Genomic DNA, 66,255 nt, shown 5'->3' with positions numbered 1-66,255 from the left:
GCCCTTGGACTTCGACTCCTAGTCAGAAATGCCAAAAGAGTAAAAGACTCCAACCGGAGTCTCTTCTCCCCTACCTCGTGCCATAGGGTACGGTTTGCCTCGAGCTGGCCTCTTTCAAGCCAGTTCACAAGCCCCAAGGCTGGGCTTAGTGCGTGATCAACTTGGGCCTGGCCTCTTTGGGCTGACCCACAATCCTACGGGACTAAGCTATTACATGTCCCCCTTCACAAGAAGCTTCTTAATTTGTTTCTTGTTGATTCTTTCTAGAACTTCTTGGGGGATGAGGAGAGGAAACATCCAGTAAATAGGGATTGAACTTAGAACCGTATTAACAAGGGTCAGTTTGCCTCCTAATGAAAGAACCTTGCCTTTCCATGCTGCCAATTTCCTATCAACCTTTTCTTCTAAACACTTCCAGTCATGCATTTGGTTTTCGAGCATGTAGGGGGAGGCCAAGATAGGAAGTTGGCAATTCTGATAGGATGCAGCCTATGAGTTGTGCATGCAAGTTGCTCTCTAATTCTTAGATACCGATGCTGAACAGATTTATTTTTTTGAAAGTTAATCATCAAACCTGTTACCAGTGCGTAAGCATAGAGGATGAACTTCAAGGTTGAGGCGTGGTGCAGGCTTGCATTGCACATCAAGAGAGTGTCATCAGAATATTGAATACAAAGGATAAATCCTGTGTTTCTTTCAATCCGATTCCCCTTAATAATGTTGTTTGATGCTGCCACTTTGAGAAGACGACTAAGATCAACCACTAAGACAAATAGCATGGGAGAGAGCGGATCACCTTGTTTTAGTCCCCTCTTGGTTTGTATCCAGTTTGGAGGTTCTCCATTTACCAATAGTGCCATTTTGCTAGAGAAGAGAATTTTTTTGATCCAAGATTGCCGATTCGGGCCAAAATCTCTGGCTTCAAGGAGAGAAAGAAAAGTCTAGTTGATCCTATCGAATGTTTTCCCGAAATCTATTTTGAGTACTAGACCTTTCTATTTTGTTTTACTGTAGTGAGACATTATTTCAATAGCTATTGCGTAACAGTCTGAAAATTGCCTGCCTTTGATGAAGGCAGATTTCTGCGACAAGATGGTCCATGAATTTTGATAATCTGATTGCTAGAGCCTTGGAAAATATTTTGAGAATTGTGTTCAATTAATTGTTGGTTCGATCACATCATTTCAACATAAGCACCATGATTCCAGTGGGGTCTAATGGATAGACGACCAGTGCCCAAGTTGGCGTAACCCGTAACACCATCTCTTTTGCGATTTGATGGTCCTGATTGCGACTCCCCGCCAGTTCCGGTGCCTTTTCTTCATTTGCATGTATCCTCTAATCACAGTCCACCATCATCTGACTCTTTTTTTCAGGCTCAATTTCTTTTCTTTTCCCCTTATTTCTTCTTTGAAAAAAAATACTTCATACTTCAACTTAGAAAAACCTAATTTTCTATATTTTATGACCACTATATCAACACACGAGATATGTGTCATCTCGTTGTTTTACTAAAGTCTTTCTAAAGTCGCATAATCGAGCAGCTTTTTAAAAAAAATCTGTTAGCGAGGAGAGATTTGGATGATCCAATTAATTATTGGTCCGTCCACATTGTTCCAACATATGCACCATGATTCCAGTGGGGTCTAATGGATTAAACGATCAGTGCCCAAGTTGGCTTAACTTGTAACCCCATCTCTTTAATGATTTAACGGTCCTGATTGCGACTCCCTGCCAATTTTCGTGCCTTGTCTTCTTTTGCATGTATCTCCTACTCATAGTGGCACCTCCAACATGAATCCCTCAATTTCCACCATCACCAGACTCTTCTCTTGAGGCTCTTTCTTTTATTTTCTCCTTAATTTCTTCTTTAGAAAAAACTTTTCAATTCAACTGAAAACCAAATTTTCTATATTCTATGACCCATATATCAACATACAAGATATGTGTCACCTCTTCATTTTCCTAACGTCTTTCTAAAATTCTTACAAAAATTTTTTTAGTGAGGAGAGATTTGAACGGTCCAAATAATCGTTGGTCCATCCACATCATTCCAACATACACACCATGATTCCAATAGGGTATAACGGATTGACGATCGTGATTGCGACTCTCCACCGACTCCGGTGCCTTATCTTCTTTTGCCGGTATAACCTCCTTATAGTGGCGCCTCCAACACGAATCCCCTAAATTCACCATCACCCGACTCTTCTCTTAGGGTCTCTTTCTTTTCTTTTCTCCTTACGTTCTTTAAAAATAAAACTTCGTACTTCAACTAAAAAAACCAAATTTTCTATATTTTACGATCCCTATATCAACACACGAGATATGCATCATTTTCCTAAAGTCTTTCTAAAGTCACATAAATCAAACAAAGTTTTAAAGAAAATCTTTTTGTGACGAGAGATCTGGACAATCTAGTTAATCGTTGGTCCATCCACATTATTCCGACATACACACCATGATTCTAATGGGGTCTAATAGATTGATGACCGGTGTCCAAGTTGGCGTAACCTGTAACCCCATCTCTTTCATGATTTGACGGTCCTGATTGCGACTCTCCACCAATTTTGTTGTCTTATCTTTTTTTGCATGTATCCCCTACTCACATGGAGCCTCCGATATGATCCCTCAAATTCCACCATCACCCGACTCTTCTCTTTAGGCTCTCTTTTTTCTTTTCTCCTTAATTTCTTCTTCTTTTTTTGGTACAATCCTTAAATTCTTCTTTAAAAGAAAATTGTACTTCAACTAAAAAAACCTAATTTTTTTATATTTTATGACCACATATCAATGCATGTATCCCCTACTCATAGTGGCGCCGGCAACACAAATCCCTCAAATTCCACCGTCACCAAACTCTTTCCTTTAGGCTCCCTTTTTTTTCTTTTCTCCTTAATTTCTTCTTTTAAAAAAAATTGTGCTTCAACTAAAAATCCTTAATTTTCTATATTTTATGAACCCTACATCAACACACGAGATATGTGTCACCTTATCATTCTCCTAAAGTCACATAAATCAAGCAGCTTTTTAAAGAAATCTTTTAGTGAAAAGAGATCTAGATAGTCCAATAAATCATTAGTTCGCCCACATCATTTCAACATATGCACTGTGATTCTAGTGGGGTCTAATGGATAGACGACCAATGCCTAAGTTGGTGTAACCCGTAACACCATCTCTTTTGTGATTTGATGGACCTGATTGCGACTCCTCACCAATTCTGGCGCCTTATTTTCTTTTGTATGTATCCCCTAGTCACAGTGCACCATCATCTAACTCTTCTTTTCAGGCTCACTTTCTTTTTTTTCCCCCTAATTTCTTCTTAAAAAAACTTTATACTTCAACTTTAAAAAAAAAACCTAATTTTCTATAATTTACGACCACTTTATCAATACACCATATATGCATCATCTTGTCGTTTTACTAAAATCTTTCGACAGTCACACAATCGAGCAGCTTTTTAAAGAAAATCTTTTAGTGAGGAGTGATCTGGATGGTCCAATTAATCGCTAGTCTGTCCACCTTGTTCCAACATATGCACTATGATTCCAGTGATGCCTAATGGATTGACAACTAGTAACCACATTGGCTTAACCCAAAACACCATCTCTTTAAGGATTTAACGGTCCTGATTGCAACTCCCCACCAATTTTCGTGTCTTATCTTCTTTTGCATGTATCCCCTACTCATAGCGCACCTCCAACATGAATCTCACAAATTCCATGATCACCAGACTCTTCTCTTGAGGCTCTTACTTTTATTTTCCCCTTAATTTCTTCTTTAGAAAAAAACTTTCCAATTCAACTAAAAGCTTAATTTTCTATATTTTATGACTCTCTATCAACACACGAGATATGCGTCACCTCTTCGTTTTCCTAAAGTCCTTCTAAAGTCACATAAATCGAGCAGTTTTCTACAAAAAATCTTTTAGTGAGGAGAGATTCGGACGGTCCAATTAATCGTTAGTCCATCCACATCATTCCAACATACGCACCGTGATTCTAGTGAGGTCTAACAGATTGACGATCGGTGCTCTAGTTGGCGTAACCCGAAAATGCATCTCTTTCGCGATTTGACGGTCCTGATTGTGACTGCCCACCAACTCTGGTGCCTTATCTTCTTTTGTAGGTATAACCAACTCAAAGTAGCGCCTCCAACTCGAATCCCTCAAATTCCACCATCACCCGACCCTTCTCTTCAGGGTCTCTTTCTTTTCTTTTTTCCTTAATTTCTTCTTTAAAAATGAAGTCTTCATACTTCACCCAAAAGAACTAATTTTCTATATTTTACAATCCCTGTATCAACACACGAGATATGCGTTGTTTTTCTAAAGTCTTTCTAAAGTCACATAAATCGAGCAGAGTTTTAAAGAAAATCTTTTAGTGAGGAGAGATCTAGACGGTCCAGTTAATTGTTGGTCCATCCACATCATTCCGACATACGCACCGTGATTCCAATGGGGTCTAATGAATTGATGACTGGTGTCCATGTCGGCATAAGCTATAACCCCATCTCTTCCATGATTTGACGGTCCTGATTGCGACTCTCTACCAATTTTGGTGTCTGATCTTTTTTTGCATGTATCCCCTACTCGCAGTGGAGCCTCTAACACGCCCCCAAATTCCACCATCACCCGACTCTTCTCTTCAAGCTCTCTTAATTTTTTTCTTTTCTCCTAAATTTCTTCTTTAAAAGAAAATTGTACTTCAACTAAAAAAATCTAATTTTTTATATTTTATGACCCCTACATCAATGCATGTATTCCCTACTTACAGTGGCGCCTCCAACACCAATCCTACAAATTCCACCATCACCAAACTCTTCCCTTTAGGCTTCCTTTTTTTTCTTTTCTCCTGAATTTGTTCTTTAAAAAAAATTGTACTTCAACTAAAAAAACCTAATTTTCTATATTTTATGACCCCTACATCAACACACGAGATATGTGTCACCTTGTCATTTTCCTAAAGTCTTTCTAAAGTCACATAAATGGAGCAACTTTTTTTTTAAAAAAAATTAGTGAGAAGAAATCTGGATGGTCCAATTAATCATTGGTCCATCCACATCGTTCCAACATACGCACTATGATTCTATTGGGGTCTAACAGATAGACAACCGGTGCCCAAGTTGGCATTACTTGTAACACCATCTTTTTCATGATTTGACGGTCCTGATTGCGACTCCCCACCAGTATTGGTACTTGATCTTCTTTTAAATATATATCCCCTAGTCACAGTCCACCATCATCCGACTCTTCTTCTCAGGCTTACTTTCTTTTCTTTTCCCCTTATTTCTTCTTCTAAAAAAAAAACTTCATGCTTCAAATTAAAAAAAACATAATTTTCTATATTTTACAAACATTGTATCAACACACGAGATATGTGTCATCTCGTCATTTCACTAAAGTCGTTCTAAAGTGAGCTGCTTTTTAAAGAAAATCTTTTAGTGAGGAGAGATCTGCATAGTCCAATTATTCGTTGGTCCATCCACATTGTTCCAATATATGCACCGTGATTCCAGTGGGGTCTAATGGATTGATGACTAGTGCCCAAGTTGGCTTAACCCGTAATCCCATCTCTTTAACGATTTGATGGTCCTGATTGCGACTCCCCATGAATTCACGTGCCTTATCTTCTTTTGCATGTATTCCCTACTCACAGTGGCACCTCCAACATGAATCCCACAAATTCCACCATTATCAGACTCTTCTCTTCAGGCTCTCTTCTTTTCTTTCCCCTTAATTTCTTCTTTATAAAAAAAATGTTAATTCAACTAAAAAAACCTAATTTTCTATATTTTACAACCTCTATATTAACACACAAGATATGCATCACCTCGTTATTTTCCTATAGTCTTTCTAAAGTCACATAAATTAAGCAGCTTGTTAAAGAAATGTTTTAGTGAGGAGAGATCTGGATGGTCCAATCATTCCAACATCGCACCATGATTCCAGGGGGTCTAACAATTTGACGATCGGTGCCCAAGTTGGCATAACCTATAACCGCATCTCTTTCACAATTTGACGGTCTTGATAGTGACTCTCCACCAATTTTGGTGCCTTATCTTCTTTTGCAGGTATAACCTACTCACCGTGGCACCTCCCACATGAATCCCTCCATCACCCGATCTCTTCAAGGTATCTTTCTTTTTTTTTCTCCTTAATTTCTTCTTTAGAAATAAAACTTCGTACTTCAACTAAAAAAACCTAATTTTCTATATTTTACGATCCCTATATCAACACACGAGATATGCATCATTTTTCTAAAGTCTTTCTAAAGTCACATAAATCGAGCAGAGCTTTAAAGAAAATCTTTTAGTGAGGAGAGATCTAGACGGTCCAATTAATCATTAGTCTATCTATATCATTCCGACATACGCACAGTGATTCCAAAGGGGTCTAATAGATTGATGATTGGTGTTCAGGTTGGCGCAACCTATAACCCCATCTCTTTCATGATTTGACGGTTCTTATTACGACTCCCCACTAATTCTGGTGTCTTATTTTTTTTTGCATGTTTCCCGTACTCATAGTGGAGCCTTCGACACGAATCTCTCAAATTCCACCATCACCCGACCTTTCTCTTCGGGCTCTTTTTTTCTTCTTAATTTCTAGATTTAACTGATTTCAAACCTTTTGCAACATTGAGCCATCTTAACTTAACTTTGTGCAGAGAAGACTTAACTGTGTGTAAAAAAAATTAATTATATTTCGAGATGATTTCACTATGTGCTAGGCTAGATTAAGTGTGTTCCATGCTTACATAACTATGTGCCGAGAAGACTTAACTATGTGCCAAACTAGATTAAATATTCAAATATTGATTAATTGCATGTCAAGCTTACTTAAATGTATGCTATGCTATATTACTTGTGTATCAAGCTAATTGCAATGGTGAGTTAATTATGTTCGAGGCTATATGAACTGAGTTCCAAGCTTACTTAACTAATTGCAATGGTGACAAATCCATTGTACCTATCAATATCATAAAGATCATATTATTTGCCACTCACTCATTATTTTATTTATTTATTTATTTTATTGAAATATATTTATTTGTTATCTTATTTATTTATTTATTTATTTATTCATATATATATATGCATTTATTTATTTATTTATTTATTTTTCTTTCCTTTATTTCTTCTTTTCTTCCTTTTTCTTTTCTTTTCTTCTTTTTCTTTTCTTTTCTTCTTGCTCTTTCCTTTTTTTTTTCTTTTCTTTTTTCTTCTCTTCTTCCCGAAGCTTCTTCTGTTGGAAATATAGGAAGAGAGATTAGAGAGGAAAGGATGGAGAGGAAGAATATTTCAGATTTTTTTCTATTCACTTTGGCTCTTGCCTTGCTTACAAAACTATAAGACTTACATGTATTTATAGGACTTCTAGGTACATGAATAGACCTAAGTACATGAACTACTTAAATGCACATAGAAAACCCAAAAGACATAAACCACTTAAATGCACATAGAAAATCCAAAAGATATGAACTACTTAAATACATATACATGAATCACCACTCTCAAGATGACCCTTCACATATTCATGAATCCTCCCAAAAGTCATTCATTAAATTAAGTTTACTTTTCAACACCCCCCTTTAAACTTAATTTGTTGTAACTCCAAGCATCATCCTCAACTTGCTAAAAATGTCATACTTGAGAGGCTTAGTAAAAATATCTGCAACTTGATCATGGGTCTTCACATACTTCACTTGCACTTCATTCTTTGCAATGCAATTTCTAAGAAAATGATACCTTGTATCTATATGCTTGCTTCTATCATGAAAAACCGGATTCTTTGCCAATGCAATGGTCGACTTATTGTCAACAAAAATCTCCGTGGCCTCCTCTTGTGGCATTTGTAACTCCTTCAATAATCTTCTTAACCATATGGCATGACAAACATAAGAAGTAGCAGCAACATATTCAGTTTCACAGGAAGAAAGTATCACGATTGGTTGCTTCTTCGAACTCCAAGTAAAAGCTGTATTTTTCAAGTAGAAAATGAAACCAATAGTGCTCTTCCGGTCATCCATATCTCCGGCCCAATCACTATCACTATAGCCCACAAGCTTAAATTCATTAGAACATGAATAAAGCAAGCCAAAATTGATTGTACCTTTGATGTAACGAAGAATTCGTTTCGCCGCTTTGAAATGTGTCATGCTTGGTGACTCCATAAACCGACTAATAAGCCCAACTCCAAAAAGTATATCCGGTCTTGTGCAAGTTAGGTATCTCAAACTTCCAACTAAACTTTTGAAGGTTGTAGAGTCTACCTTCTCTCCTTCTTCATGCTTACACAGCTTTACTCCTGATGAGAGCACAAAAGTGCGATCTACACATCACTTAAATTAGTATTATTGCTAACAAATAATGATAGAAGTGCTGTATTAATATTATATTTTTGTGGGGTGCAGGTGAATCGGAAATCAAAGTTAAAATGCACATTGGGTTCAAAAAGATGCATCATAGTAGGTGACTAGTCAACCACATGAGGTCAGTCCCAGTTGCACACTAGAAGGAGCATTAGCCGACTAGGTGCAGCCACATCCAGCAGCAGCATGTCCTTCCCATTTCGACTAAGTCCATTTGAAGGAATCCTGCACACATCCGTGCTTCAGCCGAGCCCATATCACAACGTCCACGAGCCTTCTTTTTTTCCCGTCCGAGTTCATCCATCCAGGCGTGCACCCTCCCAGCAAAGTCCAGCCATCCAGGTTCATCACCCACGCATCCAAGCAGCCGAGTCCTAGCATGGTTCAGCTTCTTCCACGAGTCCCAGATCCCAATCTTCCACGTATTCCTCGCATTCCTCGCATCCATCTGAGTCCCAGCCGTTCGTGAAGCCTCCCAGCATCCGTGCCCCATTCTCACGTATTCCCAGCTTTCAGCATGCAAACCTCCCGCGATGCAAGCGATTGCAATCCTCCCAGCATCTCCGCGTGCAAATTCCCTGCGTCCAAGGATCTGCTGTTCAGCTCCTCCGCATCCGATTCTTCCGGATCCATGCATTCATCCTTCCGTTCGCGAGCTACCCAGCCGTCCACGTCCGAGTTCCTCACGAGCGCATGCCTCGTCCGCACCTCATCCCAGCAAAGATCTACCTTCCAAATCTCATCTTCCCCGCATCTGCAGCATCCGCCCGTGTGGAAGAATTCTCTACGAAGCATCCAGCATCCTGTGAAGCTTCCCAGCGCCAGCGAGGAAGATCGCGATCCATCCGCGCATCTTCCAGATTTGCGACCCCAAGGAACCGTGTCCGTCTTCTCCGCGTGTGATCCAGCATCCGTCCGCATGCAGCTCATCATCCCGCGAGCTTCCCGCATCCTAGCGTCCAACGCCCTGCGATCATTCCGTGCGTATCATCCGAATCCCATGGCGCCTCTCAGCATCCCGCGAGCAACTCTAGCCGTCCACATCCATCCTCTTCTCCCGGGGATTCATCTCATCCGGCCATCTCCACCGCATGCGAGAGGAGGATCAAATGCCAGCTTGTTATATCCCTCTCGGCTGGGAAGGGAAGGGGGAGTTCATTCGGTGAAACAGAGCTCATTCTCTCCCATTCGAAAAACAGAGCATCAGCCGTTGTGAAAGAAAAAAAAAAGAGAGGAAGAAACAGGGCATGCCCTGTTCTTCCGAAAAGAAATTTAAAAAAAAGAGGGAGAGGCTAATATTTTAATGGAGGGCTGATATCTCGTGAAGGGTGATGGAGGAACCTTTGATGTCTTATTTTCTTTCAAGTAAATTCTGAACAATTGATCTCTTTGATTTACATCTATTCATATGTTTTTGATTCTTGCATGTTTATTTATGAGATAGATCTTTTATGGTTTGTATTTCTTGATTCATGGATTGTTTCGATGCTTGATTTGTCGTAGACGTATTCGACATGATAAATGCTTAGATCTTGAATTCATGTTTTCAAATTGTATACTCCATGATTAGAACTATTCTATCCGATTGATCCTTAATCAAGAATCGCAGAATTTAATTGTTGAAAATAATATCATCGAAGGGGATCCCAGATCCCTACACTATCTTAATCTATCCAAATTTCAATTCTTTGTTTACTGATTTATTTTCTATTTACAAAACATCATCTTTATCCACAAATTTATTGAATTAATTAATCTAAAATTATATTAAATAATCTAATATATTTCATTCCCTGAGGATTCGACCTCGGACTTCCGAGATTTTACTACTTGTGCGATTCTCCTGCACTTGGGAGAACAATTTTATTTTTGCATCAAGTTTTTGGTGCCGTTGCCGGAGAACGGCTGATTTATTAGTATAATTTTAGATTAATTAGTACTTTAGTAGTTAGTCTTTTCCTTTCAAAAAAAATATATTCTTTACTGCTATTTTTTTTATTCCCTGCACAGTCTGCATCAAACTCTGATATCAAAGTAATTAACCGTCTGATTGAACTCAAATTTGGTCGTTAGGTGCAGGACCTGTGTTTCTTTCATCCGAACGGTCTGATTGATATTCTGAGACTTTTAAGACCATTCGATTAATACGAAACCTTGCTGCTTTCTGTTTTAAATTTTCTGCATTTAATTGTTTTAGAATCAGAATTTTATTGTTATCATATCTCATTAACCCTTGTTGCTAATTGAAAATTTAAGAAAAAAACTTTAAGAAAAGATCGAGGGTGATTATTCAAAAAATTAAAAAAAATGAAAAACTTAAAATTTCAAATTTCAAATTTCAGAATTCAAATTTCAAACTTCAACTCATAAAATGTAAAAAAAAATAAATAATTTGCTTGATCACTTATTCAATGAAATTTAATGTCATGTCATAAAACATTAAAAAAAAAAATCTCTTGATTGTTGCATATAGTATAAGGCATCAGCATAAAATATTCTAAGAGTTGAACCCATTTAAAAAGATAAGGTCGGGATTTCATCACTCGTCCTTAGCCCAAAAATCACCCCATTGCATAAATATCCTAAGCTTAACTAAAATCAACTAGACATTGGCCCCTAAGGACATTCGAGCTCAATAGGATGAAGACCACCGAAAGTTGCACCAATTTCGCTCTGTGGCTTAGTTGATGTCTAGGCAAGCTTTGTCCCTATAAGGGAGACAGTTCATCTGTTCGAGGCAAGTGGGTTTTAAGTGGGACCTTTGCGAACGCATCGTGACCCCTCCACTTACCTGGGAGCTTACCTGGTCAACTCGGTTCATTAGACCGGATTGGAGGCTTAGGTGCCCTCTTCAAACCAGTTAAGAGCTGTCTAGAAATTTAAGAAAAACATTAGAAATTGAAGTGTAATGTTTAGTTGCATGTTTGATTTTGAATAGATTTTTGTTTTAGGGTGTAGTTTTAGGGTATCTTTAGTTGGTACTTATATTTATATTTATTTTTTAAAAAAAATAAAAAAATAAAAATTAAATTTTGTATGCTAGGTTGGAATAGGGATGACACCGGTCGGATTAAGTCGTACAATTTTAGATCATCCCTTAGGACACATCCTTGAAATTCCTTCGCAGTATCTCACACCTTGTGAGATGGCAAATTTTCCTGATGATGTAGGAAGTCACCATGGTGATGAAGGTAGACCCCCAGTTATGATACTTCGACAATACTTACATCCCACTAGGACTAGTCAACCTTCATGCATGATTATTCCTGAAAATGTAGGACACTTTGAAATCAAACCTGGAGTAATTCAATTGCTGCCCAAGTATCATGGAATGGAATCCGAGAACCCTTATCTTCCCCTTAAGGATTTTGAGGAAATTAGCATCACATTTAGAGTGCCAAATGTATCGGAAGACGTCCTTAAATTGACCTTGTTTCCTTTTTCCTTAAAGGATAAAGCCAAAACATGGCTGAACTCCTTGAGACCTAGATCGTTAGGAACATGGCATGATATGCAAAGAGAATTCCTGAAAAAATTCTTTCCTGCACAGAGGACTAACTTTTTGAAAAGGCATATTAGTAATTTCCAACAAAAAGACCATGAAACATTTTATGAATGCTGGGAGAGATTTAAAGATTTGCTTCTCTCTTGTCCTCATCATGGGTTTGAAACATGGAGAACCATTAGTTTCTTTTACGAAGGGTTGTCTCCACAGTTAAAACAATTTATAGAGACTATGTGCAATGGTCTATTTTTGGAAAAGCAACCTGATGAGGCATGGGACTATTTAGATTCTCTCGCAGAGACTGCACAATTATGGGATACAGGGGATAGAGTGAATAAACCCTTACCTAAGCCTACTAGCGTTGGACACGGGGGCCTTTACAACCTTAGTACTCAGGATGATATTCAGGCTAAAATGGCAGCCCTTACTAGGAAGGTAAAGGAAATTGAACTTAGAAGGATTGAAACCGTCAAGACCGTAGAACATAACAACGAGTGTTGTAGGATTTGTGAGATGCCTGGCCATCTCACCACTGATTGCCCCACAATACCTGCATTCAAGGAAGTCTTGCACGATCAGGCCAATGTTATGAATACCTATCAAAAATCTTTCAATAATCCTTTTTCGGGTACTTACAACCCTGGATGGAAGAACCCTCTAAATTTTAGGTGGAGGAATGACCAACCTCAACAAGTATATAACCCAACTCCACCTCTGCAACCTCATTATGCACATGCACCCCCTCAAAAATCCAGTCTCGAAGAAACTTTGCAATCTTCATGCAAGGTCAAGCTAAAATCAATGATGAATTAAGAAATCAACTGACAACGCTGACCACTGCTTTAAGTGCTCAAGAGAAAGGTAAGCTACCAGCTCAACCACAACCTAATCCTCAAGTCTATGGCGGTAGCATTGCATCATCTTCAACTTCGCATAAAGAACAAGTGAAGAGTATAATAACTTTGCGAAGTGGAAAGATTATTGACCGACCAGTCCCAGAACAAACACAAGTCATACCTGATTCTGACCCTTCCGAGACAAAAGAAAAGGATAACGAAGAAACTGAAGCACCAACATCTACTGAAAAAATTGAATGTCCTTTTTTCGCACCATTTCCACAAAGATTAAAGCCCTTGCAAAAGCTTGAACCAAACTCTGAAATTCTTGAGCTTTTTAAGCAAGTAAAAATCAATGTACCTCTTCTTGATGCAATCAAACAAGTGCCTTCCTATGCAAAATTTTTAAAAGATTTGTGCACTGTCAAGCGTCGTTTAAATGTCAAGAAGAAGGCATTTCTGGCTGAAAATGTGAGTGCAATTTTACAGCATAACATTCTTCCTAAATATAAGGATCCAGGTTGCCCAACTATCTCGTGCATCATTGGCAATTTTAGGATTGAGCGAGCATTGCTAGATTTAGGAGTGAGTGTGAACTTATTGCCATATACGGTATATGAGCAACTCGGTTTGGGTGAGTTGAAGCCAACAACTGTCACCTTACAATTAGCTGACAGGTCAGTGAAGGTTCCTAGATGGATTATCGAAGATGTGTTGGTCCAAGTAGACAAGTTCTATTTTTCTATTGACTTTATCGTACTGGACACACATCCGGCTTCCAATTCACCATCTCAGATTCCGGTCATCTTAGGACGTCCATTCCTTGCAACTTCTAATGCATTGATCAATTGTAGGAATGGTGTCATGAAGCTTTCTTTTAGCAATATGACCTTGGAACTGAACATCTTTAGTATAGGTAAACAACCCAGTGATCATGAAGAAAGTAAAGAAGTTGAATGGGTTGAAACCATTGCGGAAAAATATTTGTTAAAAGAAACATTTACTGAATCGGCCGACAATGGTTTGATAGATTGGTGTTCTGAAGGTACTGCTGATGATATGGTCCCACCTATTTTAGATAACTCGGATGTCATGATGGTCAATGGGTGGAGACCGAGAATAGAGGAATTTGAACAGTTGCCACCTCAAAAAGCAAAGATAGTACCATCCCATGAACAAACACCTAAGCTCGAGTTGAAACCTTTACCGAAGGAACTCAAGTATGCCTTTCTTGGACCCGAGGACACATTTCCTATAATCATCTCATCTGATCTGGATCATGCCCAAGAAAGAAAATTACTTGGTGTTCTAAAGAATTATAAGGGAGCTTTAGGATGGTCTATTGCCGACTTGAAGGGGATTAGCCCTTTAATTTGCACGCACCGGATATATTTGGAGGACAATGCCAAAACCACAAGGCAAATGCAACGCAGGTTGAATCCTACGATGAGAGATGTGGTTAAAGCAAAAGTCCTCAAGTTGCTTGACGTGGGTATTATTTACCCAATTTCCGACAGTAAATGGGTAAGTCCTACTCAAGTCGTTCCTAAGAAGTCTGGTCTGACGGTAGTCAAAAATAAGCAGGGTGAACTAGTTCCAACTCGTGTTCCGACGAGTTGGCGCATGTGTGTTGACTACCGAAAATTAAATTTGGTCACTAGGAAGGATCACTTTTCCCTACCCTTCCTAGACCAAGTTTTGGAAAGAGTTACAGGACACAAATTCTATTGTTTTCTCGATGGCTATTCCGGATACTACCAAATCGAAATTTCACCTGAGGATCAAGAGAAGACTATCTTCACTTGTCCTTTTGGCACATTCACTTTCCGTCGGATGCCATTCGGGTTGTGTAATGCACCTGCGACATTCCAAAGATGCATGCTCAGCATTTTTGAAGATATGAACGAGAAATTTTTAGAAGTGTTTATGGATAAATTCTCTATTTTTGGCGACTCTATTTATGATTGCCTATCACATTTACAAGCAGTCTTAGCTCGATGCATGGAAAAGAATCTGATACTGAATTGGAAGAAATGCCACTTCATGGTGCCAAAGGGAATTGTCCTAGGACATATTGTTTCATCGAAGGGTATGGAAGTTGATAGAGCTAAGATTGACCTAATCGCCAAGCTACCTGCACCGAAGACGGTTAGAGATGTTAGATCATTTTTGGGTCACGCAGGATTTTATAGGAGGTTCATCAAGGACTTTAGTGTCATAGCTCGACCATTATGTAACCTCCTATCCCTTGATACACCGTTTAATTGGACTGAAACCTGTCAAGAGGCATTCGAAAAGTTGAAGTCTATGCTTAGCACTGCACCCATCGTACGACCACCTGATTGGTCATTACCTTTTGAGATCATGTGCGATGCTAGTGACTATGCGATAGGAGCTGTCCTGGGACAACGCAAGAATAATAAGCCATATGTCATTTACTATGCAAGCAAAACTTTAAACGATGCTCAAATGAATTACACCACCACCAAGAAGGAATTGCTTGCAGTAGTATTTGCATTAGACAAATTTCGCTCTTATATCCTTGGGGCTCCTATTGTTATCTTTACAGATCATACAGCGCTAAAATATTTACTAGATAAGAAAGAGGCCAAACCATGCTTAATACAATGGATACTTCTACTCCAAGAATTTGACATCACTATCAAAGATAAAAAGGGAGTAGAGAATGTGGTTGCTGACCATTTATCACGGCTAGTTATTCATAATTTGGTGCCACAGTTGCCCATCAAGGACTCGTTCCCTGAAGAGCAATTGTTTGCACTTTCTACTATGCCATGGTATGCTGATATTGTAAACTTTCTTGTCACGAACCGGATGCCGGAGCATTGGGGATCGAATGATAAGAATAATTTCTTGCGTGAAGTAAGGAGTTATTATTATGATGCCCCCTATTTGTTCAAGTATTGCAATGATCAAATCTTTAGAAGATGCATACCGGATCATGAGATACAAAGTGTACTCTCTCTTTGTCATGCCAGTGCTTGCGGAGGACACTTTGCATCTAAGAAAACGGCAGCTAAGGTGTTACAATGTGGTTTTTATTGGCCTACACTATTTAAAGATGCCCACGAGTTCTGTAGGATATGTGACCCATGTCAACGTGTTGGAAGTCTAACTCGTAGGCAAATGATGCCTCTTCAGCCCATTACTGCTATGGAAATTTTTGACATGTGGGGCATCGATTTTATGGGCCCATTCCCACCATCTTTTGGATATGAGTACATTTTGGTTGGTGTTGAGTATGTGTCCAAATGGGTAGAAGCTGTGTCTTGTCGAACAAATGACCACAAACCAGTTTTAAAATTTCTCAAAGAAAACATATTTTCTAGGTTTGGGATGCCCAAGGTTATAATTAGTGATGGGGGAAAACATTTTTGTAATAAGCCTTTTGAGATCCTATTACGAAAGTACGGTATCCCCATAGAATTGCAACTCCTTATCACCCACAGACTAGTGGCCAAGTAGAGTTAGCCAATCGGGAGATTAAACGAATTTTAGAGAAAACGGTGAATCCATCACGCAAAGACTGGTCTTTAAAACTTTCTGACGCATTATGGGCTTACCGTACTGCTTATAAAACTATTCTTGGTATGTCCCCGTATCGGCTAGTCTATGAAAAAGCATGTCATCTACCTGTTGAAATAGAGCATAAATCGTATTGGGCCATTAGAAAATTAAACTTTGAACTGTCAGATGCTGGTTTCGCTAGAAAATTACAATTAAGTGAATTGAATGAAATTCGTCGGATGCGTATGACAATGCTAGACTCTGTAAAGAACGAATGAATATTAGGCATGATAAATCAATTCTAAGAAAATCTTTTGAACCTGCACAAAAAGTTCTTTGTTATGACTCTCGCTTACATCTGTTTTCTGGAAAATTACGATCAAGATGGATAGGTCCTTTCATTGTAAAAACTGTTTTTTCACACGGGGCAATTGAAATTGAGAATCCACAGGATGGCAAAATTTTTAAGGTTAATGGACACAGATTAAAATCTTTTCTTGAAAATTTTGCAGATGAAGAGGACTCTTTTCCCTTGGGGGAGCCTTCTTATGACTGAGCATGACGGCCAAGGTATGTGTATATTAGTTAGAATTATTTTTTTTCTTTTATTTTTAGTCTTCTTCTTATTTTGTAGGTCTTCTTTTCTGGAAATCAACAGCTCAAGGTATTCTTCTTCTCTCTATTATTTTCTCTATTGTCTCTCATATATAGTTTTCTTGGATTGAGGACAATGCAATATTTAAGTTGGAGGGAGGACAATATTTACTGATAAAAAAAAAAAAACTTATTTTTGCATTTGATTTATTCTATTACTTTTTTTTCTGAGCAAATGCACATGTATTTTCATATAGAGTTTTTGCAACTATTAAGACAAGGAACACATGCATACTATGACTGCTCAGAGACCTATTATTAGATCCCCACACGTGTACTTAATGACAATAGGAAGGCCTCAGGAGTTCATATTTGTTAACTGCATTTTTGTTAGCCTTATCCATAAAAGAAGAATGAGTGTCCTTGTTCGTACCATAAGGTTCATGATTTGGTTTTCATATAAAAATAGAGGTTGAATATCCCGACTAGATTACTTAGGTGCCTTATGATCCGACCTTGGTTGACCTATAGTCACAATGCAGTCACATATATAATAAAAATATCTATATGGTTCAGTCTACCATCTCTTTTCTTGCACAAAAAAAAAATCCTTATGATGACAAGTCTGGCCTCGTGGCGTAGTCTGGTTCGAGTAATTAAGCCCGAGGGGTGTTTCACCCAATGTCTTGAGCCAACTGGATTGAGAGTCATTGGCTGAAAGCTCGCTAGATGGACCTTACTAGAGCCTAATGGGGTTGGACTATTGTAATTGTCATTTGTGTTTAAAAATAAAAATAAGCATGAATAGGGTTGGTTGGACTGAACCTAGTGACATGTGGTAATGACTGGTTTGACTCCATTGTATTGGACCTCTGTGTACCCGAGTTGTTTAGTTGGGATTGATAGCTCTTTCTTTACTTGCAAACCATTCTTGACAAATTTAGACAACATGTGACATTCTGAAAATTTGATGGATCAGGTTCTAACAAATTGTAGAAAACACTTGTGAACTTGAGTAGTGCACCTAAAACTCAGGCGGGGCCCTGTGTTGTCGGCGCCCCGCACCGGAACCCACTCACACCAGCGCCGCCACCGACGTCGGACAAGCAAGAGAGATACAAACGGATAAGCACTCTCTCGCTCCCTCGACTCCGGACTCAAGGATCACCTCTTCGCTCCGCCTACGAAGGGCAAAAAATTACCCCGTGGTATCAGTAGGATAAAACACTTGAGCACCGCAACGGATTATCAAAGATCAAAGGAAGAAGAAGGAAGAAAATAGCAAAGCAAACACAAAAATGTAACGAGGTTCGGCTACAAATAGCCTACGTCCTCCACCGCTCCAAATCTCAATAAGGATGAACTGATTACAGAGATAGCACACACCCGAACGATCACAAGCGATCGATCTATAAGAGATTCACACAGAATTCCCTTTGCACAAGAAGTAGGATCCCAATCCTCTTCTTCTCTAGAACCCTAGCCTCACAAACAAGAGTCTCTCTCAAATATACGGCCAATAACCCTACCCTAGGGCTCTCATGAGTCCTATATATAGTCTCAAGACCTTCAGATGATCATAGCCGTCGAAACGCCACCAAAAATGCCAAAAGAAAATCGTCCGTACGATTTTTCGCGAGCCCGAGTCGACTCGGCTGAAGTCCGAGTCGACTCTGGCACGTCTGAACAACTTCCAGTTTAACTGGCACGATCTCGAGTCGACTCCACTGTATCTCGAGTCGACTCGACGATGCTCCGAGTCGACTCGACTGTAGTTCGAGTCGACTCTGACAGTCCAGACAGAAACATGGTTTTTGCGGCTTTCTCCACTCGGGTCGACTCGACAGACCTCGAGTCGACTCGACTGTTCCCGAGTCGACTCGACTGAAGCTCGAGTCGACTCCGACAGTCCGCCAGACAGAAAACTATGCAGAATTGATTTTCCTTCAATTCTCTTCATCACCAAAGGTCTCTACATACCCCAACAATCTCCCACTTGGAGACCTTGGGTATATCCTCTTGTTACTTGGCTCTCCTCTGTGCTCCCACTGAAACTAAATCATCCTAGTGAAATAGGTACGATGCCTCCTCAACGTCTTCAAGCATGAAGACCAGCAGAAGCTGAACAACTCCTCAGCTTCTCCACCGTGACGACCTTCGTCAACATATCTGTAGGATTCTGACTTGTATGAATCTTCTCCAACTTGACGAGTCCCTGCTCGAGCAATGACCTCACGAAGTGGTACCGTATGTCAATATGCTTCGTCCTTGAATGGAAAGCTGAATTCTTTGCCAGATGAATTGCACTTTGACTATCTGAATATAACATGCAATCCTTCTGTTCCTTCCCAAGCTCCTTCATCAAGCCTTGAAGCCATATTAGTTCCTTGCACGCCTCTGTGGCTGCCACATACTCTGCCTCCGTAGTCGACAATGCAACAACTGGTTGCAACCTGGAAATCCAACTGACGGCTCCACTGCCCAAGGTGAACAAGTACCCTGTCGTGCTTCTCCTGCCGTCCAAGTCCCCTGCCATGTCTGAGTCCACATAGCCCTGTAACCGGATCTCAGAACCTCCATAGCACAATGACATGTGCTCAGTGCCTTTCAGATACCTCAGTATCCATTTGACTGCGCGCCAATGCTCCAAGCCTGGGCAGCTCATGAAGCGACTCACCACTCCCACTGCTTGAGCAATGTCTGGTCTCGTACACACCATAGCGTACATCAAGCTCCCCACTGCCGATGCATACGGGATTTTTGACATATTGAGCTCCTCCACCCGCGTCTTCGGACTTTGCCCTTTTGAGAGCTTAAAATGGGCACCCAGCGGTGTGCCAACAGGTTTGGCACCCTCCATGCAGAATCTCCTGAGTACTCGGCTGATGTACTCCGCCTGAGATAGTCTGAGGATATGTTTAGACCTATCTCTACTGATCCGCATCCCAAGGATCTGTTTTGCTGCTCCTAGATCCTTCATTGCAAATTTTCTTGACAGCTTCAGCTTCAATTTTGCAATCTCATGCATGCTAGCTCCTGCAACTAACATGTCATCAACATACAATAGCAAGATAATGTAAGATGTACCGAAGTCCCGGAAGTAGCAACAGTGATCCTCCTGACATCTCCTGTATCCTATCTCAAGCATGTAACTATCGAACTTGAGATACCATTGTCTGGGTGCCTGTTTCAAACCATAGAGGCTTTTCTTTAGTTTGCAGACTAAGTCACCCGTGCCAGCTGCAATGTATCCCTCCGGCTGCTGCATATATATCTCCTCATCGAGATCTTCGTGGAGAAAGGCCGTCTTCACATCAAGCTGCTCTAAGTGAAGATCCTCTACTGCCACCATGCTCAGCACCGCTCGAATAGTACTCATCTTGACTACAGGAGAAAAGATCTCTGTGAAGTCGATACCTGCTCTCTGCTGAAATCCTTTTACAACCAGCCTGGCCTTGTATCGCTTCTTCCCGCCTTGCTCTTCCTTCAGCCTGTAAACCCATTTGTTTGACAGTGCTTTCTTCCCCTTGGGCAGATCCACCAAATCCCACGTTTGATTCTGCTCCAATGACTTCATCTCATCATCCATGGCCAACTCCCACTCCTTCCTGGTATCAACCTCCAATGCCTCCGTGAAGCATTCAGGTTCGCCATTATCTGTGAGCAGCAAATAACTAAGAGTCCCATCATACCTTTGAGGAGGCTTCCCATGAGTACTACGAGTGGACCTTCTTAGTTGTGGAGGGGGTGCCAATGCTTCAGGTTCTTGCTCTGACTGAGTCTTCTGACCAGAATTTGTAGACTCCTCTTCAGGATCCACAAAACACGGCTCAACAGGTTTTGTTTCTGATTCAGTGCTCTGCTGCATTTTCTCATTGAATACCACATCATTACTACGAATGATCTTCTTGTGTTCGGGATCCCAAAGCCGGTACCCAAACTGTTGACCTCCGTATCCAACGAAAATACACTTCTTTGATTTGGCGTCTAGTTTGCTTCTTTGACTGGAATCAACATGGACATAACTGGTACAACCGAATACTCGTAAGTGCGCCAAATCAATCTTCTTCGCTGTCCATGCTTCCTCAGGAATCCCAAATTCAAGTTTCTTTGATGGCCCTCTGTTGATCAAGTAGGCAGCAGTGTTAACTGCTTCCGCCCAAAACTGCTGTGGCAATCCAGCATGTATCCTCATACTCCTGGCACGCTCATTAATTGTTCTGTTCATCCTTTCAGCAACTCCATTTTGTTGTGGTGTTCCTGAAACTGTCCTTTGCCTGACGATCCCAGCATCTGCACAGTAGTCCTCAAACTCCCTGCTACAATACTCACCACCGTTGTCCGATCTCAGGCATTTCAACCTCTTTCCTGTCTCGAGTTCTACCATCACCTGCCATCTCCTGAAGACCCCAAATACCTCTGACTTGTGCTTCAAGAAGAACACCCAAAGCTTCCTGGTAGCATCATCAATAAAAGTAACATAGTACTGAGATCCACCAATGGAAGAAACTGGTGCAGGCCCCCACACGTCCGTGTGCACGAGATCTAGCTTTTCTTGCTTCCGAGGTTTACCTTCTTTGTTGAATGAAACACGCTTCTGCTTTCCGAGAACACAATCCTCACAGAAGTCCATCTCAACACTCCTGAGACCCTACAGCTTTCCCAACTGGTGCATCACCTCTAGTCCCTGATAACTCATGTGCCCAAGTCTACAATGCCATAACTTGGTGTCCACATCTGCTGCAACAACTCCAATAGAGTTCTCCGTGCCGTTGGTGACATAAAGTGTCCCAACCTTCTTGCCACTAGCCACCGTCAACGAACCTCTGGATATCTTCCACTGATCAGCTGTGAAAGTAGCCTTGTACCCTGGCTCGCCAACTGTCCAACAGAAATCAGATTCCTCTGCAGTTGAGGTACGTGCCGTACGTCCTCAAGCTCAAGTGAAGATCCAGAAACCAACTTCACTTCCGCGCTTCCCCTTCCTTGTATGGTGCAAGGCTCTCCATCCCCTAGGTAGACTTTGCCAAAGTCTCCCTTCTCATATCCTTCAAGAAGCTTCCGTTGGGATGTAGCATGGAAAGACGCGCCCGAGTCTATCACCCAAGACTCGTCACAGGTAGACAAAGATAGAACGAGGGCATCCATATCACCGTCTTCAGCAAGATTTGCCAGATCCTTGCTGACTCCTTCGGTGTGGTCGCCTTGCTTCCCTTTAGGAGATTTGCAATCCCTCCTAAAGTGCCCCGTCTTCCCGCAGTTCCAGCACTTCGCTCCCTTGTTCTGAGGTGCTCGAGACCTGCTGGATCTCGACTTCGAGTCGCTTCGAAATCGACCGTCCTTCTTTTGTCTTCCCCGGTCAGAGGTGTTTAGTGCACTTCCAGACGACTCCGTAGCTCTAGAAGATTTCCTTCTTGCTTCTTCACTCAGAAGCACTCCCACAACGTCATCAAAAATCAACTTCCCCGTTGCCGAAGAGTTGCTCACCGCCATCACCAGGCCCTCCCAGCTATCAGGCAATCCGGAGAGGATTAGCAATGCCCGAATCTCATCGTCAAAACTAATCTCCACTGACTCCAACTGGGCCGTGAGTCCATTGAACTCGTTGAGGTATTCTGCTATGCTGCCGCCATTTTTCATACGAAGATTAAACAACCTCTTCATGAGAAATACCTTGTTTGATGCTGAGGGTTTCTCGTACATCCGCGACAATGTTGCCATCAACTCCATCGTCGTCTTCTCGTTTTTGATGTTGAATGCCACTTGGGATGCAAGTGACAATCTGATGGTGCCGAGCGTCTTCCGATCGAGGACCTCCCAGTCTTCATCGGACATCTTCTCTGGTTTCTTTGCTCTACCTCCAAGAGGTAAATAGAGATCCTTCTGGTAAAGGTAATCTTCTATTTGCATCTTCCAAAACCCGAAGTTCGTGCCATTGAACTTCTCAATTCGCAACTTCCCTTCATCCGCCATTGCAGAATAACCAATAGCTCTGATACCAATTGTTGTCGGCGCCCCGCACTGGAACCCACTCACACCAGCGCCGCCACCGACGTCGGACAAGCAAGAGAGATACAAACGGATAAGCACTCTCTCGCTCCCTCGACTCCGGACTCAAGGATCACCTCTTCGCTCCGCCTACGAAGGGCAAAAGATTACCCCGTGGTATCAGTAGGATAAAACACTTGAGCACCGCAACGGATTATCAAAGATCAAAGGAAGAAGAAGGAAGAAAATAGCAAAGCAAACACAAAAATGTAACGAGGTTCGGCTACAAATAGCCTACGTCCTCCACCGCTCCAAATCTCAATAAGGATGAACTGATTACAGAGATAGCACACACCCGAATGATCACAAGCGATCGATCTACAAGAGATTCACACAGAATTCCCTTTGCACAAGAAGTAGGATCCCAATCCTCTTCTTCTCTAGAACCCTAGCCTCACAAACAAGAGTCTCTCTCAAATATACGGCCAATAACCCTACCCTAGGGCTCTCATGAGTCCTATATATAGTCTCAAGACCTTCAGATGATCATAGCCGTCGAAATGCCACCAAAAACACCAAAAGAAAATCGTCCGTACGATTTTTCGCGAGCCCGAGTCGACTCGGCTGAAGTCCGAGTCGACTCTGACACGTCTGAACAACTTCCAGTTTAACTGGCACGATCTCGAGTCGACTCCACTGTATCTCGAGTCGACTCGACGATGCTCCGAGTCGACTCGACTGTAGTTCGAGTCGACTCTGACGGTCCAGACAGAAACATGGTTTTTGCGGCTTTCTCCTCTCGGGTCGACTCGACAGACCTCGAGTCGACTCGACTGTTCCCGAGTCGACTCGACTGAAGCTCGAGTCGACTCCGACAATCCGCCAGACAGAAAACTATGCAGAATTGATTTTCCTTCAATTCTCTTCATCACCAAAGGTCTCCACATACCCCAACACCCTGTTGTGGTGGAGGTATTAGTACTCTGAGAAAGTCATGCGATTTGATGCACACTACACTTTTATATTTCCTTGCTTTGATAGTTGCCATGCTTGAAAATATATATCAATTAATTACATGTGTATTAGCTTAAGATTTATTTCATATTTTTATTATAATCTCATGTCATATAATTCATGATGTTTGTGGGTAACATCCCTGAAAACCCTCACGAGACAACACTCGTCCACTAGGGTAACCTAGGGGTTTAACGGCTTGTTGCACGTGCTAAGTGTAATCGTGATTCCTACGAAAGTGAGTACTCATCTTAATTTTATGCAATTAGTTCTAATAAAACATCAAAGGATCAACCAACACTTTTTGTACTCTCATGTTATTGTTTACTCTGAATTGCTAGAGACTAGCAATAAGCTAGTTGGGGGGGTGTGATGAGAGCACAAAAGTGCGATCTACACATCACTTAAATTAGTATTATTGCTAACAAATAATGATAGAAGTGCTGTATTAATATTATATTTTTGTGGGGTGCAGGTGATCGGAAATCAAAGTTAAAATGCACATTGGGTTCAAAAAGATGCATCATAGTAGGTGACTAGTCAACCACATGAGGTCAGTCCCAGTTGCACACTAGAAGGAGCATTAGCTGACTAGGTGCAGCCACATCCAGCAGCAGCATGTCCTCCCCATTTCGACTAAGTCCATTTGAAGGAATCCTGCACACATCCGTGCTTCAGCCGAGCCCATATCACAACGTCCACGAGCCTTCTTTTTTTTCCCGTCCGAGTTCATCCATCCACGCGTGCACCCTCCCAGCAAAGTCCAGCCATCCAGGTTCATCACCCACGCATCCAAGCAGCCGAGTCCCAGCATGGTTCAGCTTCTTCCACGAGTCCTAGATCCCAATCTTCCACGTATTCCTCGCATTCCTCGCATCCATCTGAGTCCCAGCCGTTCGTGAAGCCTCCCAGCGTCCGTGCCCCATTCTCACGTGTTCCCAGCTTTCAGCATGCAAACCTCCCGCGATGCAAGCGATTGCAATCCTCCCAGTATCTCCGCGTGCAAATTCCCCGCGTCCAAGGATCTGCTGTTCAGCTCCTCCGCATCCGATTCTTCCGGATCCACGCATTCATCCTTCCGTTCGCGAGCTACCCAGCCGTCCATGTCCGAGTTCCTCACGAGCGCACGCCTCGTCCGCACCTCATCCCAGCAAAGATCTACCTTCCAAATCTCATCTTCCCCGCATCTGCAGCATCCGCCCGTGTGGAAGAATTCTCTGCGAAGCATCCAGCATCCTGTGAAGCTTTCCAGCACCAGCAAGGAAGATCGCGATCCGTCCGCGCATCTTCCAGATTTGCGACCCCAAGGAACCGTGTCCGTCTTCTCCGCGTGTGATCCAGCATCCGTCCGCATGCAGCTCATCATCCCGCGAGCTTCCCGCATCCTAGCGTCCAACGCCCTGCGATCATTCCGTGCGTATCATCCGAATCCCATGGCGCCTCTCAGCATCCCGCGAGCAACTCTAGCCGTCCACATCCATCCTCTTCTCCCGGGGATTCATCTCATCCGGCCATCTCCACCGCATGCGAGAGGAGGATCAAATGCCAGCTTGTTATATCCCTCTCGGCTGGGAAGGGAAGGGGGAGTTCATTCGGTGAAACAGAGCTCATTCTCTCCCATTCGAAAAACAGAGCATCAGCCGTTGTGAAAGAAAAAAAAGAGAGGAAGAAACAGGGCATGCCTTGTTCTTCCGAAAAGAAATTTAAAAAAAAGAGGGAGAGGCTAATATTTTAATGGAGGGCTGATATCTCGTGAAGGGTGATGGAGGAACCTTTGATGTCTTATTTTCTTTCAAGTAAATTCTGAACAATTGATCTCTTTGATTTACATCTATTCATATGTTTTTGATTCTTGCATGTTTATTTATGAGATAGATCTTTTATGGTTTGTATTTCTTGATTCATGGATTGTTTCGATGTTTGATTTGTCGTAGACGTAATCGGCACGATAAATGCTTAGATCTTGAATTCATGTTTTCAAATTGTATACTCCATGATTAGAACTATTCTATCCGATTGATCCTTAATCAAGAATCACAGAATTTAATTGTTGAAAATAATATCATCGAAGGGGATCCCAGATCCCTACACTATCTTAATCTATCCAAATTTCAATTCTTTGTTTACTGATTTATTTTCTATTTACAAAACATCATCTTTATCCACAAATTTATTGAATTAATTAATCTAAAATTATATTAAATAATCTAATATATTTCGTTCCCTGAGGATTCGACCTCGGACTCTCGAGATTTTACTACTTGTGCGATTCTTCTGCACTTGGGAGAATAATTTTATTTTTGCATCAACTCCACATTCCACCGAAGTATTCACAGGTTGACAATCTTTCATCTTGAACCTCTTAAGGATTTCCTTGGCAAAACCTTCTTGAGAAATAAAAATTCCATCCTCCATTTGTTTGATCTCAATGCCAAGATAATAAGACATGAGACCAATATCCGTCATTTCAAACTCTTTAGTCATAGCTTGCTTAAACTCTCCAAACATACTTGGATTATTGCCCGTAAAAATCAAATCATCAACATATAAGCAAGTAAAATATCTCCATTTTCACGCACCTTAGCATAGAGAGCATGCTCATGTGGGCACTTGGTAAACCCATTCTTTTGGAAATACTTGTCAATCTGACTATTCCAAGCCCTTGGCGCTTGCTTCAAACCATACAATGCTTTCTTCAACTTCAACACTTTGTCTTCATGGCCTTTGATCACATAGCCCAAAGGTTGTTCAACATAAATCTCTTCCTCAAGAATGCCATTCAAGAAAGCTGATTTGACATCCATTTGATAAATCTTCCACTTCTTTTGTGCTGCAAGTGAGATTATCATTCGGATGGTCTCCAACCGTGCAATAGGAGCAAACACTTCACCACAGTCAATCCCGGGATGTTGGCTGTATCCCTTGGCTACCAACCTTGCCTTGTATCTCTCTACTTCACCTTTAGCATTCTTCTTTTCTTTGAAAACCCACTTCACACCAATGGGCTTTTGACCTTCCAGTATAGTTGCTAGCTTCCAAGTGTCATTCTTCTCAATTGACTTGATCTCTTCATCCATGGCAATTCTCCACTTCTCATCTTTGACCGCTTCTTCAAAAACTATGGGCTCACAATCGGCAAAGTGATAAAAAAGAGTTAAATCATCACTTAAATTTTCTGTTACCTCATAAAGATCTTGAAAACTCCTCATTCGTGGTTGCCTTTCACTAGAGCTTCCACTAGAAGATGAAGAAAATGTACTTGGAGTTGTTGGTGATCGAGGTGTTATGGGCTCTTGAACTTCTCTTCTTTGCTCCTCTTCATCAAGGAATGGAAAGAAATCATACCTCTCCTTATCTTCATTACTCCAATCCCAAGAATCTTCTTCATCGAACTCCACATCTCTACTAATAATCGCCTTGCCAACACTTGGATTGTAGAGCTTGTAGCCTTTGGAACGTTGATCATACCCGATGAAGATCTGCTTCTTGCTTTTATCATCAAGCTTGGACCTCTCTTGATCAGGTACATTAACATAGCCAATGCTCCCAAAAACTCTTAAATGGGAAACACTTGGCTTTCTTCCGCTCCATGCTTCTTGAGGAGTTTTGTTCCATAGGCTTTTAGTTGGACACCGGTTGGATAGGTACACTGCACAGTCAACCGCTTCCGCCCAAAATTCTTTTGGCATTTTCTTTGTCTTCAACATGCTTCGAGCCATATTGAGAATGCTCCTATTCTTCCTTTCGACGACACCATTTTGTTGTGAAGATCTTGGAACGGTCAAAAACCGCCGAATGCCATTTGCTTCACAAAACTCATTAAACTTGTTAGAAGTAAACTCTCCCCCTCTATCCGTTCTCAAGGCTTTAATACAATAGCCACTTTGTTTTTCAACAAGTGCTTTAAACTTTCTAAAAGCACCAAATACTTCGGATTTTTCTTTCAAGAAATAAACCCAAGTTTTTCTACTACAATCATCAATAAAGAGAAGAAAATACCGATTGTTACCAAATGAAGAAGGCTTGATTGGTCCACAAACATCGGCATGAACAAGTTCAAGTAGCTCCCTTGCTCTTGAAGTAGTTTCTTTTGGAAAACTCTTTCGGAATTGTTTGCCAACAAGACACCCTTCACATAGTTGATCCGGTTGGTCAATAGTTGGCAAGCCCTTCAACATCTCTTTTTGTCCCAACAACTTCAAGTCTCCAAAATTTACATGCCCAAGCCTCAAATGCCAAAGCCAAGATGAATCTTTCAAACAAGTCTTGAGACATTTAGCAACATCAGTTTGGATGTCAAGCAAAAACATCCTATTTTTTGTCATGGGCACCTTAGCAATCACATTCTCCCTATCATCTTGAAGTAAGAGACTACGATTTTTCATATGAACCTCATAGTTCTTCTCCAAAAGTTGTCCCAAACTCAAAATATTACTTTTCATACTTGGAATATAATAAACATTACTCATAAGTTGATGGCCACCATTTTTCATACGAATTAAAATCGTACCTTTGCCTTCAATTGGAACTTTAGAGTTATCTCCAAAAGTGACAAACCCGGTCACCGATTTGTCAATCTCCACAAATTTGCTTTTATCTCCACACATGTGATTGCTTGCGGCATTATCAAGATACCACAAATCTTTCTAGCTTCTTTCTTCTCCTTTGAAGGCTAGCAACAAAGTGGCCTCCGCTTCTTCATTTTCAACATGATGAGCCTTCTCTTCAACATTGAAAGGAGAACTCCAACACTTCCGAGCATAGTGCCCAATCTTTTGACAATTGTAACACCGAACTTTGGACTTATCATTTTGCCTTGTGTAGTTTCCTCTACCATGGCCTCTTGACAAATACCTCCTTTCTTCATTGTTGGAGTATCGATTGCCTTGTCCACCTCTTCCTCTTCCTCCTCTCCCTTGACCTTGTCCACCTCCACGTCCTCTTCCTTGTTGACTTTTCCCAAACTCCCTTTCTTTCTCCTTCACCGAGAGCTTGGTGGCTAGAACTTGCCCGATCGGCTCCTCCTTCTTCTTGTTGATTCTCTCTTCATGGGCTTGTAACGAACCCATAAGTTGATCAACCGTCAAAGTCTCCAAATCTTTGGACTCCTCGATGGCTACGACGATGTAATCGAACTTCGAATGCAACGAACGAAGAATTTTCTCAATGACTCGGACATCCTCCAATCTTTCTCCATACCTCTTCATTTGATTTACTATGGCCAACACCCTTGAAAAGAAATCCACAATGGACTCGGATTCTTGCATTCGTATGCCTTCAAAATCTCCTCGTAGCATTTTAAGGCATACTTTCTTCACTTTATCAACTCCTTGGTAGGAGTTTTGTAAGATCTCCCATGCTTGCTTGGCGGTGGTCGCATTAGCCACTCTCTCGAACATGACTTCATCCAAACATTGATGGATGAGGGTGAGAGCTTGTTGGTCCTTCTTCCGCATTCTGGGTAGAGCCTCCCTTTGAGCAGGACTCATCAAAGCTTCTTCACGAGGCTCCTCATAGCCTCTATCCACGATCTCCCACACATCTTGCGATCCAAGCAAAGCCTTCATACGAATGCACCAATTCTCATAATTCTCTTTTGTAAGGCGAGGGAATTGAAATGGGAAGGTAGAATTGGCCATCTGCAGGATCAAGAAACTTGAGCTCTGATACCAGTTTGTTGGAAATATAGGAAGAGAGATTAGAGAGGAAGAATATTTCAGATTTTTTTCTATTCACTTTGGCTCTTGCCTTGCTTACAAAACTATAAGACTTACATGTATTTATAGAACTTCTAGGTACATGAATAAACCTAAGTACATGAACCACTTAAATGCACATAGAAAACCCAAAAGACATAAACCACTTAAATGCACATAGAAAACCCAAAAGATATGAACTACTTAAATACATATACATGAATCACCACTCTCAAGGTGACCCTTCACATATTCATGAATCCTCCCAAAAGTCATTCATTAAATTAAGTTTACTTTCTTCTTCTCCCTTCTTCTTTCTTCCCCTCCTTTGAGCTTAAGGAAGAGTCCCTCGCCGGAGCGCCTAGAAGGGTCGGCCCGAGGCCGACGGCGCCCGTGGCGGCCGCGGCCCGGCCTCCCTGAGCATCACCAATGGCCTCGCCCTCTTTTGCCTCTCGAACCCCTCCCTCTTCGTGGTCCGCCGCCGTGGCCGAGCAAGGTCCTCAAACCGCACAGCTTCAAGTTTGTCCCCTCTCTCTCCATCCCTTCTTTCCCTCCATTCTCATCCCATTCCTTCTCGCCTAGTTCCAAGTCGGCTCGAGGCTGACGAAGCCACTGGCCAGCCAGTGTCCTGCGGTGCCTGCGCATGCAGCCTTTCCCTAAGTCTCTCTCTCTATAGCAGCAAGAGGAGGAAGCCGTCGAGGAGTACGACTGGAGGGAGGAGTGTTACCCACTCTACTTGGCAGCCGAGGTGCCCGACAATGCACCCCTCGGCCTCACCGTCTTCCACAAACAGGTTGCTATTCGTGGAAGTGAGGAAGAGTGGAAGAGTGTGAGGGGGTATTTTCATCTCATGATGGAAGATACACTACAAGAAAATTGGGCATTAGCGACGCTTTTTTTGGCCTTTAGCGACGCTTTTAAGCGTCGGTAAAAACCATCCCGATGCTTTCCTAAGCGTCGGTAAAGCGTCGCCTATGCTACAGTGGGGAAAATATTTTCCGACGCTTTCAAAAGCGTCGGAAATTAGCGACGCTTTTTAGCGACGCTTTAAAGCGTTGTTAAATGTGATTTTAACGACGCTTTAAAGCGTCGTTAGAATATTATTTTTTTAAAAAAAAATTTCGTGATTTTAACGACGCTTTAAAGCGTCATTAGAATATTATTTTTTTTAAAAAAATTTCGTGATTTTAACGACGCTTTAAAGCGTCGTTAGAATATTATTTTTTTTAAAAAAAAAATTCGTGATTTTAAAAAGATGACAAACAATTGGATGCATTATCTTTCTACTAACAATTGGTTCTATATAGAAGCACGAAGTAATACAAGATACTCATAAACAAGTATCAGGATATCTGTTGTCTCAAATATACTGCCTTGGTGTCTTCAGCTTCATCACAGCATCCCACACAATGTTAGAGATGTGACATTTTCTTCTTTTTCTTTTGGTGGAAGAGCCAAAGCCTAGGCTTTCTAAGATCTGCCTACTGAACTGAAAATACCTGTTTGGAGAGTCATCTTCAACGTACTTTGAGAAAATCAAAAGGTAATGAAAGAGTCCTTCTGATGACTTTCTATGTAGAGAACAAGATTTAAATTATTCTGAACAAGCAAAAAAAAAGGATGTACAGAAATCATCCTCTACCAATAATTTAACTTGGCCATTTGATGGATACGGCAGCAGCAATAATATTTTCTGATACTGCAAATCAAGTTGTACATGCTGAAAGGGTGATCAATTGCAATTATCATAAAACTGATTTGGAGAGCCTGCATAGGAACTTTCTTCAAATTCTATTCAGTCATGGCTCTGAAGTTCCCTTTCTCGGCCTCGGGGGCATGGTTTTGGGATTGGTAAACCAGGTAGTATAGAGGAATTGCTTGTGAGATCCATCATGATTACAGATTAACCGCAGCTTCTGCCTCTCCCTCATCCATCTCAATAGTATCTTCATATGCCTTTTGCTAGTCAACCCTCTCAAACCAACACCGTGAAATAAGTTTACACAGACAACAGTTAAAGGTTGCATCATTGGCCAGGCAAATTTGGTATTATAAGAAAAATCATTTGAACTGTTAGAAAGAAAAAAAAATCACACATGATGGGAATCAACTTAACAGCACTGAAGTCAAAATTCTTTAACATCAACAGAACACCCCTTTCCTCTTGCTTCTTAAGTTCACCACATCACTGCTTCCACTCGCTGCAAAAAATGGGAAGGATTTCCCGATACTCACTTCCTGAAAATGCAGTATTGATTTGAAAATGCACTCACTTAAAACTCTTTTCACCCACCTTATTTATCAAATTCTGACTCTACAAGTAGTACCACCCTAATTACTAAGCTTGAGATATGAAGGCCACCATATGGGGACAATTAACACGTTTATTTTATTCAGAAAAAAACAAGAACAGAGGGAAAAAGATATACCAACCATCAAGAACATGATAAAGAAAAGAATGCGAGGTAATGGTTGCTTTCGTGCCCTAAAATATGTGCACTGCATCAATATACAACATATACGAAATGGTTCAAGAACAAAAAGAACCAAAAACAAACCCTAATTCCAATAAGCAAAAACCAAGAACAGAAACACTGACAAGATTACAAATTTTCCATGTGCCAAAATACCACAAATACAAGGAAAAGTGAAAAAAAAAAAGGAACCATAATACAAGCAAAAAGGAACCATCAATTGGAAGATATACCTTTCCGGATGATAGACGGAACCATCTCCAGAGAAATCACTCCCGAACGAACGAAAACCACAATTCGGCACATGTAATTTCCCTCCGAAGGAGAGAGAGAAACCCTGAGATTAGAAGGAAACGAGCATCAGGTTTTCTTTCCATTGCAAACAGATCGAGAGAAAAATCAAGCGTGGCGACTAGGGGAAGGAAAATTAGAGCTGGAGTACTTACAACAAGAACAGATGGGGAAAGAGAGGCCAAGAGAGACCGTGTGCAGCTTCGATTCGATTCTAGAAAAAAGACGGCGATGAAGGAAGGGAGTGGAGGATGGGGCGGTGGAGCTCAGAACCCTCGTCTCGTCGCCGTCATCGTTCAAGAACTCGGGGGCGATGCCGGAGAAGGCGCGGTTAAGGAGGACAGCGAGCAAGGAGAGGCCGCCCACGAAGATGGGCAAGCTCCGGACGAACCCATCGTTGTTGGAGACCCAGTCGCCTACCAAATCCCGCCGGGGTTTCGGGCCTCTGTAAGCCCCCTTCGCACCAAAGAAACCAAGTTATAGAAGAAGAGAGATGAGAGAGGAGAAGAGAGGAGGGTACGGCTGCGTACCTGAGGATAAGCCGAGGGAGGAGAGGGAATAGGCGGAGGGGAAGAGGAGGCTCTAAGGAGAGGCGAGGACGGGACTGGCCAGGAATGGCGACGGAGAGGAGGGCGAATGAGAGGAGAGGAGAGGGTTCGAAAGAGAAGAAGGCAGCCCACCTCCATCCGCGAAATCTTTGGGAGGTCGGCTCTTGGAGCTCAAGAACCGGACTGTGGGCTATGGAGGGAGGGGGTCGATGGGGTTTTGTGGAGGGGAGGAGTGAAGTCCGACGACGCTTATAAGCGTCGTCGTATTTTTTTCCTACGCCGACGCTTAAAAGCGTCGGCGGAACGTTTTTTACCAACGCTTTCCACAAGCGTCGGCAGTTACCGTTGCAAGAAAAAAATTTGCCGACGCTTTTTTGTAGCGTCGGCAATATAGAGTCGCCAAAACCCTTTATTGTTGTAGTGATAGTTAAATATCGAAATGTTGCTGGACCGGTTATTATAAAACCAGTCAATAGGGACTAAAAGTTAAAGTCCGGCCCAAAGGTAGACTAGCCATGAATTTCCCCTAAACTATTTCATTTTTTAAGACACGTCCAAAATAGACCGAGTTTTGGCTTCCCATGGGCGTGCTTCAGAAAAGAGAATCCGACAGTCTCGCAACCACAGCTACTTCGAAGTTCACCAGTAGCTGCATAGCTTGTCTTAGGAGCTCGTTTGGCACAGTAATCGTTTCTCTAGGTATTGTGGCATGGTCCCTCCCACTATTTCATTTCCCTAGCAGATATTAGTCTCCAAGTTATTGTGGGTTGATTCAATGAAAAAAAATCTAAGATTAATTATAACATGTGAGAGCTCGTAGCAGGGAAGTTCTCAAGATTCATTAACTGTGCAATACAGGTGGATATGCCAGAGTTCTGAATCATGGCTTGTAGTTTCATTCCATTAACTGGCAAGGATCGTTCCATTCTAGTATGAATACATCCTACAAAATCAGAAAATAAGATATCATGAAGACCGCATAGTGCAGCAGAAGAGACCTCTCCTAAGTAAGGAATTCATGAGATTAAGCCAGCCAACTGTCAAAGTAAGTTACTCTAGTGGAACCAAAGATTGTATTGGTGCGAGTGGCTTTGGTTGAGAGAGAGAGAGAGAGAGAGAGAAGTGGTAACAGGATAACCATTCACGTAAGAGGATATGCATCCAGTGGCACAGTTTCTAGCCAAACTAATTATAAGGTATAAACTAGGGAAAGGAAACGGAGAACACAAGTATAAAACAAATTAGAGGTCTACGAAGTGGCCCACAAGGTGGCTACGAGTTGTAGTGGAAGCATCAAGATTAAGGATACGTTGGAGTCATGTGTCATGTAAACAAATCCTCCTCTCCAAATCAAAATATATTTAATCTTCTGATATTCTGTTTCTATTTTGGCCCACAGAGATTTTGTAACATCTATGCGCTGAGAGAGGTTTAAGTATATTGTTATTGACCAGCATTTTGGCACATCTGATGTACTTCCCTGATCCAAGAGGAATGTATGATAGGAATTCATATATCTGTCCTTACCTCTTATTGATGCACTTAAAATTGATTTCATGTGAATAAAGAGGAACATCGAAAAAAATTAATTGTGCAAGAATAGTGTGAGGACCCATGTGGGCGTGTGTTTAGTCCCACATCGGTTATTCGCTGGGTAGATCTTGGGTACTTATATAGGATCAAGGAACCCAAGCAATACCTTCCGGCTAGCCATTTTGGGTGAGATCCTGGTTGTTACAAATGGTATCAGAGCGGACCCTGCCCATAACTTATGTGGACTAGGGAACACTGCAGCACAGATCCATTGGGGTTGACCACGGACCGATCGTCAGAGCGGACCCGGCCCATAATTATTTTAAAAGTTTAACTTGATATCAGGCACTGTGGATATTGCCTCTAGTTCAAGTTAATTATTTTGGTGGCAAGTTAAGGTTCATTTATAAAAGTTGTTTAAAGTTTGGATTAGAAAACATTTTATAATATTCATTGAAATATTCTTCAAGGATTGAAATATGTATGTGGATCATGTATAAAACTCTTGTGTAGATAAAATATATTTGGAATGAAATTCTAGAATTTTCCTTTGGCTTTACCTAGAATTTGAAATTTTAGATCTTTTCAAATTACAATGCAGATTGGTATTTTAATTGGAAGTGATTTAGTAAATTATGAGAATATTGATTGTTTAAATTATTTTAAGCTGGTCAACGATATTAACTCTGTGATTTGGAAATAGTTTATGATGGTTTTTCTTATTAAGGAGAATTTCAATGTCAAAGAAAAGAATCGTGTTTTTGATTTTGACTGATATGGATATTATTGCGTTATTAGTAGATTCTCTAAGTCTAGTAGATTTACAAGATCCCGAAATGTTTGCAGTATTGCAAATAAAAATATTTTACTTATTTGAGGAATTAATCTCAATGTAAAATCATAAAGCTTATGTCTTGGTGGAATTTCTTGTAAATCTTTAAACCAGATTAGTAGATTCTTGTGAGTTAAATATTTATAAATCATGGCCATGAGTTGATTATGGATTTTGTATCACCATATGTGAAATGCAAGTGGGATATCATGAGAGGCCCAAATGAGTTTAGCCTAAAAGAAAAGATTCGGGATGATTGAGTAAGCTCCTGAGTAAGTTAATCTAGAATCTTTTAATTATCGAAGCTTGGAATAAATATCAACTTATATAATGGAATTGTCAAGAAAAACTAGAATTGGCTTAGTTCAAATTTGGATCTAGAATATGATTACTTGATTATATGATGGTACAAATACGACAATTATCTCAAGGGTTAATCATGACCTAGTGTACTTGGAAAGCAAGGATAAAATTTTGCTTGGATATTATTAAAAAAAATATTGATGATCTGGGATCATTAAGAAATTTTGGAGAATATTGATCAGAGTTGCGCAGCGAAAGTATGATGGACTGAGTCAATTTAAACTGGTCAAAAATATTGACTATGTTTTGGTAACATGTTATTATGAAAGACTATGTTGTTCAATAGTGAAAGATTTTGTTAATAAGAGAAGGTGAATACTATTGATTCTCAGGTCAAACATGATATGATTATGTTATCTCTTGGATAGACTCTGCTATTTTTGGGTATGCTAAGAAAATAATAATAACAATAATTGAGCATATCATGACTCGGGTTAGTTGATTGTTGACCAAATATGGTCTAATTTGTTAAGTATTTGAACAAACCATGCATTATCTGCTCCCATCTTATGATTTATAAGTTTAAGTTAAAAGCTTTGTGGCATATTGAATCATGGTATCAATACTTTGCCTTCTCAGACCTGCTCTTGTGATTTGATGCAAATCATTTTTGAGATAGACCGTTGCTATCTAATGATCATCAGTACATGTTCATTTTGTGAATTACATTTCTAGCCATTTAATTATTTGACTCTAAGGTTGGTCATTATCCTTTGAGGGATCAGCACACTACCATGATAAGTGTATGAGATCTATTTCATTTCAAGTTCTATCCCAAACACAACTAATTTTAATCAATCCTGTTGTGAATCGATCCTGATCCAATCTCGAGTGAACATACATCAAGATGATAATTTCAATCTGAGATTTTAGTTAGTCAATTATGAATTTTTTGATAATTGATCTAAAGCTATCTATCATACTGATATTGATCGAGGAGAATGAGATCTTGGATTTATATTACTCAATGGGCTGAGCATTTCTAAATTTGAAAGGCCTAGATCTCTCAAATTTCGAGGACAAAATTTTCTTAAGGAGGAGAGAATGTGAGATACAGCCCAACGCCCCTTTTGGAAGGGGCAGAATAGGGGATCACAGACGCGATCCCCTCCAACTTCTTTGGGCACAAGGACGCCACGGACACTCCACGGCTACACCGCGGTGGTTTCGCGTCCACCCCGCGGCCGCACGAGCGGCCGCTGATCTCGCCCCACCGCCGTGAAAATCGCGGCAGAGAACTGTTGAAATAGGGCGATAAAACCCCCATTCTTCCACCTCCGGAGATCACCCGAGCCCTCCTCCCTCTCCTCCGTCTCCTCGTCCTCCTCTCCTCCCTCTCCTCTCCCTCTCGTTCCTCTGCTCTTGCCTCCCAAGTGGCTGGCGTGCTGCCGGATCCACCACCATCACCATCCGTGCCTTCCCCTGTTTTGGGATCTACTTCCCTTTTATAAGCGTCGTCGCCGCCACCACTTGATCGTCGGATTGAGCAGCCGCTTTGCTGAGATCCCTCCTCTCCACCGCCTCCGTTGCCCGCCGGTGAGTCTCCCTCCTCCTTGTCTTCGTTCTTGATTTCTTTCTCTGTTCGACCCTAAATCGAGACCACTTTTGGTCTCTTCTTCACGCACGTCGCCGCAGCGGCCGGCTGGCCGTCGATCGAACGACGGCCTTCGCCACCCAGGCTGGCCGCCTAGACCCCCCCGATCCTTTCTTCCTCTTCTTCTTCTTCTTCCCTTGTCCATGGAGGTTTGGGGAAGAAGAAGGGCCCTGTTCACGGGCCCTATTCACGGCGGGCCCAACTTGGGCCCAGTTCGAACCCGAAACCCAAAACCAAAAAAAAAAAAAAAACCCGAAACTCGAAACCCAGTTCAGATCCGAGCCCGGAACCCGGAACCCAAAACCCGAACCCATTTGAACAATAAATGGAATTTTGCAGTTAAGCCCTTGGTGGTATATTATTTCAAAAAAAAGGACCTTCTGTAATTTGTATTTGATCCCTATAGAAAAGATTTATTACATAAAGGTCTCCAACTATATTTATTTAATCCCTTCACTCAAGTTTTATTATAGAACAGTACCCTATAATTAAGTATTAGTCCCTGCAATAAATTTTATTGCATAAATGAACCAATTAGAAGCCAACCTTGGGGGCCCTATTGGGCCGAGTCTATGCGGGCCCATTGGGCCGTGTCCGATATGGACCCTATCGGGTCATGCCCATTATGGGCCAACTCTGGGCCCTGTTAGGCCATGTACAATAGTATTATTTTTTTTAGTTCTGCTTAGCTCTGAAAGTAACAAAGAATTGACTAAATTTAAACAGGTGAACCTGATCCGCCTATCTGAAGTAGGGGCTAAGCGAGAAGAGGTAAGTAACTTAATATTCAAGTGTGATTTTCAAATTATTTGATAAACTGATTAAGTTTTGATATATATTTTGTATTCAGCAAAATGGTCAAGCATGTTAAAATTTTATTTGAAAATTATGTTGTATGCTCTGAAATCCGTAAAATATGACTGGATAATTTATGAAATCTATTTTTCTATATATATGCATTCTCAGCATGGCTATGATCTGTTCTGTTCTGTTCTGGCCCCGCCAATGGGAATTATACGTTGAACCTGTCGACTTGTAATATGTGAGGAACCGGTTTCGACACCGTACCATCGGTGCTTAATAATAGTGGTGTTTGGCACCTTGTGCAACCCATGCTACTGGGTTACGTGGCCGTAGCCTATTATATTGAGATTCTGGTATCAGAATTTTTAGAAAAATGATAATAAATTTTGAAAATAGTAAAACGATGTTATTTATGATTTATTCTAAACATTATTCTGTATTTTGATCTGATATGCTCTGACCCCACTTTGGGGTATTTTGTTGCTTACTGGGCTAGTGTAGCTCATTATTTTATTTTCTCTGTTTTTCAGATCTAGAGGCTTGATCGCACGGAATTAGGGAGTGCGTTAGATTTTTCGATGATTCCATCAGTTATTGGCATTTTAGTTAGATTGATTAGAGTATTTGACTTATGACAGCATATGTTATTTTGAAATTTCTGAAAGAACTATTTGAGCATTTGAATTATGTTGGCATATGTTATTTTGAAATTTTGTAAGACTGTTTTTGAATAAATTTAAAAATAATTTATGTCATCCTTAAGCATCTGCATTTGCTTCGATATATTTTGATGCCTTGCACGCCTGTGCGGCCCGCCGTGCAGGCGTGCGGCGTCTGCTCCTCGGGCTCGGGGCGTGACAGATTTGGATCTTGGGTACTTATACAGGATCAAGGAACCCAAGCAATACCTTCCGGCTAGCCATTTTGGGTGAGATCCTGGGTTGTTACAAATGGTATCAGAGCAGACTTGGCCTATAACTTATGTGAACTAGGGGACACTGCAGCACGGATCTATTGGGGTTGACCACGGACCGACCGTGGTGTTTGTGATTAGATTTGAATGGATTTGAACCCTTAGCCTGACGAGGATGTCAGGGCTTGAACGGGGGGAGTATATGAGGACCCGTGCGGGCGTGTGTTTAGTCCCACATCGGTTATTCGCTGGGTAGATCTTGGATACTTATACAGGATCAAGGAACCCAAGCAATACCTTTCGGCTAGCCATTTTAGGTGAGATCCTCGGTTGTTATAAATAGAGTCTAAATTTTCGAAAAAAATTTAATAAGGAGCATGATAAGGGGATTCATGGTAACTCTTAGTCATTTGCATGATAATATTGAGACATATTTACGAGATCAATTAATTGTCATTCCAGTAAGAATATTTTGAGTGGCTGCTACGTTTCAGCATGTTTTGATTGGGTCAAAAATAGGGTGGCAGTTCGACCAGATACAAATAGGGTTAGATATAGAATAAATCAAAAATCCATCCACTCAAACTCAACCTATTTATTTAAATGATCAAAAATCAAGATCCGAACTTCACCATTTTATTAAATAAGTAATCCAACCCAATCTATAATGGTTTGAAACCCCAACCAAAAATGGGTATGTGATAAAAGAGGCCCATAAATAATAGACTATATAATAAATATTAGGCCTCACCAAATATTCTTAACCTCTCAACTTTCTCAAGATCTTGGTGATGGCTGGATATAAACTGAGGTCATTTAGTATAATAATAATAAATTTTAATAGCTTAATCAGTTGGTACTTGGGCCGGAAACGAACCCGTGCCCGCTTGAGACCCATCAAGTCCTTTCTGTTGAAGTTTATGACTTAACAAGGATTCGACGCCCTTAGATAGCTAGACAAAGAAAGAGTTATTTTCTGCGATAGAGGCGCCTTCAAGATGTCTATTGCACAAGACACCAAGCAACAAGGGAGGTTGAGAAAAAGGTACTGATCATCGAACTGAGAATTTTATATCCGTGCATGATCGCCATCCTATGCTATCAGGCTCTTGGGAAAGGTTGAAACTATTGCATTGTGTAAAAAGGTGAAGAAACGACTGGAATAGTTGAGGCTCAAGATCTCTTCTAGAGAGGTGGGTCAAAGATGGAAGTGTATTTTTTTTTTATTATTGTAAATGGGAGATTCAACTACCCAGATATATTGAAAGATCGAGGAGAGTTTACGTGGAATTAACAAGATGGTTTGGGTTGACCTGAGTCAACCCAGAGAAGTGGAAAAGGAAGAAAAAAATAATCTGGAGTGTTGTCTTTACCGGATGAAGACAAAAAAACCTTGGAACCTTAGCCTTCTATTTAAGCGCCTGAACAATATCTTGTATGCCTTGCTTGGCTTTGCCCTCGCAGAAGTCCAGCTGCCCAGGAGGAAACAAAGCCTCTGGAAGAGCAGAGTCGCAGAGAGAGCTTCAAAGCGGAACGGTATTCTGTTCCTTTCTTTCCGGATAGTCAGGCAAGTCGTGGAAGCTAGGCTGTCCCAAGCACATTTGGCGTACCGAACACACTGATATAGTAATAGAATAGCACCGGTTGCAGTTTCAGCTATCCTTCTGAACTCATGAACTGAAACGTTTGGCAATGAGGTCAGGTGGAAAAGCACTGGGTAAGAATACTTGAGAGGTTCAGATCTTGTCCACTTGGCATGCCATAGCGAAATACATTATCCACTTCCAAGTTCAAACTGGATGATTTGGTGAAAGAAGTTGCCCACTTCAACAACGTTCTGCCATGTTGTGGATGCGTATTTAACAGCCTCACCTCCGTTTGGCTTGAGAGTCTATTGCCATATTGCAGGTTTTGGATGAGAATTTTCCACGACTAGTTATGCTCTTGATAAAATCTCCACCAGCATTTTTAAAGCGGGTATCTGTTAAAAACCTTGAGGTTTATAACTCCCAATCCACCAAGAGATTTGGGTCTGCAAGACTGTTCCCAGTTGGCGAGGCAACGTATACCTTTGCAAGGTTTGTCCCCTCTCCACAAGAAACTTCTTCATTCCTTATCGATTCTTTCTATAACTTCTTAAGGGATGAGGAGCGAAGACATCCAGTAGATAGGGATTGAACATAGAACTGTATTTACGAGGGTTAGTGTGCCTCCTAATGAAACAACCTTGCCTTCCCATACTGCCAATTTCCTATTAATCTTTTCTTCTAAAAACTTGCATGCATTTGGTTTTCGAGAATGTAGAGCGTGGCTGTCACACCCCCGACTCAAGAATCACTATTGGAGAGCGTGATAAGCCGCCGCATACTCACAGCGAATAGCCCTATAAGTATGCAAGGCATTCTCCCAGGTAATCACCTAATATAATTTTGGAAAATACTATATTCCAATCACATACAGTGGAGTTACCAAAAATAAATAACTATTATACTTACATCCCAAAACTTACGGTATTTAAACCATTCATACATAATCCAAGTATAACACATTATTATATTATTATATACATATATGTGTATATATATATATATATATATATATATGTATATGTATATGTATATATATATATGTATATGTATATGTATATGTATATGTATATGTGTGTGTGTATACATATATGTGTATATATATATATGTATATATACGTATATGTGTATATATACGTATATGTGTGTGTATATATATATATTAGGGATATTTGTACAATAAAAGAGTTTTATGAGGGTATACATACAAATATCAATTTTGGAAAGGTATTCACGCAAAATCTGATGCTTGAAAGGGTATCCATGCAAAAAAACCCTTTTTTTTATTTTAACCGGATTCAGATTTCGGGTCGAATTCCAAAGACTCGAAACCCGAAACTCGGACTTTATCTTCTTCCCCAAACCACCCGTTCCAAAAAAGAGAAGGGGCCAAAACTAGCGACCTCTTCTCGCCCAAATAGTGGCGACAACCGCCAAAATCCTTTGGACGGCAGCCCGCCGCCTTCTCCCCATCCTTCCGATCGCCAGTTCACTGGTGATCGAGAGGAGAACCGATGGGTAAAAGGTCCTCCCCCCGCCCCTTTTGCACGGTGGTGCGGCCATTTGCAGACCCATGGACGGCATGGGTCACAACCTCCAGTGGACTTTTCGGTCGCCATTAGGGAGGAGGAGGGTACAGCCGCGAGAACTTGAGTGTCCTCGTCCTTCTTCTTCCCTTTCAGGGTTGCCACTGCCGGCGGCTCTACCGGGTCCGGCGTTTCCGAGAGGCGGCGAGCCGGATGTCGGTGCCAGCAGGCTGGGGCGAAGACCGCAGGGGCGGCTAGGGCGGCGACGGCCATGGTGTCGGTCTAGGATCCCGAAGGGAGAGGGAGGCTTGTTCTCCTTATTTCAAGTTGGGCCGTGGGCTTGAGCAAACAAATAGGTTTTAGGCCATGTTTGGGGGAGCTTTTGGAGGGCCAAAAAGTATTTTCTAACCCTCCAAAAGTATTTTTAGATAAAAAATGGTGTTTTGTAAAATTTTCGGAAAGCTGTTTCAGCTTTTGCGGAAAGCTGAAAACAGCTTTTGGGGAGAAGCTTCAATTTGGAGCTTTCCGAAAATATTGTTTTCAGCTTTATCGGGAAGCTGTTTTTTTTGACCAAAATACCTCCATTTAAATCACACTTTTTTCCCCCAAAATCCTTATCTCACCTTTTCCTTTCTCCCTTTCCCTCTCAATCTTCTTCTTCCTTTCTCTTTATTTGTTAGAGAGATAAATGGTCATTAGAAGGATAAAAAATTAATTTACACTAATAATTATAATATTTATATATTTATTATTGTATTATATTATAAATATAATATTATATTACATTATATCATAATACATTGATATGTTATTTAAATAATTTAATATTATATTAAAATATTATTCTATAATACATAATGTTATAGTACTATTTATAATAATATTATGTTACATTACATTAATATTATACTATATCATATATTTATGTATTAATATATATTATATTTTATTATACTCTGTTATATAATATTGGTAATGTTCTTTATGGTCATTTTGTCACACAAAAGTACTTCTCAGTTTGTTTACCAAACACATGTTAAAGTGCCACAACACTTTAGAAATATAGTTACCAAACAGCAAACAGTTTTTTATAAACGCTCTGCTTCAAATAGCTCTACTTCTAACAGTTCTACTTCCAAAAGCTTTACTACTAATAGCTCCTCCAAATTAGACCTTAGTTCCACATCGGTTAGCCAAAATGCTTACATTTGTTTAAATAACATTGCTCTGTAAATTTTACTGGACAACATTATCCAGCGGATTGTTTAATATTATAATGTAAGGTAAACTGAGAATAAATATATGTATTTAAAATAATAAATAATTATAAATTTTTAATAACCTCGGATTTTTCTTCTATGGATCCATACGCTATTTTATAATACTAGATTAGGATAAGATAACTAATTTATAATTATATTTATCTTGTTTAAGTAGAGAGTTGATTGGGATTCACCTTCTAAGGATCTATTTTATAATGCTAGATTAGGATAAGATAACTAATTTATAATTATATTTATCTTCATATGGGCCACATCAAGTCTTTTGAATTAAAGAGACGTGCCAACATTAGATTGATAAAGATATCTCTCTCGTCATCACCTTGCCATCTCCAACACTCATTACCTTCCTTTTATTTCTCACTCACTTCCTCTAAAAAGAAGTTAAAGACTTACTCTCCTCCCCCCTCTTCCTCTCATTTCTTCCCTTTGCTTCAGCTCATCAACTATACCATGAGTCATTCACCTAAGTCCAATCCCGCCGGATCATACCACGGCCTGTCAATTCCTCCCCAACCCTACCACCAAAAGCCCCAAAGCTGCCGCTGCTGCCTCCTCAGCACCACCTACAAAACCTTAATCGCCTTATGCATCTTCCTCGGCATTGCTATCCTCGTCCTCTGGCTTATATTTCGACCCCACAAGATCAAAGCCGCAGTCGAGACCGCCACCCTCACCCGCTTCAACCTCACTGGCACAAACCTTACCTCCCTCTCCTACAACCTCTCCGCCGACATCAGTCTCCGAAACTCCTACAGGAGGGTTGGCATCTATTATGACGATCTCCATGGCGAGACCTACTACAACGGCGAGCGGTTCGGTTTCATGACACTTCCTACCTTTTACCAGGGCCACAAGAACACTACCATGTTGCACCCAGTCATGGAGGGGACGTCGGTCTTCGGGCTCGAGAGCTCCGGCATGGATGAATTCAGGAACGAAGAGAAGATGGGGTTCTTCAACGTGGACGTTTGGTTAATCGGACAAATAAGGTACAAGTTTGGGTCGGTGGTCTCGAGGCGCCGCCGGCTGAGGGTAAGGTGCAATAAGTTGAGGGTCCCGTTGGTGACGAAGGAGACTCCGGGAGCAGCCGGGTTTGGGAGGACAGAGTGCCATGTGGCCCATTACTGATCGGTGAGCCATGTTCTTTCTTCTTTGTTAATAGCTTCTGTCGGTGGCCGTATGTTGTTTTGAGGTAAAAAGGTATGCAGCCGTCCATGGCCGCCGTAAAGAGGTAAAGAGATGGATAACTATTAGACAAGATAGTTCATGAGTAGCAATATCATATTATAGACGGTGCTTATTGTTTGATATCCATCTTCTTGATGGCAACAGTACTCTATGATGCAGCTCGTGCTTGTATTTTAATGGTCCGAGAACTATATAATTTAGATTGTGTTTTGGGGTTCTTTGTTGATCGCATCCTGCACAGATATTCAAGTGATCTGAACTCTTTCGTTTATCCATATGTACATATTTGGAAGTGACTGTTGCATCCCTTTCACGGCTAGAGTTGTATATATTGGTGCCGGGCCAGCGCACTGCGTAAGACTTTGAAGATTTAATTTGGAACGGCAGCACAAGACGACTTACGGAAAACTATGGTTTAGTTGACTTTATTAGAATATTAGAAAGAAGGCCAATACGGAGAACCAGCAACGCGTGAGGGAAGAGGTTAATGATTAAAATACCTCACCTTGCTATTTGGTGGCTTGTCAATTCATAAAGCTTTTCCATTTGATGAAATGCACATGGTGTTCCTTGCCCGGCAGTTCTATCTTTTAATATATGCACACTAATGGGACACAGACTTTTATATTTTCTATTAGATCAAGGCACTAGCACATTAAATTTTAAAAACAAAGACATAGCCAGTGGGTAATAGTTACAAAAACAAAGGCACATGAAATTTTAAAAACAAAGGCACTGCATTTTTAGATTTCTTGGTTATTAACCATATATTTAGAGAGGCTAAGTTTCATGCGGATTGATTGATAAGTAGAAATTTCAATTGTGATAGTTTCTTAAATAAACTGATTGTATGAGACTTTGGTCATGTTGAGGCCATTTAAAGTATTCTTCCCTTATTACCACATAAAAAAATAAGCATTGGTTGTCTCTATTTATCTACCAGAGATGCGAAACGGATGCTTTCTCCTTGCATACGTGCGTACAATCTAATAAGATACTCCTTTCATATTGGCATTTACACATATTATGGAAAAACTATTTAGATCAACTGATGATCCAAAATTCAGAACCGTCCTATATGATCCTTTTGCATTCGTTGATTCTAGTTTATTTCAAAAGTCATAACCGACCGCAATTAAGACTAGGTAATGCATTAGGAAAGAGAGGAAACATATTGTTTGTTATACTGTATTTACATACTTGTGTTTTGTAGTGCCGGATTTTTACTATGAAAATCCGTGCGGGCGTGTATTTAGTCTCACATCGGTTATTCGCTAGGTAGATCTTGAGTACTTATATACAATCAAGGAATCCTAATAATGCCTTCCGGCTAGCCATTTTGGGTGATGTCTTGGGTGTTACAGATGGTATCAGAGCGGGCTCGGCCCATAACTTATGTGGACTAGGGGACACTGCAGCACGGATCCATTGGAGCTGACTACAGGCCAATCGTGGTGTTCGTGATTAGATTTTAATGAATTTGAATCCTTAATTAGCCTGATGAGGATGTCAGGGCTTGAACGAGGAGAGTATGTGAGGATCCTGTGGGCATGTGTTTAGTCCCATATTAGTTATTCACTGGATAGATTTTGGGTACTTATATAGGATCAAGGAATTCAAATAATACTTTCCGGCTAGCCATTTTGGATGAGGTCCTGTGTTGTTACATCTACCATCAAAGTTAAAAAAAAAAAAAAAGTGGTAGAAGGGACAACCGAGGTGGCTAATGGCTAGAGAAGGAAGAGATCGATGACCTCCATGGAAACAGGGGAACGGGAAGAAAAAGATGAGGTCTAGCTATTTCAGCATCTCTTCATGCTCGCCTTCCCAAATTGGTGAGGGAAATCCAGTCACCAATGATGATAACCGAGGAAAAAAATGGAAGAACGGCAAGGGCTGCAGCAGATACGCACGGCCCTGCTCGTCCCTGTCTCACTTGCGGCGTTGTTGGGTCGACATTTGCCAACTCGCACGTAGCTCACCAGGCTAGGCTGACTTGGCCTAACTCAGTCAGGTTGGCCAAGTCAAATCTCCCATTCCCTCTTCATTAAAAGAAATTTAGGCCTCCAAATTGGTATACTTGGGCATTCAAGTTCTCAAAGGTCCATGATGATCAATCCACAATGAATTTACTAATCCTCGAAGATTATACCTCCAATTAGAGTAGGCATGGTCTAGACTCCTAAAGTACAAGCACATCGCATCATTTCCTTTAACAAAACATGCCAGTACAAAGAAATAGGCAGTACAAGGACCAAACAAACGTATACACAATAGATGCTATCTAGGTTATACCTGCCATAGCCATTTCTCTATTTTAAGATTCAACTAAAATATATTAGTCTATGTAGCAATCATTCCACACGCACAGCATGAAAATCAAGTAATAAATTTAACAACATTCTGTAGGGTGAGCGCGCACATTTGCTTCTAGGTCCTAGGCCTCTGGTGGCTATATTGACTACCTCCTGATAAGAGTCCAACCGCATCGGTCTTACTCCCGCACAAATCCTAGGCCTCAACCATTTTTCAAATCTTCTGGCCTTGATGTCGTAAGTTGCCATCAGGTCTAGAGCGAAATGGGAGAGCTCAGTCAACTTGGCCTCATACTGAGTCACCATCATGGTCCCTTGAGTCAACCTGGTAAATTCACTCTCTATCTCAAATCTGGGACTCTCAGAAAAATACATATCTGTTGGGGGGAAAACCCAAATCGAGTCATTTTAGAGGCGCTCGACTAGAGAGCGCCGACCAGAGAGGCGCTCGACTAGAGAGCGCCGACCAGAGAGGCGCTCGACTAGAGAGCACCGACCAGAAGCAACCCCGCCACAGGACACTCCGCTAGGCGACCTGCTCGGCTCGGCACCTGTGCCAGGCCCATGCCTTAGCCGAATACCCAATCCCGCCTAATCCTCCAAAAGATCTGACGACTAAGTACATGACTCCACTACAATCTGCCACCATCCCTAAGTCATCAAGGCACGAGATCTCCACAGGAACTCGGCACGACCTATTATTAATGCATAAGACCCCCTCAGGCCTCCGATGCACTCAGTCATTAAATGAACACAGCTTAAGACGATCTCCGGATCACTGAACCGTCAAAGCGTATGGTTCACCCTGACCACCGGTTCACTCAGCAATTAATGCACTTACCATCTACGAACCCCAGGCCCGCCACGGCCGGCGGTTCAACCACCCCCAACGGGTCTGATCAACCATGACAGCTCCCTGACTCCAGTCTGATCCGGCCTTATTCTCCACAACGCCATTAATGAGCATGATCGTGCCCAATTATTACAAAAGGAGACAAATTCCCGTCACCTCCCAGGTAACATAATATCCCTCTATAAAAAGGGAACCTGGGGAGGGACGGAGGGACGGAAAAAAAAGCACAAAAGCATTCTCCTCCTTTACCCCCCCATATTAGCCCCCTCTGACTTAAGCTTCGGAGGGCCGGCGCCGGAAAGCCCGGCCACCGGCTTTCTTGCAGGACTCTCCAGGAGGACGCCGCCCGTCGACGTACCGCCACCCCGGCAGCGGAGCTCCTCCCCTCTCGGTTCGCGGCAGCCCCCGGGTCCAATTTTCAGCAACAGTTGGCGCTAGAGGAAGTCAATAATCTGCAGATTCGGGCTCCCCCGCATCCTCATATCCGACAACGGCCGCCAGTTCGACAACCTCCATTTCAGAGGATTCTGCTCCGTGCTTGGCATCGACCACCGCTTCACCTCGGTCGCGCACCCTCAGATGAATGGAGAAACCGAGGTAACAAATCGTACTATTTTGCAGGGGCTCAAAGCCAGGCTCGACAAATCCAAAGGACAATGGGTCGAAGACCTATACAATGTCCTGTGGGCTTACCGGACTACATTTCGTGTCCCCACCGGCGAGACTCCCTTCAACCTAACATACGGAACGGAAGCTGTCATCCCGTTGGAGATCGGACTCCCATCTCCGAGGGTAGAGCATCATGATGCCAGCTCCAACTCCTCACAGCTCAGGAACAACCTCGACCTGATCGAGGAAACAAGGGAGGCCGCCCGAGTTCGCATGGCGAGGTACCAGCAAAAGACAGCTCAATACTACAACGCCAGGGTCAAAATCAAATCCTTCAAAGCAGGGGACCTTGTCCTCAGAAGAGCCGAGGCCTCCCGACCAACCGAGCAGGGGAAACTGGCTCCAAACTGGGAAGGACCTTACCGAGTCACGTGCATCCGTCGGCCCAGAACTTACAAGCTAGAGTTTCTAGATGGGACTCCCATTCCACGAAGCTGGAGTTCTGAAAATCTCCGCGTGTACTACCAATAGAATCCCGAGGGGTCCCCCACTATCTAACCATAAATTTCATTTTATGAACGGCTTATGCGCTTGCTCGAACTCACCAATTCTCCTATGTTGTCTCATGGTGCCCAGCTCGTTCTCCTACCCCGACCGCGGTCGGGATGCCCCGATACAGCGGGATGTGTTCTCCACCGACCAACGAGCTCGGCTCGTTCTCCATCGGCCAATGAGCTTGGCTCGTTCTCCTACCCCGACCACGGTCGGGATGCCCCGATACAGCGGGATGTGTTCTCCACCGACCAACGAGCTCGGTTTGTTCTCCATCGGCCAACGAGCTCGGCTCGTTCTCCTACCCCGACCGCGGTCGGGATGCCCCGATACAGCGGGATGTGTTCTCCACCGACCAACGAGCTTGGCTCGTTCTCCATCGGCCAACGAGCTCGGCTCGTTCTCCTACCCCAACCGCGGTCGGGATGCCCCGATACGTCGGGATGTGTTCTCCACCGACCAACGAGCTCGGCTCGTTCTCCATCGGCCAACGAGCTCGGCTTGTTCTCCTACCCCGACCGCGGTCGGGATGCCCCGATACAGCGGGATGTGTTCTCCACCGACCAACGAGCTCGGCTCATTCTATGCCCCGATACAGCGGGATGTGTTCTCCACCGACCAACGAGCTCGGCTCATTCTCCATCGTCCAACGAGCTCGGCTCGTTCTCCATCGGCCAACGAGCTCGGCTCGTTCTCCTACCCCGACCGCGGTCGGGATGCCCCGATACAGCGGGATGTGTTCTCCACCGACCAACGAGCTCGGCTCGTTCTCCATCGGCCAACGAGCTCGGCTCGTTCTCCTACCCCGACCGCGGTCGGGATGCCCCGATACAGCGGGATGTGTTCTCTACCGGCCAACGAGCTCGGCTCGTTCTCCATCGATCACAGAGCTCGACCCAACCTCCTGTTCGTGATCAACGAAAAGTCCGTGATTGACAACCGGATTCCTCTTATCGGCGTCCCCAAAGAACGGACCCCGAGCAGAAGAGCGTCTTCAGCCGCCAGGCGAAGTTTTTAGCCTCGGCATAAGAGCGCTCACGGTACCAGGTACCCGTTTAATTAATATTTACATTATTTCATTTATTTCCATTCTTGCTTAATTAATTCGACCACCCGCCTCGGCAACTCGAGGTTCGGGCTCAAAGTTCACTAAAGAATTTCAAGTCTAGTGACCCAGTCCTAGGGCTCGGTCGAATTCTGAGCCGAGCTCGAAAAGACCCCCTCCCGAGCCCAAGCACGTCCTAGACATAAGCATCGCTATAATTACTGGTCTTAGGACCCAAGTTCAGCTGTGCCGAGCACTAGCTATGTGGCGGACGAGGTTGGAGCCGTAGAGCCTAATTCCTAGGAGCCTAAAAGCGGATCCAAACGAAAGAAATAAGTTAACCGAAAATCAAACCAAAGCACAAGTCACAAGTTATAATGAATACGTATATTCATTTCAAAAAAGGCCCGTAGGCTAAGTACAAAGCTCGGACTTGACCTTAACAAGTAGAGGCCACTCCGGCCTACACAAAAAAGAAGAAAAAACCACACTAAGGCTCGGGCTCGGCGACTTCAGGAGCAGTTGGCTCCTCTGCGGTCGAGGCCTCTTCTCCGGTGGCCCCAGCAGCTTCGGGAGCCGCCTCGGCGACCTCAAGAGCACTCTCGCCCACTTCTGCTGGACCTTCCTGGTCGGCCCCGCCAGGCGGAGTTTCTGCCTCCACCCCTGAATCTTCGACCCCTGCTCCTGGTTGAAGCAGGCTAAGGTCAAAGTCTGGAAGAAGTCGCCGCAGCTGGTTGCGGAAGTCCTTGAAACCCTGGATGAGCCCGTTGACGCCCTCCTCTTCCATTAAGTCGCGAAACTCTTCCGAGTCACGGAAGAGTTTGACAGCATCTTGGGCCTGCTCCCGAGCCTCCTTCTCCCGAGCCTCGTGGTAGGTGGCCTTTCGCTCCAAATTTTTTATTTCCCGTTCACGGTCGACGAGCAGAGATTGCGCGTCGAGCAGACGGACTTCGAGCTCTTGGACCTTTAGGTGAGCCTCCCCCACCTCCTGCTCGCGTATAGCGAGCGACGACTCGGCCTCCGACCGACGAGCCTCAGCGGCGCGCACTTCAGATCTGGCCAAAGCTTGCACGCCCTTCTCCTCTTTAAGTTCGGCGACTAGAGCCCGAACCTCGTCCTCGGCCGCCTCTAACTTCGCTTGAAGCACTTTCTGTTCGGCCTCGGACACGAGGAACTTCGCTTCGGCCTCCTCACGCCCCCTCTGATGCCTTCGGGCTCGGTCCCGATAGTCTTGAATTATGTGTATCATTGTTTCGGTTTCGTGGAGGCGCTGCAAGAGGGAGACGTAAGAAATAGGTTTAATCCGAAACACAACTTACACGGAAATGAAGGTCGACTTACTCGGATGGAAGAGCAAATGGCGGAGTCCATGAACGCGTCGTAGTTCAGGGACCGGATTTTGGCCTGGTCAGCCGGGAGCAGCGCGACCCGAAGAACTTCGCGCGCCACTTGTGGGTTATCGAGGGCCGAGTCGCCCTCGAAAACGGCCCATCCAGGAGCGTAAGGCACCCGCTCCCGGGGACCCGACGAACCCGCAAGGCCGGCCTCAGCCGGCCTGGGTGCAGCCGACCACGTGGCTTCTTGACTATTCCCCGGCTCGGGACTGGGGAGTTGGGGTCGGATAGGCGGCCGACCTGACTGCCGCAAAGTAGAGGCGGGGCGTGCAAGTGCCAAATCCGCCGAAGTCCTCCCTCCCTGGTCGGAATTTGGAGCTTCCTGCCGACCAGGGATTTGCGAAATCGGCACCGGGCATGGGAGTGCCATCGTAGCTCCGCCAGAGCCCACGCCCTCTCCCCGACCAGCTTCAGAGCGCACGGGGCGAGGAGCGCGTACCTCAACTGTTGTGGTCGCCGAGGTCTTCGCCGAGGTCTTCGCCTTCTTCCTCGGCTCGGTTGGTTCTCCTGAGAGCTCGGCCGCCCTCTTTTGAAACCGGGCGTATAGGACCTCGCTCTTGGTCACCATCTTTGCGATATCTGCATGGACGAGCAGGGTTAAAACTTGGAACTACAACAAAATGAAGAAGACACCCTACTGTTACTCTTACCATGGGGATGCGCCGAGCTCAGGCCAACGTTCACTAGAGCGTCCTTACTTATGAGGCCGCTCAGTAAGATCCCGTCCCCGAGGCTGCGGATAGTGTCGGTGATCCCCTGCTCACGTGGAGAAAGCTTGGGGGCTTTATTGACGGACCTGAGCTGGGTCGGCCCCTACCTAGGGTCAAATCCCCATGTCCGTTCGGAACCTAGGAAGAAGAACTTCTTCTTCCAGTCATGAATGGACGAAGGAGCACCCTGAAAAAGTGGCCGACCCGCCCGAAGGGCGATGTAGAGCCACTCTCCGTCTTCCGGATTCGATTTCAGCACAAAAAGTCGCCGGAAGACGTTAATAGAGGTCGGAATCCCGTGCAGTAAACACAGCGACAGAAAACCGACCACTGTCCTCCAGGCGTTCGGAGCAAGTTGCGCCGGAACCAATTGGTATACCGACAGTAACTCATTCACGAAGCCGTGAAGAGGAAACCGCAGGCCAGCCCAAAGTGATTCCAAATACACCCCAATCCGGCCTACCGGAGGGTCGGTTACCCGATCCCCCCGCCTGGCGGGCTCCAACCGGAACCCTTGTAGAGAAAAAAACCATTCCTCGGTCATTTCCACCTCCAGTGCACTCATGGTGGACTCGACTTCATTCGGACCGGAACCCATCAAAAAGAAAAAGGGGTTCTGGAAGAAAAAGAAAAAGAAGGGGGAAAGGGACCTGCGAGACGCCGGGGATAAGGAACTTCGGACTGAGAAAAGCTGAAGGAAGAAGACAGTAAGAAAATAGGAGGAAGCCAGGTGAGGATTTATATAAATCCTTCCAACGGCCCAGATCAGCGAGAAAAAACGCTGCTCTCCGTCCGGATCACGACACGTGTCGACCCAAAAAACGGAACGCCACATTTATTTCGGGCTGACGCTTCGAACACAGAAGCGCCCCATCAAATCATACGGCCCCATCATGAGCCCACGACGCGAGGACACTTCGGAGAGAGCGTCCCAATAATGAGACATTTTTGGGAAAGAAGAGACGCCGCCTATTAAGGCGTCTCGAAGCACCCAATAATTTGAAACGCGCAATAATTTAAAAATTTCGGAATCCATAATGACCCAACTAAAGCTACTTCCCGCGCTCAAGCTGGTAGCCAGCTGGAACTCGGAAGTCGGGGGTAGTGTTGGGGGAAAAACCCAAATCGAGTCATTTTAGAGGCGCTCGACTAGAAAGCGCCGACCAGAGAGGCGCTCGACTAGAAAGCGCCGACCAGAAGCAACCCCGCCACAGGACACTCCGCTAGGCGACCTGCTCGGCTCGGCACCTGTGCCAGGCCCATGCCTTAGCCGAATACCCAATCCCGCCTAATCCTCCAAAAGATCTGACGACTAAGTACATGACTCCACTACAATCTGCCACCATCCCTAAGTCATCAAGGCACGAGATCTCCACAGGAACTCGGCACGACCTATCATTAATGCATAAGACCCCCTCAGGCCTCCGATGCACTCAGTCATTAAATGAACACAGCTCAAGACGATCTCCGGATCACTGAACCGTCAAAGCGTATGGTTCACCCTGACCACCGGTTCATTCAGCAATTAATGCATTTACCATCTACGAACCCCAGGCCCGCCACGACCGGCGGTTCAACCACCCCCAACGGGTCCGATCAACCATGACAGCTCCCTGACTCCAGTCTGATCCGGCCTTATTCTCCACAACGCCATTAATGAGCATGATCGTGCCCAATTATTACAAAAGGAGACAAATTTCCGTCACCTCCCAGGTAACATAATATCCCTCTATAAAAAGGAAACCTGGGGGAGGGACGGAGGGACGGAAAAAAAAGCACAAAAACATTCTCCTCCTTTACCCCCCCATATTAGCCCCCTCTGACTTAAGCTTCGGAGGGCCGGCGCCGGAAAGTCCGGCCACCGGCTTTCTTGCAGGACTCTCCAGGAGGACGCCGCCCGTCGATGTACCGCCACCCCGGCAGCAGAGCTCCTCCCCTCTCGGTTCGCGGCAGCCCCCGGGTCCAATTTCCAGCAACAATATCCATGAATTCTTGATAGAAAGTATCCCAAATGATAGGCATGTCATTCTTTGCAACTAATAAGTAGCGAAGCAGACCTTTTGCTGATCCGTGCACTCCATGCAGGTAAAATGCCTTCTCCATTTCCTTGAGCCACTTTAGAGACTTGATGGGATTAAGTGGAGCCCTCAAATGTAGGTTGTGCCAATTTCTTGAATTATGCTATGCCTTTATCTGACCTTGAAGATTGACCATCCTTATTTCCTTATTGCCCCATCTATTGCACCTGTTGCTGAAGTCTGTTTAGGGTTTTACCAAGCCTTCCATCTGACCCTCACTCCCTAGAGGTTTAGCTACCCCTTTATTACTTGGGGTATTGGCGACATCCTCCTGCTGGCGAGTAGGCTAGCTTCCTAACTTGCACCCTACTTTGGTAATGGGTTGCGAGCTGATGTGGAGACACTAGCTGCTCGAGAGGTGCTAGTAGTCCGAGAGGCACTACGGGTTTGGAAGGCACTAGGAGTCTGAGAGGCATAACCATTCTGATGCGTACGGTTTGTATTCATTATATGGGAATCCTCCATAATGTCAGACAACTTTCTGGATTGAGTTCAAGCCATCTCAACCTATATCATGAGAAAAAGTCAGATCCAACATTATTATTATTTATTTATTTTGTATAAGTGATTAATTTACCAGTTCATAGCCTAAATTCTACCCCACTCTCACTAATTAACCTAAGCTATTGGGACTAATTATAAACTAAACTCTAACATCACTTTATCTATCACACTCCGATACAATGGCCTAAGCCGAGACATAACAGACGGCCGCACATTATAGGGTTTGACCCTACAAGATATGTAAGACCTGCTCTTTATTCATGTCATTCCAAACTCAAACAGTGGTACAAGCAAATAATCTAATATCTTTATTTAAAGAAAATAGTGGTCCAAAGAGGGATGACAAGTCTTGTGGGTAAGTTGTTCATAGGCATACCATAGATGTTGGATTAGCGAAAAAGAGAATGGTGAAAGGATGATGATAAAACTAGTATGGGTCTAGGTGCCTTGATCTTAAAAAACTTTCACTACTATCACACCGTGAATTCGAAAAAAGGAAGGAGTATAGCCCCGACTACAATCAAAGTACTCTACTACTCCTCCTAACGTAAATCAAAGTCCTACTGAAAAACTAAAAGCAAGAAATTTAAAGATAAAAATAAAGATAACCTAAAAATGAATTGATTTCACTAATTGGCCAAAAAAATTAAATTATCTTCATGTGTACTGATGCATTCGCAAAACTGCTCTTCTAAGTGCAGGAGAATCGCACAAGTAGTAAAACTCGGAAGTCCGAGATCAAATCCTCAGGGAACGATATATGTATTATTAGCGTATTTCAGATGTGATTTCAGATTGTTTTCAAAATTAAAAACAGAAAATAATAAGTAATTAAACAAAGTTCGAGAATATAAAGAAGGCTAGGGATCCGGAATCCCCTTTGATAATATTATTTTCAACAAATTAAATTCTACGATTCTTGATTAAGGTTTAATCAGATAGAATGGTTCTAATCATAGAGTATATAATTTAGAAACATAAATTTAACATCTAAGTATTTATCATGCCGATTACATCTACGACAAATCAAACATCGAAATAATCCATACATCAATAAATATAAACCATAAAAGATCTATCTAATAAATAAGTATGCAAGAATCGAGAACATATAGATGTAAATCAAAAAGATCAATCGTTCAGAATTTACTTAAAAGAAAACAATACATCAAAGGTTCCTCCGTCACCCTTCACCTAAGAAATCAGCCCTCCATTAAAAACATTAGCCTCCCCATATTTTTTTCTTTTCTTTTCGGAAAACAGAGCACGCTTTGTTTCTTCCCCCTTTTTTTTTGAATGGCTCCCGGCTCGTCTATTTTTTTTTTTTCAAATGAGAGCTCTCCCTCCCAACCGAAAGAGCTGCCCCTTATACCCAACTCTCCCCCTCGATTGATCCCTTCGGAATGCGGTGGAGATGGATGCGGTAGAGGCGAACGGCTGGATCGCGATGAATAGGGTGCGGATGCAGGGATCTAGGATTCGGATGATACGCATGGAACGATAGCAAGGCGTTGGACACGAGGATGCGGAAAGCTCGGACGTGGGAGCTGATCGCGGGTGCGGACGACGCGCGGATGGCTGCGACGCTTCACGGGATGCTGGAATCAATTGAAGAAGAAGGTTGACGCGGAGTATCCGGACGCTGGAAGTGGGAAGCTCGGATGCCGGTCCTGCTAAGATCGTGGACTCGGACGGACGCGTGAAGCGGGCGGAAGAAGAGGGTACTGGGAGATCGCACACGGGCTCACGGAAGAAGCTGATCGCGAACACCAATCATATATATTGGTTTGGATGTGGTGCAAACACCTTTGTGTTAGTTTGGACCATATCTAGATGGTCCTAGATCAGATTAAGTCCAACATTCTTCCACTTACCAAACCTCGCACAATCACCTTCGTTTTAACTTTTTTTAAACATCTTAAAACCCTTTTAATAAAAAAATATCTAGATTTGCAAATTGAATAATTGACATGGATCCACATTTTAAAAAATATTATTTTATCCATAAATCATAGGATATGCTTGTTTACGCCTTGCCTCAATAATCTAGCTGGCAGATAGAAGTAAAAGCCACATGGATTAAGTTTGATTGAATCAAAACAAATGAGAATTATGTGACTCTTGTTAAGCCTAGATAGAGTTGAGCTTTGAAAATCATACTAAGAACAGAGACTAAGCTGAGTAAGTAGAATTCGGCCATAATATATATGTGTAGAAGATCGAAATAAATCCAAATTTTCGAACCCAAAAATAGAGGAATATATTGTAGGTCGAATGAGGGGAGATGACTTATACAAACGTATCAAGATATGGCCGATAAGGTATAATTATCAGTTAGTAGTTATAGAATGATCATGCTTATATACATATATAGTGAGAAGTCTGTTGGTAGTAATTACTAGAACTACCATGAGTGGAGATTAGATATGAGAAACAATTGTCGGAGTAGATAATTATCATATTTGTGGACAATATGATGAATCTTTATTTTTTATCCTAATCTTACTATACTTTTGATCCTAGAAGTAGATGTAACTTAACTTCTTATCATTGCCCAGCACTATATTTTTACTGTAGCCTAGCACTGCATCCTTATTGTAGCTCATACCTACATTATTCTACTATAGTCCAGCGCTACACCTCTATCTATTTCTATCCTTTTCGAATGATGGTGTTATGGTGGAGAAAGTCATTCAAGATCAAAGCATTTAGATCCAGCTGAATGGTGGTGCAACGGTGGTGTGCATGTCTAAGATTCGCGCTTTTGTAAGCCCATGCTATACAGATCCTTCACTTATTTCATTGAGGTTTCACATGTTTTTTTTTTTTGAAATGTCATAAATGAAGCATCTTCTATGTTGCCGGAATAATTTCTTCCACATTACAAGGATTCTTTCTTTCTAGAGAGTCTTAGGCCTTGTTTGGGGGAGCTTTTTGAGGGCCAGAAAGCACTTTCTGGCCCTCCAAAAGTACTTTTAGATGAAAAACTGTGTTTGGTAAATTTTTCAAAAAGCTGTTTCAGCTTTTGCGGAAAGTTGAAAACAGCTTTTGGGAGGAAGCTCCAATTTAGAGCTTTTGGGAAGAAGCTGTTTCAGCTTTTTCGGAAAGCTGCATTTTTGACAAAAATGCCCATATTAAAATAACATAATTACATAGTTTGTCCCTTTATAAACCTAAAAATCTGCTGGAGCCAAGAACCCTAGCCGTCAGACTCCCTTCCATAGAAAAAGGTTGTTGACCCCCTAATGGATTTTGATGAATACAAAACACTAGAGTATAATTCCATTTATCTTAACAATTTAATTGAGGAATTCATGTGATTAATTGAGAATATTGTTAAAAAATGTCTAGGCAAGTTCCCATAATTTTTATGAATTTATTGAAGAATATTTTGAGTTAAAGAAAACAGATCAGGGACAGCCGAGACGTCTCCGGATAGTTTCAGAGACGTCTCTGGCACAAACAGGAAGAACTGGGACACTTGGAGACGTCCCCGGCACCTGCCGAGTCGTCCCCGCGCTAGCGGAGTCGACTCTCTCAGTAGCGGAGTCGACTCTCTCAGTGGCGGCAGAAAGGCAATTTTCAAGAGATATGCGCGAGACGTCCCCACTGTACGCGGAGTCGTCCCCGCAAGTAAAAAGGAGACTTCCCGAGTCGTCCCCAAGATAGCGGAGACGGCTCTCTCAGGGTTTTCCAGAGAATGGTTTTTTCGGTGATAAGGAAGCGGAGTCGACCCTGAGACAGCGGAGTCGTCCCCATGCATAAAGTGCAAACAAGCCGAGACGTCCCCTGAAGGAGCGGAGTCGACTCTCTCAGGGAATTCCAGAGGACATGTTTTTCAGAGATAAAGAAGCGGAGTCGTCCCCAAAGCAGCGGAGTCGTCCCCATTCAAAAAGTACAAACAAGCCGAGACGTCCCCTTAAAGTGCCGAGTCGACCCCAGACAACGTAAAAAGTAAAATCTTGTAGCCGAGACGTCTCTCGTTGAAGCGGAGACGTCCCCGGAGCGCCTGGGACGCGACTGACAGCTTTTCAGGTTTGGTTTGAATTTCAAATTCTTTTTACTTTATCTCTAACGGCTATATTTGCTTTTTTGGGCTATAAAAGGGACCTCTTAAGTGCTTCTCAACAACTCTTCACCAACCCAAAGCTAGATCATTCAAGAGAAAAGTAAGAAAGAAAAGTTCAAGGGAGTGAGTGCATTCAAGTGAAGAAATCAAGTGTTTTCAAGCTTCCCAAGTGATTTCAAGCTCAACCTCTCTCGTACGCTCGGGATTCAAAGCTCACACTCAACCCTACGCGGTCCACATCGGAAGAATCAACATTTCTCACGCTTCCAACGGCAAAAGGATTCTTCCGGGTTCTATTGTTCATAATTGTCATATTTGCTTTTTAGAGCTTTACTTTTCCTTTGTAAACTCTTTCATTGTGGTGCTTGTTCCAGTCAAGGGACTTGGAACAAGGGAAAGGCGTCCCAAGCCTAAGTGAGATTGGGGGTTTTAGGGTTTGTTGTGAGCCCGGTGTAAAACAACGAGTTGGGTAGTGAACTCGCAAAACTACCGTACTGTAATCTTGGATTATAGTGAAAATTTCCAAAGGTGATTTGGGGAGTGGATGTAGGAGCAGTGGAAGCTCCGAACCACTATAAAACCTTGTGTTTGCGATTGACCTTTCTTATTCCTCCTTCTTTACTTTAGTGCATATATTCGTGTGTTTTATTTTTAATTAGTCAAAAGCTTTTAAAACACCCAATTCACCCCCCTCTTGGGTGACCATCTCTGGGCAACAAGTGGTATCAGAGCGGGTGCTCTGTGTATTTCTTGAAAGACCTAACCGTCTTAGCCAAAGATCTAGATGGCAACACCCTTTAACAATGTTCCTGCCGAGGGGCAAGCAACCAATAGACCTCCACTCTTCAATGAGACAAATTATACCTATTGGAAGACTAGAATGAGAATCTTCATTCAAGCACAAGACTATGCCTTGTGGAGGGTTATAGTCAAGGGACCACAAGAACCATCACACATGGTTAATGGCATTCGAGTTCCCAAACCTGAGGAGGATTGGGATGAGAATGATGATAGGATGGCTCAACTTAATTCTAGAGCCATGAACTCATTATTTTGTTCTCTAGATGTAAATGAGTTCAATAGAGTCTCCACATGTACTTCCGCTAAGGAAATATGGGATAGGCTTGAAGTTACCCACGAGGGTACAAATCAAGTCAAAGAGTCTAAAGTGAACATTCTAGTTCACAAGTATGAGTTGTTTAAGATGGAACCCAATGAAACCATCACATGCATGTTTACTCGCTTTACCGATATAATTAATGGTCTAAAGAGTTTGGGTAAATCTTATACTAACCCAGAACTTGTGAGTAAAATTCTCAGGTCTTTGCCGAAAGCATGGGAAGCAAAGGTCACGGCGATCGTAGAAGCCAAAGACCTCAACACTTTGGGATTAGAACAACTACTGGGCTCATTGATGACGCATGAGCTCACAATGAAGCAACATGAAGAAGAGTTGCCGAAGAAAAGGACAATCGCACTCAAGGCTACCTCAAGTGTGTGCGAAGAAGAGAGTAGTGAGAGTGAAGAAGAAAGCCAAGATGAGGACTTGGGTTTGATAGTAAGGAAGTTTAAGAAATTCATGAGAAGAAAGAAACCTTTCCCAAGAAAGAAATTTGGAGAGAGAAATGATTGGGAAAAAGAAAAGGAAAAAGAAAGAGATCCAATCATATGCTATGATTGCAAGAGACCGGGACACGTTCGTTCCAAATGCCCTCAACAAAAGAAGTATTTTGGAAAGGAGAAGAAGAAGGCATTGAAGGCAACATGGGATGATAGTGACACATCATCCTCCGAGGAAGAGAAGGAAGAGACCGCCAATTTGTGCTTCATGGCGTTCGAAGACGACGAGGTATGTCAAAACCCAACTATAAATTTTACTTTAGAAGAATTATATGAAGCTTTTCAAGAACTTATGGGTGATTGTAGTATGTTAGGAGCAAAGAATAAAGAGTTAAAAGCCTCCAATCAAAAACTAAAGGAAGATTTTGAAAACCTATTAATTGAAAAGGAGAGCGTTAAAAATATTAACACTACTAACCTAGAAATCAAAAATTCAAAACTTAGCATTGAAAATGAAAAGGCAAAAATACTAATTAAGGAATTAAATCTAAAAGTAAAATTCCTACTCGATAATAATACCTCACTTGCACAAAATGTTGAATCCCTTAAAAAAGATAAGGAAGAACTAGTTAAAGAAAATTTGAATCTTAAGAATGAGGTACATAAGTACAAACCAATTGTTGAAAAATTCACACAAAGCTCTGAAAAATTAAATCTTATTCTTTCAAATCAAAGAGCTGTTTTCAATAAAGCCGGATTAGGATATAAAACTAACACACAACAAAAATACCTAAAGAATTTCTTTGTAAAAGCAAAAAATGTAAAAACTGAAAAACCTACATGCTTTCATTGTGGGAAGAATGGACATAAAGCCTACTCTTGTATTCAAAGAAAGATCCAAACTAACAAGAGTACATTTGTGAAAGCTAAAAACATAACTAAAGTATGGGTGCCTAAGGGAACCAACCACACTAACCACGAAGGACCCAAGAAAACTTGGGTACCTAAGAGCTTCACATGATCATTTTGCAGGTATGCCTTGCAGCCGGAAACAAAAAGAGAATGTGGTATCTTGATAGTGGTTGCTCAAGGCATATGACCGGTGACAAGAGTCTCTTCGTCACCTTGGAATCAAAAGAAGGAGGAGTAGTCACATTCGGAGACAATGCTAAAGGTCAAATCATTGGTGTTGGCAAAATCTCCATATCACCCTCCTCATTTATTGATAATGTATTGTTAGTCAATGGACTAAAACATAATTTATTAAGTATAAGTCAATTTTGTGACAAGAGATTTAAAGTATCATTTGAATCATCACTATGCATAATTAGTAGTCCAATTGATAATGAGATCATACTCACAGGACATAGGCATGGAAATGTTTACATGGTAGATCTTGATGATCTCACCATGAAGGATGGCCAATGTCTTGTAGCCATGAATCCCAAAGTCAATGAGACTAGTTGGTTATGGCATCGTAGGTTAGGGCATGCTAGCATGGATTTAATCTCAAAATTAATTACAAAGGATCTAGTCAAAGGACTACCAAAAATAGACTTTGAAAAGAATAAAATTTGTGCTGCATGTCAATTAGGGAAACAAACAAGAAGTTCTTTCAAGTCTAAGAACATAGTCTCAACATCAAAAATCTTAGAACTAATTCACATGGATTTGTTTGGACCCACTAGAACTGCTAGTCTAGGGGGTAAGAAATTTGGTCTTGTAATTGTTGATGATTTTTCACGTTTTACATGGGTTTCATTTCTTGCACACAAAGATGAGTCCTTTTCCGCTTTTATCAAGTTTCATAATAGGGTTTCAAATGAACTCAATCTTAAACTAAAAGCAATTAGGAGTGATCATGGTACCGAGTTTGAAAATCAGTATTTTGAAAAATTTTGTGAAGAAAATGGTATCAATCACAACTTCTCGGCACCTAGGACACCCCAACAAAATGGGGTGGTAGAAAGAAAGAATCGCACACTAGCAGATATGGCTCGTACCATGTTGTGCGAATCGGATCTACCAAAGTATTTTTGGGCTGAAGCAATAAATACTTCATGTTATATCTTAAATCGTGCTTTAGTTAGATCCATCTTAAAGAAAACACCTTATGAGTTGATAAAAAGTAAGAAACCTAATATAAGTTATTTTCATGTTTTCGGTTGTCGATGCTTTATTTTGAACAATGGAAAGGACAATCTAAGTAAATTTAGTGCTAAATCAGATGAGGGGATCTTCTTAGGTTATTCCTCATCTAGTAGAGCATACAGGGTCTTCAACAAGAGAACTCTCGTTGTTGAAGAATCCATTCATGTTGTTTTTGATGAAACTAATGGAGATTCTTCTAGAAAAGAAGAAGATGGTGATGTAGGTATACTTGAAGACCAAATGAAGGAACTCTCCACTCAAGACAAACAACATGAGGATGAGATCAAAGAAGATACAAATCAGCGAAATGAAGAAGATCAACCTCCATCAAGAAATCAAGATCTTCCCAACGAATGGAGGTATGCACATGGTCATCCAAAGGATCTAATCCTTGGTGATCCTTCACAAGGTATAAGAACTAGATCCTCTTTAAGAAACACTAGTAATTATCTTGCTTTCGTTTCACAAATAGAGCCTAAATCACTAGAAGAAGCTGAAAAAGATGATAATTGGATGAATGCTATGCAAGAGGAATTAAACCAATTCGAAAGAAATGAAGTTTGGACTCTAATGAAAATACCCCCTAATGTTTCAATCATAGGCACCAAGTGGGTGTATAGAAATAAACTAGATGAAGATGGAATAGTAATAAGAAATAAAGCTAGGCTAGTGGCCAAAGGATATAATCAGGAGGAAGGAATAGATTTTGATGAAACTTTTGCTCCTGTTGCTAGGTTAGAGGCTATTAGACTACTTTTAGCATATGCATGCTTCATGGATTTTAAACTCTATCAAATGGATGTAAAAAGTGCATTTTTAAATGGTTATATAATGGAGGAAGTTTATGTAGGACAACCTCCAGGTTTTGAAAATCACTTACATCCAGATTATGTGTATAAATTGCATAAAGCATTGTATGGCCTTAAGCAAGCCCCTAGGGCATGGTATGAAAGATTAAGTAATTTCCTAATTGAAAACAAATTTAAGAGAAGAAATGTAGACAAAACCCTCTTTATTAAAAGAAAAGGAAATGACTTATTGCTTGTACAAATTTATGTGGATGATATAATTTTTGGTGCTACTAATGACAGTCTTTGTCAAGAGTTTGCCAAGCTTATGCAGGGAGAATTTGAAATGAGCATGATGGGTGAGCTCAACTTCTTCCTTGGGCTACAAATAAAACAATCAGAGGAGGGCATCTTCATCAGTCAGTCCAAATACATCAAGGAAATGTTGGAAAAATTCAAGATGAAGGATGCAAAGGAAATCAGCACACCCATGGGCTCAAGTTGCAAGCTTGACAAAGATGAAAAAGGTAAAAGTATAGACTGCAAATTGTACAGAGGTATGATAGGCTCTCTACTTTACCTTACTGCTAGTAGACCAGATATATTATTCAGTGTTTGTATGTGTGCTAGATACCAAGCATGTCCTAAGGAATCACACTTGCAAGCTGTTAAGAGAATTTTTAGATATCTAGTAGGGACATCTAATGTAGGCTTATGGTATTCTAAACAATCTGACATAAATTTAATTGCTTATTCCGATGCTGATTTTGCTGGGTGCAAACTCGACAGAAAAAGCACAAGTGGCACATGTCAATTCTTGGGTGCCAATTTGGTTTCTTGGTTTAGCAAGAAACAAAATTCAGTTGCCTTGTCCACAGCTGAGGCTGAGTACATTGCAGCTGGAAGCTGTTGTGCCCAAGTTCTTTGGATTAAGCAACAACTTGAAGATTTCGGTATCAAAATGGATAATATACCAATTAAATGTGATAATACAAGTGCAATTAATTTAACAAAAAATCCTGTCCAACACTCTAAGTCAAAGCATATAGAGATTAGGCATCACTTTATTAGGGATCATGTGCTGAAAAATGATGTGATGATTGAATATGTATGTACTGAAAATCAATTGGCTGATATCTTTACAAAGCCCCTTTGTAAAGAAAGATTCAACTTCTTAAGGAATGCTTTGAGCTTGTATGATCCTAGCAAATGAATTGAACTTGTATTGCATTGTTTTGCTGCGCAAACTAGTAATCAACCTCAAGGTAAACATAAGTGAAAACATGAATTCATGTAAGCTAAATGACGAACTGTTTGACTTTCCGGAGGATGGTTACCCTCCCTTGGACTCTTCATGGAGATATTTTCAGAGCCTATTTCATAGGTATTCGAAATTTGGTCAAACATTCCTCATTTCAATATTAATAATTCAAAAATTATTATCAAATTATTATAGGATGTATCATTAAGGGGGAGGATCACAAACAAATTCACTCTAAGTTTATCAAAAGAGATCATGTTGATTAGGGTGATTAAACAAAAATTGGAAGAAGATAGAATTTAGTCTGAAATTTTTCAGTGCCGGAGACGTCTCTGGCAAATCGCAGAGACGTCCCCCCAGGGGAGACGTCTCGCCTTAGTCGCGGAGACGTCTCGGGGACCGAATGAGGGCTTTTAAAATAGGTCGAAATAGCTCGAGCCGACCCGAGCTTTCTCCTTCATCTCCGACCAAAACGAAAAATCCTAGCCTCCATTTGCTCTCCACCTCAAACCCTAGCCTCCGTTTGCTCTCCATCACAAACCCTAGCATCCATGGCACCAAAGAAGGCTAGGACGACCCGTGGAAGGCGACCTAGGGCAGCGGCCGACGGTGAGGAACGGCGGGAAGAACCCTCCGCGCCGTCTCCTCCGGTTGCTCCGCCAACCACGACTATTTCCTGTGCAAATCGCACAGTCACGACCGGAAGGTACATAGATTTCTCATTTTTAGATCATGAGGGGTTCTCTATTGGAGAGAGACTCCGAGCCCAAGGGTGGGAGCACTTTTGTACCCTCAATACCTCGACCTACCCCGGCCTAGTTAGAGAACTTTTTAGCAATATGGCCTTAGGGGACATAGGGTACACTGCATATGTCCGAGGGACATTAGTAGAAGTCAATGAAGATGTCCTATCCACTGTCTTACAAATCCCTAAGGACGGTGAGGCTCCAACCTCACATCCCCAAAGGAAATCAGCCCTAAATCTACTTTTAGGAAGAGAGGACTGCGGCCCTCTTGATGTTGTCAATTCCCGGGACCTAAATGCAGAGATGAGACTTCTTTTAAGTATTGTCAACCGGGTCCTATTTCCCAAAACCGGTCGCTTCGATTTTGTTTCGGAGCGAGATTTAGTTATAATGCACCATATCCTACTAGGGATACCCCTAAACCTCCCTAGACTTATGCTAAACTACATTGCCCTATGTCATAGGTATTCTAGGTTTAGTTTACCCTACGGCATGATCTTTACCTTAGTTTTCAAACACTTCAAAGTTCCCATTCCAACAAATGAACCTGCAAAGCCCTTGAGAAACACCGACTATTATAATGAGGGCACAATGAGAAGAATGGAATTTCATAAGATAGATGGGTCGTGGGTGAAGGTACCAAAGAGAAAAGCCCAAATCCTAGAGCCCGAGAACCCACATCATGAGTCTGACCATCACTCTCCTCCACCTAGCCACTTGGATATCCCTGATATACCCTCCAGCTCAGCTGGACCTTCCACATCCATGCCACCACCTCCTCCAGTTAGTGGGCCCTCCTTCCTGTCAGAGTATCAGATGCGCACCTTAGCATCTGCCATTTGCCAGCAGATGAGGGAGGAGATGAGATCCATGATCTCTACAGAGTTGGCCCCCATCAGAGCTTCACATGAAGGGCTTCTACAAGAGATGAAGGATATTAGAAGTCAAATTGAAGCTACAACACAAGAAATAATGGGTGTGGGTGCCACCCAAACCATCAGATCAATAGAGCTCAAGGACAGCTTGAGGAGCATTTCCAAGAGTCTCAAAGAGCTGACAAAACCAGATGGCAACGTGGGCACCTTGGTTGCCCAACTCAGAGGAAGAATTGAAATGGCAACCATAGAGTTTGAAGCACTTGTGGCAGGTTTC

The 66,255-nt window shown here is 42.3% G+C and overlaps 4 protein-coding genes and 1 pseudogene across 4 annotated transcripts; 1 reads left to right on the top strand and 4 right to left on the bottom strand.

Moving 5' to 3' along the window:
- Positions 1-11,940: 11,940 nt before the first annotated feature.
- On the bottom strand, positions 11,941-12,038 carry LOC120107388 (annotated as a pseudogene).
- Positions 12,039-28,483: 16,445 nt separating this feature from the next.
- LOC120107387 lies at positions 28,484-29,476 on the bottom strand. The gene has a single exon (XM_039120652.1). The coding sequence runs from the start codon at positions 29,474-29,476 to the stop codon at positions 28,484-28,486; it is 993 nt and encodes a 330-aa protein (XP_038976580.1).
- A 2,762-nt stretch (positions 29,477-32,238) lies between these two features.
- LOC120107381 lies at positions 32,239-33,011 on the bottom strand. The gene is made up of 3 exons (XM_039120646.1): positions 32,829-33,011; positions 32,454-32,754; positions 32,239-32,344 (listed from the first exon to the last, which is right to left on the bottom strand). Exons 1-3 carry the CDS (start codon positions 32,982-32,984, stop codon positions 32,277-32,279), a joined length of 525 nt encoding a protein of 174 aa, XP_038976574.1. The 5' UTR covers positions 32,985-33,011; the 3' UTR covers positions 32,239-32,276.
- A 10,719-nt stretch (positions 33,012-43,730) lies between these two features.
- LOC120107386 (NDR1/HIN1-like protein 10) lies at positions 43,731-44,408 on the top strand. The gene has a single exon (XM_039120651.1). It carries the CDS (start codon positions 43,731-43,733, stop codon positions 44,406-44,408), a length of 678 nt encoding a protein of 225 aa, XP_038976579.1.
- A 5,924-nt stretch (positions 44,409-50,332) lies between these two features.
- Positions 50,333-51,091, bottom strand: LOC120107385. Its single transcript, XM_039120650.1, has one exon. The coding sequence runs from the start codon at positions 51,089-51,091 to the stop codon at positions 50,333-50,335; it is 759 nt and encodes a 252-aa protein (XP_038976578.1).
- Between the last annotated feature and the right edge of the window lie 15,164 nt (positions 51,092-66,255).

Source organism: Phoenix dactylifera, unplaced genomic scaffold (genome assembly GCF_009389715.1).
Source record: "Phoenix dactylifera cultivar Barhee BC4 unplaced genomic scaffold, palm_55x_up_171113_PBpolish2nd_filt_p 000847F, whole genome shotgun sequence".
Taxonomy (NCBI): Eukaryota; Viridiplantae; Streptophyta; class Magnoliopsida; order Arecales; family Arecaceae; genus Phoenix; species Phoenix dactylifera.
This window is presented reverse-complemented; position numbering and strand designations above follow the sequence as displayed.

Excerpts from the sequence above, each read along its gene's own strand:
- LOC120107387 (XM_039120652.1), bottom strand. The coding sequence starts at position 29,476 with ATGGCCAATTCTACCTTCCCATTTCAATTCCCTCGCCTTACAAAAGAG.
- LOC120107381 (XM_039120646.1), bottom strand. The coding sequence starts at position 32,984 with ATGGAGGTGGGCTGCCTTCTTCTCTTTCGAACCCTCTCCTCTCCTCTC. Across the intron at positions 32,755-32,828 it reads CTCCCTCGGCTTATCCTCAG|GGGGCTTACAGAGGCCCGAA; the intron begins GTACGCAGCCGT and ends TTTGGTGCGAAG. Across the intron at positions 32,345-32,453 it reads TTTCCCCATCTGTTCTTGTT|GGTTTCTCTCTCTCCTTCGG; the intron begins GTAAGTACTCCA and ends TTCTAATCTCAG.
- LOC120107386 (XM_039120651.1), top strand. The coding sequence starts at position 43,731 with ATGAGTCATTCACCTAAGTCCAATCCCGCCGGATCATACCACGGCCTG.
- LOC120107385 (XM_039120650.1), bottom strand. The coding sequence starts at position 51,091 with ATGATACACATAATTCAAGACTATCGGGACCGAGCCCGAAGGCATCAG.